Consider the following 72,089-nt stretch of genomic DNA (forward strand, 5'->3'; position numbering starts at 1 on the left):
CACTCTGCAGAAAAGGACCTGGGGGCTACAGTGGACAGTAAGCTGAATATGAGCCAACAATGTGCCCTTGTTGTCAAGAAAGCTAACAGCAAACTGGGCTTCGTTGGTAGGAGTGTGGCCAGCAGATCAAGGAAAGTGATTCTTCCTCTATTCAGTACTGGTGAGGCCACATCTGGAATATTATGTTCAGTTTTGGGCCCCTCACTGCAGAAGGATGTGGACAAATTGGAGAGAGTTCAGTGGAGGGCAACAAAAATGGTTCTGGGGCTGGGGGACATGATTTATGAGGAAAGATTGAGGGACCTGGGCTTATGTAGTCTAGAAAAGATTAGACTGGGGGGTGAGGATTTAATAGCAGCCTTCAACTACCTAAAGGGTGGTTCCAAAGAGGATGGAGCTAGATTGTTCTCAGTGGTGGCAGATGACAGAACAAGGAGCAATGGTCTCAAGTTGCAGCAAGGGGAGTTTAGGTTAGATATTAGAAGAATTGATTCACTAGGAGGGTAGTAAAACACTGGAACAGGTTACCCAGAAAGATGGAGGAAGCTCCATCCTTGGGGGTTTTCAAAACCCAGCCAGACTAAGCTTTGGCTGTTGTGATCTAGTTGGGGATAGTTCAACTTTGAGTAGGGGGCTGGACTAGATGGATGACCTCCTGAGGTCCCTTGCAACCCTAACTTTCTATGAGTCTATGAAATGGCACTGCTGTGAGCATACATGGCTTTCCAATATGCCAAAATATTTATGACAGATCTTGAAATCTGGTTCTTTTGCAGCTATCTTCATTTCCTTGGTACATAAGATGGACATATGGAAAAGAATCTCTAGGTAATTTTCATCAGGACTAATAATTTCCATCAAACTAACTTTAGAATACTCTAGACAGCAGGTTCATTTCCTAGACACTACAGTGAAGGTTTGCAATGTCCACTTCACCACCACATTGTATGAGAAACCTACTGACTGTCATAGCTACCTTCAAGGTACTAGCTTTTACCCTAAGCACACCACTAAGTCCATCATCATCTGCATCCAAGCTCTATCTTACAACTGTATCTGCTCTGATCCCACGGGCTAAGCTGAACACCTTAAGGATCTGGAGCAAGGAGTTATAATACAATACCAAAACTGCAGCGACTCAAAACAACACAGCAGACTCTCTTATTAATCCAGTGGCCAGCAGGGTTTAAACAGGGGCTGTGGGTTCTCACTCCGCTTCAGGTGACCCCTTTGTGCCTACGGGTCCGGGCTGGCTTCTCCCGGCACCGTCCCTCTCCCTCATGTCCCACCTTTCTGGATTCAAAGCACTCGCTCCCCTGCCCCGGGCTGCCCCGTCCCACCATGTGCTGGCATCCGTCGGCGGGCCGTGCTGGCGCACGTGCTCCGATGCTGCCCGCTGGGCGCCTCCTGCAAGCTGTGCCTGTGCCGGCCAAGGGGCCGCAGCAACCCCAGCCCCAGCCCCCTGCAGCCCGGAGCGGGCACGGGCTGGGCGGCGCCGGGACGTGCAGCAGCCGTGGCCCGCGGGCGCCCCTCCCCTCCCCTCCCCGCACAGCGCTGCCGGGCCGGGCTGGGCCGGGCCGGACGGGGAGGGGAGGGGAGGGATGGGCCCAGCCGAGCGAGCCTCTTTAAAGGCGGGCAGTGCCGGGGCTGGAGCCGTGAGGCAGCGCCGCCGCAGGGTCCGGGAGCTGCTGGCGGAGGGAGCGCGCGCGCGCGCGGGCTGCGGGCTTTGCTCCCCGGCCGGGGCAGCCGCAGCATGAAGGTGGAGTTCGCCCCGATCAACATCCCGCTGGCCAGGAGGGTGCAGACGGCCGCCGTCTTCCAGTGGGTCTTCTCCTTCCTCCTGCTAGGTAACGGAGCCGGCTGCCCGACGAGGGGCCGGGCGGGGATCGCTCGTAGCGGCGCAGGTGCGAGGCCGGCCCGCCCGCTCCCCCGCTGCCCCGGCCCCGCGGACTGCCGGGCGCCGGGCGTGGGCAGGTCCCGCGGCCGGGGAGGGCTGCCTGCTTCTTTCTCGTGTGCTGTGTTTGTTCTCAGGACGGCCCGGCCCAGGGGCTCGCTTTGCTCGCCCTACCGGGAGAGCAGTTGTAGTTTTTCACCCTTCTTTTTACTTGCCTACTCTTCTTCTTTTTCCCCTCTGGGCTCTTTGAAAAGACTTACTCATCAGTGTGCTCCACGGTGGCAGCATTTTCTTGTTAAAACTTCAGGCTGTCAGCTAGGCTTGTCCCGCTACAGGCTGAGCAAGAATTGAGACTCTTGGGCAAGAAGACCTCTGTGTAACTCATGCTGTGTTGGATAGCTGCTCTCTTGGGCAGAAAACATCCTGTGCTGTCACAATAAAAACCCTGTTGTTAGTATTTAGGGAGGACACTGTCATTAAGTCCAAACACCTACTTTAGCAAATAGGGCTATTCCTGTCTTTGCTTAACTTTTATCAAAGTGCATGTAGTGTGTGTCAATAAGCAACTTGTCTGGGTAAACTTGTTCACCCAACTAATCCTTATAGATAATTTTTCCTAATGTCTCAATAAAGATCCTTTAATCTTTAGTTTATCATTTAAGTCTTTATCATAGCAGGGGGTCTTACTCTTGGAGTAGTGCCACTGAATTCGGGGGATTAACTCTTATCAGGTAAGGGCTTGCAGGATCTGTGTAAGTCTTATTCCTTTGGGTTAGATCCTGTGACAGAGTAAACTGAAGTGGTCTAGTTGAAACAGGGCTGCACAAATATACACTGGCTGAGAAGACCCTCTCTTGGCATTGCTGGCAGTATCTGAATGACTTCAGCATTTTCCCCCAATGTGAGGTTTACAAACAGAAGTTGTATATATGTATATTCCTTTCAAACACTACACAAGTGTATAATTTTATATGCTGTTCAGAATGTTTTTAGTGTGTTGGGTGAGGATTTTTCTGGAGATATGTTTCATGGGACTAACCATATAGTTGGTCCAGATGTTTAGACAAGTTTTCAGGTACAAAATCTGCAGACCTGAGGAAAGGCCCTTTGTGCTCAACAGTGTGTCTAATGTCTTTCCCAACTATATAGTTAGTCCCATGGATACTATCACCGTATACCCTTATCTTGTGCATTTCCTGGACCATCACATATACAACAATACTCCAACTCCATTGTTTTTAGACACTTAGTAAGGATGGTGGCAAAAAGTATGTAAGGGGTAAACAAAAAAAAAAGTACTTTTAAAAGCGTATATCATCTCCAAATTACAAATAATTATGTTTAAAATATGAACAGTTACTGTTGCTACACAACTGCTCTTTTTTTCTTGCATTAACTTTTGTGAGTAACTGCAGGTTCAGACTTACAACCTTCACACCACCCAGGCATTAAGTACTGACAAAATAAAGAGGTAGGAAGAATCCACGACCTTTTTCCCAGCTCATAGGGCAACAATGCCGCTACTCCCAAGACTGTTCCTATCAGTTGTATTCTTTGTTGTACTAGTAAGTAAGTGTTGTTAGAGAGAGCCAGCTCCTTTGCTTCTTTTTTGTGGGGTGAAGAAGCTGTGGTCTGCAACTGTGGATCAGTTTTAAGAGAGGTTCATGCAGAAATAGTATTTTGGTAGTTTAAGCTACATACAGCAAATGTATGCATCTGTGAAAAGGTTGTGCTTGCCAGAATCAGGATTGTTTGCACAAATGGGTAATAATACTGACCCTTTACCCAAAGAACTTGTTTGCCTATAACCCTTCACCCATTCTGTTTTGGGTGAATCCCTGCTGAAAGACATGTTAAAGGTGATCTCCACCTTCTGTGACTGTATAGCCTTGAATAATGAGCAAGTACAAACTGCCCTCCAGCTTCACAAAATATTTTACCTCATCTATGAAAATCACTCTGATCTTGCCTTGTTTGACTTTAAATCAAATATCTCTAACTTGTCCAAAATATTGGGCACTTCAAGAACTGATGCATGAAACTGAAGGTGTATTATCATCATGTTCCCCTCTGCTGGGAGCCCAACAGGGATTTTTTTCCCCCCTACTGAATCAACATGGGTGCACCAAGAACAACTCATTTATACACCCCTAATCTAGATGGGTGTGTGCCTGTGTTTCTCAACCATTCAAAGGTTGATTTGGTTATGACACTGTTCAAATTTCTCAGTGGGAAGGTAGATTTTTATTACTACATTCACAAGGGTCTTTAGTAAAATCATACAGGGCAGCTACTAGTACGTAACCAGTACAGATTTATGTTCCTTCAGCCTTTGTTTCTTTTGGAAATCTCTGGATAAAAATTATGTGAAATAATGATTTATTACTACCTTATAGCATTGTAGAGGAATTGCAACCCAGGATCAAGATGGGTGCAAATAAATAATAATAATTGAAAAACAAAACAAACTAAAAACAAGCTCTGCACTTAAAAATGGCAAGATACAGCAGGTGGATAAACTCCAATGCATAGAGTTTAGGCAACATGCCAGGAAAGTGAAAAATTTAGAATTGTAACAACATGCAGCGCACTGAGCAGTGAAATTTAGAAATCTGATTTGATTTGCAGAGCAGTCACAAGTGGAACATGGTTGGTTCTTTGTTTTTTTGGGGGGGGTTGTTTTGTGTTTGTTTGTTTTTTGTTTGTTTTTTAACCATTTGTAGTCTTGATTCTGAAGGGCCCCGTTGTATGTCAAAGACTGGCTCTGGTTTCATTCAAGAAAGTAAATTCTTAATGAAGAATGAAGCAGGTTACTCTTAACTCTAAGGTTTTTCTACCTTGCGAGGCTGTTTAGTTTTCTGAGAACAGTGTTGATGCAGTTGTCTAGCTCAGGAATTACAGAAGTAGAGTTCTAAATCACTAGCACGTGGGCCAAAATAGTTGTTACATATTTTGTACTGGTCATGCTCACTATTTGTTTGGGGTTAAAACTTCCCATCCTGTCATTCCAGCATGACATGTTGAAACCAATCCTAATAACAGTCCCTGCAGTTTTAGATGCCCTAAATTTGCAAACCTTTCCTTTCTAGTGCTCCCCCATGAACATGAGAAGTAGAAGGGAGAACCATACCCGTTGCTGAAGGACAAACAGGCAGGGATGAGAGAGCCTATTGGCTGCAGATTGCAGGAGGGAACATCTACTGCCCCAGTCCTTACAACAAACAGTGGTATCCTCTTCCATTTCAGGATTGTTCTGGCGGGGAGCATGTACACCCCAGGGCTGAACACCCATTTCCCTTGGCTCCAGCAGCTGCAACAGTACAATTGCTAGACTGTAGTCTAGTGATTCAGGACATTAATATTGTATTGTGTGATTAAATATCCCTTGTGATGCTTGCTAGAAAGTGTAAAGTAAGCCTGATTACAAACTAATTGCTATGCAAATGGTAGCGGTCATTTTCATGAGACAATGAAAGGAAACAATTGCCAGGCTGCAAAATGTAGGTTGGATGGCTTCATTGGTTTGAACTGCATTAAAACTATCAAAGGGAGACCCCTGGGCTTTACCTTCCCTGGTAGTTTTAAGTGGTAACATTCTATTGGCCACCTGATAAGATAAGGGGTCCTAAGCAACCTTTAATGACTGATCCCCTTGTTTGTAAAACGTTTTTGTCCATTTTTGTCCACATCCAATGCTAGGTAGTCTCATGTTCTCACCCATTTTCCTTAAACCAAAGGACCAGCTTTAAATTCTACATCCCTTTTCTCTACTTCAAGCTGTCAGAGTCTACCCTTGAGCAGAAAAGAGGACATGCTGTCAGCTTTTTTTAGAGCAGTTGTTTTCCTATTAATCTTACAAAAAGATCAGGGACATGGCATAGATTATAACGATAAACCTAAAGACATTGCGCCCAGTGCCTAAGAATACATGGATTAGGAAAGAGGAACTTCCTTCCAAACTCTCTCGTTCTGAAAAACTTAAAAAATATGCCTGATATGTTGCCTAATTTAACACCAGAACAAAATCCTAAATTGTTAGAGGTTAAAGCAAAGTTTGGGCAAGGTACTTAAATTTTACTACTTATTTTTAATTTTCTATTTTGTTTAAATAAACGTATTAGGTTTGTTTTAAAAGTGATTCTGTCTACATGAAAGCTACTTGATTAATTAAAAAAATGTTTAATTTAAAATTCTCTCTTGTATTCATTGTCTTAAGGGTTTTTGAACCACACATAATACTGTGATTATTTTTTTTTTTTCTTTTGTGGTTGACAGTAACCACTTGATCACTGTGATTTTGTTACCTCCACCCCCAACATATTTATGTAGCAATATAAACCTTGGATATTTAGTCAAAATTTAATTGAAACAAATGGTATTTTGATGTGAAATATATTTTACTACCTAACTGACTAGGGGCGGGGTGGGAAAAAGAGATTCATAGATGTAGGGTTAAAGGGGACCTGAGCAGATCATCAAGTCCGACCCCCTGCTCTGAGCAGGAATGAATACTGGGCTCATATGACCCCTAGTAAGTTTTAAGCTCATATGATCCCAGGTAGGTAGTTATCAAGCCTCCTTTTAAATACCCCTAAGGTAGGAGCCAGCACCACTTCCCTTGGAAGCTGCTTCCAGATCCTGGCCACCCTGACTGAAGTAGTGCCTCCTGATGTCTAGCCTGAACCTACTCTCAGTTGACTTGTGGCCGTTATTCCTTGTTACTCCGGGAGGTGCTCGGGGGAACAGGGTCTCGCCCATTCCCCTCTGGTCCCCCCTAGTAAGTTTATAGACAGCCACCAGATCCCCTCTCAGCCTTCTCTTGTGAAGGCTGAATAGATTCAAGTCCCATAGCCTCTCCTCATAGGGCCTGCCCTGCTGCCCCCGATCATGTGCGTGGCCTTCCTCTGGACTCTCTTGATGCGGCCTCATCCCTCCTGAAGTGCGGCGCTCAGAACTGGACGCAGTACTCCAACTGTGGCCTGACCAGTGTCACAAAGAGGGGGAGGATCACCTCCTTGGCCCTGCTCGTGATGCATCTGTGGATACATGACAAGGTGCGGTTAGCCTTGTTGACCGCATCCTCGCACTGGCACATTTTAGAATCGATTAATGACTCCAAGATCTTTTTCTGCCACTGGGCTTTTGAGAAGGAAGTTCTCAAGCCTATAGGTATGCTGCTGGCTCTTTCTGCCCAAGTGCAGTAGCCTGTACTTGTCAGTATTGAATCCCATCCTATTCACCTTTGCCCACCACTGTAACCTATCCAGGTCCAGTTGTATCCTGTCCCTCCCTTCTAGTGTGTCCACCTCACCCCAAGTCTTGGTGTCACCAGTGAATTTGAACAGGGTGCTTTTCACCCCCTCGTCCAAGTCGCTGATAAAGAAATTGAACAGCATGGGCCCGAGGAACGAGCCCTGGGAGACTGTGCTGCCCACCTCCCTCCAGGTCGAATATGACCCATCTACCACCAGTCTCTGTGTGTGGCCCCCTAACCAATTTGTGACCCATCTGACACTGTAGGCATCAATGCCACAGTCACCTAGCTTTTTAATGAAAATGAGGTAGGAGATGGTATCAAAAGCCTTCCTGAAGTCCAGAAAGACTACATCTACCTTGACACCTGCATCCAATGATCTTGTGACCTGATTTGTAGAAGGTTATCAGGTTGGACCCTGCTGGTCCCTCCTAGATGTGCTCCTGGATAATTTTCTCAAAGAGCTTCTCCAGGATTGAAGTAAGACTAACAGGCCTATAGTTACCTGGGTCTTCCCTCCTCCCTCTTTTTTTTTTTTTTAAATGGGGACCACATTGTCCTTCTTCCAGTCTTCTAGCACCTGGCCAGAGCACCATGAGTGCTTGTAAAGCTGTGCCAGGGCCCCTGCGATGACCCCTGCCAATTCCCACAGCACCCTAGGGCGGAGAGCGTCTGAACCTGCTGATTTGAACACGTCCAGCCCCTCCAGAAGTTCCCTAACTAGGTCCTTCCTGACCATAGGCCTGGCGGAGTCACTCCTGAGTCTGTCCTGAATCCGGGGGGGGGGAAGAGTCCCAGCCCCTGCCCCGAAAAAAGGAGGCAGAGAATTAATTAAAAAGGGCTGTTTTTTCATCTGGTGCAACTACCAGATTGCCAAGCATATCCTGCAGGGGCCCCATGTTGCCTGGTGCCTTTTTTTTTTAAATACATAGGGAGTAAAAAGAATTTTTTGTTGTCCTTGGATCCTTGTTGCTAGCCCTAGTTCCATCTCCGTCTTGGCCTTCCTAACAGCCTCCCTACAGACTCACGCTATGGAGGTATAATCCTCTTTGGTGATAGCCGCCCCCCCTTTCTGCTGGATGTACGCCATTCCTGAGTGCCTTTGGTGAGCCAAAGGTGAGGGAGGAGAAGGTGGAGCTGTTTCTACCCCACTTCAGATATGGGGGGTGGGGCGGGGGCAGGCTGTGGGGACCTACTGCATGGGGACCAGGCTTGGCTGGGGACAGTGGTAGTGGTTCACAGGTTCCTTTTTCCAGCCTCTGCCCAGCTTTCTTCTCCCCGAGTATCCTCGTTGGTCAGAAGCAGACACTAGAAGGAGAAACCTGTATGTTGCCACTATTGTCCCCAGCTGAGGTGGGCTCCCTGTAGTTTCTGCTCCTTGCAGCACAGATCTGGAGTGGCTCTACCGCTCCTCCCCCCCCCCAGCTGATGGAGGTACAAAGTGGGGCAGTGGTAGGGTCTGGTTCCTCCTTCCAGTGCCTACTTCTAGCCAATGGGATAGGGGCAAGCAGGGAATAGGTACTGGGAGGAGGAACCTGTAAGCCCCACTGCTGTCTACTACTGAGACCAGCACACTGCAGAGCCACAGCCCTTAGCAGAAGCAGAGCTCCCCTGTGCCCAGATCAGCCAGGGACAGCAGCAGCATCACCAGAAAAAGGGCATGCCTACACTGCTAACTTTCTATCAGACATTTCTATTCTACGGTTCTAACTACATTTCCATTGGACAGTCAACCATATCTAGGATAAATCACAAGATTTAAAACAATACTGCGTTACAAATTAACTCAGTTCAAAAAAAATGTTGCATCATGCATAAGCCCTAGAAAACTATGCTCATGGTTGAAGTGTTTGTTATGATTATGAAAGACCACAAAGAAAAAAAGGTAACTAGTGTGCAAATACTAGTTACCAGAAAACAGAATGCATTAGGAAAGCCTTCTACTAAAGCTGCTGAACATGACACCTGAAACATACCATCACAATGAAATGCCTCTAATGCCTACAGTCTTTTGAAACCCTGGCAAGGTTCAAAAGAGGAAGAAATGAGAAGAGAGTTGCAACATGAATTGACCAGGGCTGTGGCAAAATCTGCTGGAAGCCTTTCCCATGCTGATGGGCAAGTAAGTTCATTTTGTTCATAACAGAATGCTAGCTGCAAGGACACTGCCAAAAGCAGCTCAAATTTGCTATAAATTTTAATTGTAAGTGTTCAGTCCTAGCTTTCTCTTATTATAACATGGATAAGATGTATTAGTATAACTCCATCAACACTAGAGGTTCTACTGTAACTATTTTGGTAGAAAACCATAACCCAACCCCCAACTGGAAATTATGTGCTAGAAAAACTGCTCAGTACAGGCATGCATGCTTAGAATACCTTTACAAAAAGTTACTTTGTTAGAAGCAATTTAGAAAAGTCTGTGATTACTACCATTTTATTCTTTTACTTTGGAAATACAGATTCAGATGTGAATCTTGTAGTCAAGGACCTGTGCTATGGGATGCTGGTTTTCTTTCTTCCTTAGCCTCCTCTACATGTTACAGGTCTTGCACAACTGACTGGTTAATTGTGCAGTTACCTTAAGACCAGCGACATGTGCAAAGTACTTATCACATGATAAAAAGCTCCAACCAGGAATAAAGTTAGACCTTGAAAATGTGTGTTATTTTTTATAGCTGGTTGCTATTGAGCTTTAATTTACACTTGTAGCAGGATCTCCCCAGGAACTGGGAGCCTCATCAGCTGACAGACTTATCAGACACATGGGTGCACCGTGTCAAGTGTAAAACCCCACAGCCCCAGGGGTTTGTGGTTGCCACGATCCCCAAGGCTCAGGGAATGCATGGAAACCCCCAGGCCCAAATGCACAGCCAGTACCAAAAGTCCCTGCACTTGACTGGTCTCTCAGTCCAAGCTGTGCCATATGTGGCATGGCAGGAGGTGTGGTTGTGTGGATCGTGCAGTAGATCCAATTGTGCTCTTACCTGCATGTGTAGAGGGGGCCCTAGATGTGTGTCACCCTTGCTAAAGTTATAGCTTGAATCTGATTATTTCTATCAGAACTTGTGCATGTGACTTCTTTTAAATGGCTTATTTTCCTGATGTTTGGCAAGAATGTAGTTCCCTTACTTCTCTTGTGCATGTTCTTTCATTTCCATTTTAATCAATTCTTTACCTTTCAATGACTGACCTAGAGAGGTGGTGGCATTTCCATCCTTAGAGTTTAAGTCCCTGCTTGACAGAGCTCTGGCTGGAATGATCTAGTAGGGGGTTTGACTAAATGATCTAGTACTCTGCTTTGAGTAGGGGGTTGGACTAAATGACCTCCTGAGGTCCCTTTCAACTCTAATTTTCTGTGTGTTTTTCTTTTTCTATAAGTGGAAACTAACTGCTGGTACTAAACTTGCCCGAACCTCCTGACAACAATTGCAAAAAAAAAAAAAAAAAATGCTTTTCTCTCCCTCAGGTTTTTTGTATGAGACCTGTCTCAGCTATGACAGCTATGAACAGATGTGCTGTTTGAAGCACTCCAGGAGCCTTTGTAATGCTCCAAACAGCAAGGATAAAGATGATCATGACTGAGGAAGCACTTCAAAAATGGCTGAAATGCTACAAAATAGAGGGAGGGGGATTACCAAATACTGGCCTCTTTCCAAGATGCGCTGACACAGCATTGTTATCTCACATTGTGAAAGGAATGTGCTCAGTGTTTCTCAAGGTGTTCAGTGTCTTGCAAGATTGGGTCCTGTTTCAGCACAAGAAAAGTGGTATGTCTGTTGGCCTTGTATGATCCTTTGTACGTTGAGGAAATGTCTGACCTGCTATATTAATATATTTATTTTTTTATAGCTCCCATGTTTAATTTTCATGTATCAAGGTCATATATGCATATAGTGCCTTGCCAAGGAGGTGAAAAGTTATCAAGGCTAATAAACCATGTAATGCTACACTGAGTCATTGCCATGCCAAGAATCCTTTCAACAAGAACTGTGGAAAGTATTTCTCCTTACCACCTTTTGGATGAGACCTAAACCAAGGCCCCATCCATTTGTGCTAATTAAAGATCCCATGGCACTTATTCAAAAGTGAGGGTATTAAACCTGGAATCTTGGCTGTATATCAGTTCTCAGTAAAGGACCTAGGAAGTCTCTTCAGATGGCAAAGTTATTCTTTATTTATGTTCTCTGTTGTAAAATGGTGCTGGTGTTTGAATGCTCCTGCAGCCTGTTTCAGAAGTTCTTGAAGCTGGACCCAAACATGTTGTCCATGTTCTCGATGATAGTTAAGGTGGAGCCTCCGTCTTCCATATTATCCACAAATTTTCCCAATTCTGTACAGTGCTGTGGGATCCTCCTGGTTGCGAGAGGCTATCTATGAGGCTTCCCTTAGAACCTATTAAAATAAATGGAAATTAATTTCATTGACTTCATTGAGTTTTTGTACCCGAGTAAGCAGTCAAATTTTCTAAATTTCTTATTGAGAACCTGTTTGACACAATAAGTTCCACAAATGAATGGTCTAGTCTCTTAAAAGAGGTACACAAGTAGATTAGCCCTAATGTTAGGTCCCTCTACATATTTCAGAGTCTTTTCTGCCCAGGTATACAGCATGGATCATAAACATGATGCATATTGTGCTAAATCCTAAAAATACACATGAAATGCTGTAGGTCATTGTGCAGTCTGGTTTCTTTTTTCTCCCTATTGTGGATATTTCATTGCAAATAATTAATTTTGGTATCCTTCATATGTTGTCACCACTGTGTAGCCTGGCTCCTCAACCTGAAGAAGGGCTTTTTGTGCCTGAAAACTGTCTAACACCTCTTTCAATTATACATTTGATCCAACAAAAGATATTACCAAAAGAACCTTGCTTCACACACATGTGAAGGCATGGATCCAAGCCCAGAGATTTTACAGTCCCCATTTAGTGTGGCACCTTCATAATTGTTCTTTCTATCCTCCAATAAATATGTTTGTTCTTTCCTTCATTACTTTAAATTTCTCTTGTATAATTATATTTTCTGCATTAGGTAGTGGAGGGCAGCATATGTTCCAGGATGTCAGTTTTAATCAACTTTGTATATAGCATTTTGAGTTGCTGCAGGTGCTACTTAATAGTCGCATCCCAAAGACACCACCAAAGGATGATATTGGTTTACTCTTTCTAAGAGTTCCAAGATTTGGCTTCAAAGTTAAATGTTCTAGATAATAAGGTGTTATAAATCCATGTACCTCAGCAAACCAAGGAAATAGCAAACTAAGAAAATATCCACATGAGTGTGCTCCCTACCTATGCAGTTATACTAGGCTGCTGTACTTACTCCTTTGTTTAATCTGGTTTTGTATTCTTAAAGTAAGTACTGTGGGATGGTTCTGAGAACACCTTAAGAAGGTTTTAGAATCAAAACTTGTGGCAGAGGTTATATCTTTTACTAGACCAACTGGATATTTGCAAAAAAAAAACCCTTTATTTGGAAGCTTTCAGGCACATACACCCATAATCAGGCATAGGAGATTGCAAAGATTGTAAAATTTCTCGATAGAAATGAAAATTCACGTTTCACAGGAGAGCTGCAAGTGTGGTAAAGTGTCCTGTTTGGAGCAGTTCATTTTTTGCAAATTAAGCTCAGAGAAAAATTGGAAATTGTCTGGTGGTAAGCAGGATGTAGAATCTTATTTCCTTTTGGTTATGATGTTTCATATTTCACAGAAGAATGGAAAGATGAAATGCTCTTCTGGGCAAGAATCTCTCTTGTGGACAGGTATCTGTGCTCTGTTGGAATGCAAATTAGCTTGAACGAAGGCAGGAGCAGGGTCTCTGGTTTCAGGTGGTACATTTTGTTTCCTTGTAAAATTATGAAGGTTTTCATTTCACAGAGCAGTTAAAGGGTTTTTGCATTTTCAGTATGTATGAGATTTATAGCCCCCCTCCCCCTTTTTTGGTGGCAGCCTAGGGCACTGCCCACACAGGGAGGCCCACTGGCTTTGTAGGGCTGGCAGGTCCTTTTCCTTCCTTTTGGACAATTGAGAAGATGCCCGAGCTGGGCCGCAGCCTTCCCCAGTCAAGGGAAAGGGGAGGAGATTTGTATCAGCCCAGGGAAGCCTGCCAGCTTTGTAGGACCTACAGGGTAGCAGCACTAATAGTGCAGATGCCAACTAAACGTGAACCTAATTTTAATAACACTCAAATCTTGTCTAGTGCTCATCACCCTCAAAGTGCTTTACAGAGGAAGTTAGAAACATCATTTTCATTTTGTGGATAGAAAAAACTGAGGCAAGGAGACTAGGAAAGTAACTTTCTCAGGTCACCCAGTAGGACAGTGGGAGATGCAGGGACAAGACTTCAGCTTCCACAGTCTCGGCCTACAGCTCTGTCCAGGAGGTCTTACTGGATATTAGCCATGCTCCCTCACCTCACTGACTGGAATATTAAGACCTTGCTCAGTCTTGTTTCCTCCCTTTCCTTCCAAGCTCCTCACCATGTAGTTGAATGCCCAGCCCTGTCCCCTGATCTTAGAAGGGGTGGTGACTGCTCCCATCCACTAATTTTTTTAAGGTTGAAGTGATCAAGCATCTTTACAAAGTCATTCTCACTGTTGTGTGCTAGTAGAGAAACACAGTACAGCTGAAGTGCCTTTTGGGCTGCTCTTCTTCTAACTGCAAAATTTGCATGATACAAAATAGGCCAACTTATTTTTGCAGTTCCTTTGGATATCCTCCACCAGTGAACCCCAGTGGCTTTCCTGGTTTTACAATGCAGAATGAAAACAATCAGATCGGAGGGCTTTAGATCCTCCTTGTGGTGAGACTTTTATATTGCATAACTAGCTAACTGCCCATCAATGATGGATTTCAGGGAGTGTTTATATGGTCACCCCGCTCACCCTTAGAGGCCAGCCATGTAAAGACTCCCACCACCGCCTTTGGAGTAGGGGCTCCCTCCCCATACCTGCGTCCACCTCAGCCTCTCTGCCGGTTGTTGTCAGAGCAAGGCAGCAGGGGGGCACCACCACCTCCCTTCTTTCCCTGCTGCCCAGCCCTGATGACAGCTGCCACCATAACCCCCCACCCCCTCCCCTTCACCACCCCATGCAGCCAGCCTCTCTGTCCCCACCGTCCGGCCCCAACCAACAGCCACCACCATCATTTCCTTTTCGCCACCGCCTCCTCTCTGCCAGCTTTTCTGGGGGGTGTCAGGGATGGGTGTTGGGGGTGCTGCCACTGTCTACCCTCCCCCCCCCTTCAACTTCAGGCAGGGAGGTGTGGGGAAGCCACACTGCGCGGGTGGCTGGGGCATATTTACCGCTGCCACAAACTTCCCCAGCAGTGGCTCAGACTTGGGCCCATGCAGCCAATTGCCACCCGCCCTCTCAGCAGTGCATGCACAGTTGGCCAGAAGTGTTACAGACAGACAGACAGACTAAGTCCTTTATTATATTAGAATTTTTTAAAAATGTAAATATAAGAAGAACAATTAGTTTGCATACTAATGAACCACAAAAGAAATCCTCTTTCAGTTATTGGGACATGAAAAAAAGTACTCTGTAACATCAGCACATCTGTATTGAGAAGAACCAGGAGTATTTTCTGTAATGGAAGCCAAGATAGTCATATTAGTTGCTTTCAAATATTATGACTAAAATGCTCCCTATTGTCTTTCTCTTTGTGCCTTGTAGCACAGTGTTGCTGTGGAGTCTTTGTGATCCTGTTTATCGGAAACTATTGGTTCCTGGGTGCTCTCTATATACTATGGCTGTATTCTGACTGGGAGACGCCACAGGCTGGAGGGAGAAGATCACAGTGGGTGAGAAGGTGGACTGTTTGGAGGTTCTTCAGGGATTACTTTCCAATTCACGTGAGTCAAATCTTTCATGCCGAATTGTGAAGACAAACTGAGAAAGCTTTTATGATAAACATTTTGGGCATGTCCAGACGAGTTCGCACATGCCTCTTGCCCGGCCTCAAACCCCTTTGAGGGCCAGGCAAGAGGCATGTGCAGGAATGAAAAAATGTTCCCCGTGCTGCAACTTTGTAGTACAGGGAGAAAATTAGGCCCCTGGATGGTCTAAAAAAAACTGAAACTAAAAAAGCTTCCCAGACCGTGCCCTGAGGCAAGCAGAGGCTGGATCCTCCACGGAGATGCTCTGACTGCCAGAACCTCTCCATGGGTGGTCCCTCACCCTGGTGTTGAAACGCGTGGCCGGCCAGGCTGCACGTTCAGCACCAGGGCTCCAGTGCTGGTGAGTAAGGGGTTGGGGGCTGGAGAAGTGGGGAGGGGACTATGGGGGGGACTCCCGCCAGCCCCACCTGCTCCCCCACCCCCCACCAACCCCCCTGACACCCCTGATCACTACCCTTCCCTGTCTGTCCCCACCCCATAGTTTAAAAAATACCCCTGGTACTTACCGGCAGTTGGAGCTGCCCCATCTGCACAGTGCCCGGCAGAGGGGCAGCTCCAACGGGCCCAGCCCGGGCCGTGCTGCCCCCACTGCTGCCCTGTACTGCCCGGGGGGTCTGCCAGAAGGCCCTGGAGCCCCATCCACCCCTGCTTCTAAGATAAGTAGAGGCTTTTATTCCCATTTTTTGTTTTTTTTTCTGGTTTTAAAGTGATGGTGCCTGGGTTTATGGGGGCAGCCATGGTGACCTGGGGGTGCAAGTTGGGGGGTGAGGCTGGGTGGGGTAGCCACTGGGGGGGTCTGGCAGAGCGGGGGATGGGGATGGGTGGGGCAGCCATCGGGGGGGGCTGCAAGAGCTGGTGGGGGATGGGGCCAGGTGGAGCAGCAATCGGGGCTGGGATGGGGCATGTGGGCCTTGCAGGGGGGGTAGTAGCCCCTGCAGGGGCCATTTGGCCCTTTCATAGATTCATAGATTCTAGGGTTGGAAGGGACCTCAATAGATCATCAAGTCCGACCCCCTGCATAGGCAGGAAAGAGTGCTGGGTTCAGATGACCCCAGCTAGATGCATATCCAACCTCCTCTTGAAGACCCCCAGGGTAGGGGAGAGCACCACCTCCCTTGGGAGCCCATTCCAGACCTCGGCTACTCTAACTGTGAAGAAGTTCTTCCTAATGTCCAGTCTAAATCTGCTCTCTGCTAGCTTGTGGCCATTATTTCTTGTAACCCCCGGGGGCGCCTTGGTGAATAAAACCTCTCCAATTCCCTTCTGTGCCCCCGTGATGAATTTATAGGCAGCCACAAGGTCGCCTCTCAACCTTCTCTTGTGGAGGCTGAAAAGGTCCAGGTTCTCTAGTCTCTCCTCGTAGGGCTTGGTCTGCAGGCCCTTAACCATATGAGTGGCCCTTCTCTGGACCCTCTCCAGGTTATCTGCATCCCTCTTGAAGTGCGGTGCCCAGAATTGCACACAGTACTCCAACTGCGGTCTGACCAGCGCCCGATAGAGGGGGGAAGTATCACCTCTTTGTGTGGGGGCCATCGCCCCTGTGGGAGGGCAGCAAAATATATATTCATGAAACATGTGTTTAGGGTTCACTTTATTATTATGATAAGAGACATGCTTTAACCCTGTAGATATATCAATAAAACTTTGTCCAACTGATCTCTCTCTCTCTCTCTCTCTCTCATGGTCTTTTGTTTTACTTGTGGAGTAACATGGATTTTGGGGTATTTTAGAGAGTGACTTTCAGATTTTTTTTTATCGAGGATTTTTTCAGTTTTCCAATAGGGAACACCAGAATTCCTGCTAGGACCCTGCCTGCTCAGAGCTGGCACCTTGGACCCAGCTGGCTGTGGCTGACCTCCTGGCCAGCTGGGGCCAGGAGGACATGCTTTGACAGTTCAAAGCAGGCCACCACACCCAGAGCATCTTTCAGGCGGTAGCTGCCCAGATGGCCCAGGCAGGGGGCACACATGGCAGTAGTGCTGCACAGAGGTCAACCCTGCAGCTACAGCCCACTGGCAGCTGGCTCAGAGGGGCAGATGCCTCCACTGGCTATGCAGTCCCCATGCAGGTCTGGCAGGTGTGCAGCAGGTCACAACCAGGCAGCAGCCCCCACTGCCAGACTGCTGTAGTGGGTAAAGGGTGCAAGGAACTCTCAGGGCTGTTTCAGCAGTCCAGCTGGTGCAAGGGGCTAGTGTCCCCAGATGCCAATTGGCTGGGCCCCGGAAGCTCCTGAGAGCTATTAGCCCTGAGCTACTTGCCAGGGCAGCTTTTTGTACTGCTGGGGACAGCACAGGTGCTGGCCCTGGGCTCTAGCTCCCCCTGGCTGCAGGTTTGGGAGGAGCCAGGCAGGGTTATTTTGCCCCAAGTGGCACAGTTTGCTCCACAACAAAGTGCATGTCCAAACACATGCTGAGGCAAAAAGCCCCGGCTCAAATTTGTACCACTTCTATTTGAGCTGCTGCAAGCGCATGTGCTTGCATGTGTGGACGTGCCCTTTGAGGCTAGATTCAGCCTTGGTATAACTCCATTCCAGTTAAACCAGTATTGACTGTGACTTCCTCCTATAAAACAAATTTAGATGATAGAAATGTGAGGGTTAGTGATGGGATAAATAGTTGTGCCTAGTGCTTCTGAGTTGAACCTTTATGGTCACAAGGTAGAAGCTAAGATATTGTAAGAGACTGTGGCACAACTGATGTGAAACTGAACTGATCTCTAAAAATGTGTTCAGTTAAGACAGGGAAATGTGCTATCAGTGCTCTATGTGCAGCTTATGTCCTCTTAGAACTCTTCCCATGCTGATGGACTGTTGTGATTTGAGCTCAAAACAACTTTCTCCATTTGTTTGCTTTCCAGCTTATCAAAACATCAGATTTGGATCCAAGCCATAACTATCTGTTTGGATTTCACCCCCATGGTGTCCTTGTTGCTGGAGCCTTTGGAAACTTTTGTACAGAATATTCAGGTTTTAAGGAGTTATTCCCTGGCCTTACTCCATATCTTCACATCTTGCCCTTCTGGTTCAGATGTCCCTTCTTCAGAGAATACATAATGTCTGCTGGTAGGTAAATAATATATAGTTTCACATACAACTCATTTTAAGCAGAAGCTGTATCCAGTGAGTATAATGCATAGTGATGTAAGGTACGGGCTCTCATCCTGTAACTCATGAAGCTGAATTCTGATGTCAAGCTGCAATAGGATCAGAGCTGGCCTGAAAACAAATCTCTTATAGTGAACTCTGGCTCTGAAGCCACTTGGAAGGATTAGTTAACCTCTTCTAGGGAACTCCAATATAGGGACTCTCGGAATGACCTATCATGGTACATTCCTGCATTATTCCAGTGCATCAAGGTATGAGAGTCCTAAGTCTGCTCGTGCGTTACAAAATGCCAGGACAGTCTGACCACAGACTTGGAAGCCCAGCTTCTTCAGCAGCTGGTTTGACAGGGTCCTTAGAGTAGCTGAGTAGACAAGACAGCAGGAAATACCACCCCTGTGCAAGAGATTCCCTTTCTGCAGGAGCGTCAGTCTGTGAAACACTTATGAGCATGTGTGGGTTTTTTTATTTTTGTTTGGTTTTTTTCTCCCTCCCCCTCCTCCCTCCCCCCCCCAAAAAAAATCAACAACAAACCAACAAGTTTTGCCTGAATCTTCCTGACCAGCTGTAATATTTATTCCCCCTCAATGCTCCTGCTTCTTAACCCTGTTCATAGATGGGAAACTGATGTGCATGGAGACTAAGGGCCAGATCCAACAAGAGAGTAAGGAAATGAGAGTTCTGTTCCTGACTATGCCACTGACTCCGTGTAACTTTGGGATTGTCACTTAGGTGACAGTTTGGTCTGGCCATAATTGTACCAGTGGAAACTACTTAATAAGGACTTAAACATTTACTGTAGCAAAGACCAGATTCATCTCCCAGATGAAACTACTAGCCTCTAGAGTCATGCTGTTTATGGTTCAATAAATCTCAAGTTCTTTTTTTCCACAGTGAAATGGCTTCCACTAGAGAGGTGGTTAGTATGCCCCTCCAGTCAGTATAGTCCAGGGGTTGGCAATTATTTGGGCTGGAGGGCTATTGAATGAGTTTTGATGAGCATTTTATGGCTGTGGTGCAGGGCTCAGCCCTACTTCCTCAGGCTCCTGACAGCAGCCAGCAGGCCAGATAAAATCAGTAGGCGGGCTGGGTATGGCCCCTAGGGCTATATTTTGCTCATCCCTGGTATAGCTTATAGCTCAATAGTTGGACTACTTTCCATTTAAAGATGGGAGATCAGGGTTTGAATTGCCTCTGGTAGAATTCCCAGCTCTGCCACTTCCTGGTGATTTTTTTTTTTTTTTTAACTCTATACCTGTTGTATAAAAGAAGGTTGCTATTTTTCAGCTGGATTTTAAAATAAAACAATGCCCCCTGAACTCCCCCCACCCGCGCACCACCCTCTACATTTAGTTTTTTGTGCTAGATGTGTTCTGAGTGCCTTCTGGTTTCAACCTCTTGGCAGAGCTATTCTAGGGTTTGTATTTCTATATCCTGATTGGGCTTAGGTGTGAGCTAGGTGTTGGGATGCTCAGCCCTGTTAAGACCAGGGCCTTTCTGGCCATTCACAGAAGTGGCATTTTTGGCACCTTGGAAACTTTAAGGTGAAAAAAATAAGGCACCTGTATACTTCAGGTGCTTTTACATTTAGATACCAGCCAGTAGGGGTTTCTCATGTTGCATTTAAGTATCCAAATTCCATTTAAATCCCCCCCACTCTGTTTTTGGGGGGGGTTTTTTGAAGATGCCGGTCCTTAGTGATGTTCCCAAGGTCACATGGAAAGTCTGTAATAGTCCAAGTATTTGAACCCAAGTCCTGTACTAGGATTCTAACCATTTGACCATAATTCCTCTCTGAAAGTTACCTGTAGTCTTCATGCCTACTCATGTGCTATCTTTCTATGAGCTGGCTCCAATCCTTTACCAGTTGAATGGGAATAATAAGGGTTGGATGAGTGGAATGGAGTACACTATTACTTTATTATTTAAACACTGGCATTTCAAGAGCAAACTAAGCAACTTGGTACAAACATCTTTCTACTGAAGACACTGCTTGCTTACCTCTGGGTAAAAGGCTTCCCCCTTTCTTCCCCCCCAAGCTCTATGTGATTATATTATAGTTTATGAGCCCATTCCCCAGACAGCTTACCTTTTTTGGTCAGTGTTTGTACAGCATCTGGCACCATGGGGTCCTGACCCATAATTAACGTTCTTATATTGTACTGCAAAGCAAGTAAATACATATTAGACATGAAAGGATGTGCAACAACTGCGGGAATGTTTCTTTCCTCACTATAGTTTAAGTCCATGGAGTTACTATAATTGAGGTAAAATGCTTTAGGACAGGTGACAGGGCAGTGGACGAGGACATTAGAGAGCTATGTTGCATTTCTGGTTCTGACAAGAACTGTGATTTTTTTTTTTAAGGCAGTAACTCCATCTAACCATGCTTCAATTGCCTCTTTACTAAAAGGACGTAACTGAAATGTTGAGATAATTGAGGTAACAAATGCCATTTTCCAAATTTGTGCTAATTATTTTGAGAAGAGAAACATGCCTGATATGTAGTATAGCAAAATATTACCACACTTATGACAATAGCTTAAGATCACAAAGGAATCCCCTGCAACCAAATATGACTTTCCTGTGGATTGTCATTGTGCTTTCATGGTTATGGGATTGGCAGTGATGGAAGATGAACATATTTGACCTGACAGAATGTTGTCTAGAGTCTAAATATAGCTCAGTAGAACAGTGGATTTCCACATGGCTTTGCTACTGTAGCCCATAGGAACTAAGTGAGAAGTAATTTGAACATGAGCAAAAACTGACAGTGGCAGAATCCTGAGAGCAAAGGTATAGATGTTATAGCCCGAAGAGACCATTATGACTATCTGGTCTGACCACCTACATCATATTAGGCCTTTACAATGCTCCTTGGGATGTTAAGTCAGTGTCTGCTGGCAAAACGTTTCTCTTGGTACTTAGTCCCTAAAGTAACATTTCAGTCAAAATTACTGTTTCCTTGAGGTTTATTTTAACTTCCTTGCTAGGAGAAAAGGTAAGTGTCAACTATTTGAGTACAAAAGAAAAAGCTTTCAATACCAGCTTTTCAAGAAGTAAAAGTTGCATTTGAACCCTGCATGATGATGGACTTTTTTTTAATTAATCTAAAATAGCTTAACTAGTAAATAAAGAATAAGAGAATCCAGGCATGGGTAGAGTTGATGATCTGATTGCTCTATTCCTTTTATAATTTCTTTGATTATTTTCCAAAAGGCCAAATTCAGTCCAGGTTTACCAAGACTTAGACTGCTGTGAGAGGCCTAAGTGGGAGAACAAGGAGAAAAACAGTACCAGCAGAGAAAGGGAGAGATTACATAGAGTATCCATGTAGCTCAAGTAATGGTCTGGACAGCACAGACTGGGTGACACTGGTTAGGATATTTGGACATACAATAGCTAGATATTGTTTAACTGGATTGATTCTGTTCCTTCTTATACTGTCATTCCATGGACCTCAGTGGAGTTATTGTTTTATAGCAATGAAATAGATCCCATGGTACTGTGGACCCCCGTTTGAAAAGCTTCAACTAAAGACATGGGCCCTGCTTGTATTAAGCTTATTTCTATATCCCCTGTGCGTTTGTCTATATGCATTTGTTTCTCAGTTAACCTTCTCATTTGGCCTGAGTTTAGCTTCAGCTGATAGATTCTGTCCGTTGTGACTGAAGTCTCATGATTGCTCATTCTAGCATGTCAGGTAAAATATATATATATAAATATATTGCTGCAAAAGCAATATCATCTCTGTTATTCGGACTCCTGTCCCTGAGGTTCTCTCAATTTCTTCATGGTGGGCAAACAGAATTTAGTCCTTTGCATACATGAAGAAACGGGCTCAGGGCACTTAATCAGTCAAATAAAAAAATCTGTTGTAGAGCCAGGAAAAGGTCCTAGCTCTCTTTTATGATGATTTGTGCCTCAACCATTGGAAACAAAAACAAAGAAGAATATTCCACAAACAAATAAGGAGAGAGGGAGCTAAAAATTTATCTTGGTACTTCCAGTAAAGGATCTACTTAGTCACTCTTAAAATGTTCCTCCTTAAGGACTGGTTTCGGCATCCAAGAAGAGTGTCTCTTATGTGTTGAAGAAAGGTGGCGGTGGAAACATCTCAGTGATTGTGATTGGAGGTGCAGAAGAGTCTTTGAACGCACGTCCTGGAAGTTTAAATCTGAGCATCCTCAAAAGGAAAGGTTTTATCAAGATGGCTTTGAAGTGTGGGTAGGTTTCCCATTCAAATTGTTGGGTGGGACAGCATTTCTTTCAAAATGAAGCACTGATTCAGTACAGCTGCCAAATCTGAAAGGGTTATTTGTGCATTGACATTAGATACAGATGTTCGAAGAGTCAGTCCTGATATTGCTACATCAGAGAGGATAGCAATGTAGGGGAAGTTGTGAAATCCCTTTTCATCTCATTTTCAGAAATAATTCAGAAGCAGTAGATGGAGGTAGACGCATCCTCATCTGACTTGTAAACCACAGTAGTAAAAAAATGAAACAGAATGTAGCAACATTTTCCAGTTTTTTGATTGTTGCTGAATCACTTGCATTTTCAGATTAGTCAATAGCAGTTCTGCTGACCCTATCCTGAAGTCATCACAGCGTCTGGCTTCTTTACTATTCATTCCATCCAGAAAGAGCACGTACCAACTGCAGAGACTTCCTCAGCCTGATGAAGGGTTTTTAAACCCAAAAGCTTGCTAAAATATATATATAGATATATATATATATATCTATATAGATATATATATAGATATATATATATATTTTTTTTTATGACTATTTAAGTTGGTCTAATAAAAGATATCAGATTCACCCAAAGAATCTTGACTGCCTATGTCCTTAGACCAACATGGCTACAACCTACACCCCTGTAAAGGGACAAGAGCATTTTTCTTTCTTCAGTGGGATGTCTTCATTTTAGGGGATATATGATAGAAACCCTGATTTACCAAACACATAAGCAAAAATGCTGTGCAATAATCTGTTATGTGTTTTGTTCTCAACATAAAGACTTTTGCATGATTTCCTATAGAGGGTTTTGCATAAAAATAAGTAGAATAGTAGGCATTCTCAGAGCATACCTAACACACACTGATGTGTTGCTTCTCGCAAAATGCAGTCTCTCTGCAATACAGGAAGAGGCGGTGGTGTCTCCTTCCTTTGTACATTGTCCCAGTAATTTGAATACAGAACATTCTGATATACAAAGAACAACACTTCTAAACTAATTTATAATTATTGGTATGGTATAACAAACTGTTCCCCTCTTAAACTTTTTTGTTTAATACAGTACTGTTTGTTTACTTTTATGTTTAATATTTTAACTTGTTTAATTGGTATTGTATAGCAAGGTATTCCCTCAAGCTTTACTACTTTTAATATTTCCATGGTTAAATTTGGTTTGGGCTTTATATTGTGTAGTGTTTGGAATGTACAATTCCTCACAAGATGCTGCAGTTTCACTTTTTTGCCAGATGAATTCGGCTACCCAAATAGCTTTTCAGCAAGTGCTTTTCAAAGGGGTTCAAATACTGAAGAATGTGAGGGGCCTGGGATGCACTTTTCTCTCTTTTTTTTTTTTTTCCTTTGGAGGCCCATGGATTCAATGCCTTCTCTCCCACTTCTATTGAGTACGTGCCCTAGCTGTTGATGTCCAACAGGTGTCCTAGGAAGGTTTAAGGAGCCTGTCTCAGCAAAATCAAGTGCTCTTAAAGTAAATTAAACGAAAATTAAATTACAAGCAGTATACTAATGATAAAACAATGCAAAGTGTGCATAGTAAGAAAATGATTACATTCTTGCATGGATCATAAATCTAAATAAAATAAAGAATAATTTTATACCTAAAACATACATTGATCTTCATTTTATTGAAGTTCTAAAGCTTTAAAAGTCAAAAAACCAGTGGCTGACCTGTTATGGCAAATAACTTATTAACTAGCTTGCAAAGAAGTGCTGATCTTGGTTAATCTGCAGACAGACAATTCAGCAGGAATAGGAGTTCAAGGCTGATGAGCAAAGATTCTGAGATGGGCCTGGCTTTTTTTTTTTTTTTTGCCCCCCTGATCACCTTGCCACACTTAAAGATTGCTAAATAGAGATATATCTACCAGTTTTATGTGAGATTTGGATGTGCCTGATATGCCATCTACTCATTAATATTAAGTTATTCTCTCTAAGGCAGTTAGATTACCTTTATGTGTCATTAAAAAAATGTCTGTTTCTGTTACTGGTATAAACCTACCTCTGCAGTAAGACTGGATCCAACTGGCACAAAACCACCAAATTAGCTCTAGGTGACCCTAAACTGATCCCAAGCCAACTTTTTGCCTGCGTTTTAGTCTTCTTGCCTAGAACTTGCTCATTACCACTTTCTTTGCTTTTTCTTTCCTTCTGTATAAAGAGCCAAAGTCTACTCTCTTATTGAACCCCCATTCATGTGATAATGTCTTTTCATGGAAGGGGAGGCTGGTTGCATGGTAATTTTAGGTGGTGTCTGGACTACTTAACCCTGGACTGGCTGCACATTAACACCTTTTTTAAGTTGCTTAAAACTCTCATTATTTGTTTTAAAGTTGGAGATAACCCTGCCTTGGAGTGGCAGGACTATCTCCAATCTGCATAATTTTGTTCCTGTTTCATTACCATCTGGTCACTTCTCACAGGTATTCCACTCAAGTTGAAGCCTTCTAGTATCCCAGAATGCAGTGGTCCCTCCTGACTTGGCAAGTGGGGATGCCAGGGTGTAGCGGGGCAAGGCACAGAACCTCGCCCCCCAAGGGACATTGGGCAGAGGCAGCCCCAGAGCACTTGGTGACTGCGGTGCCTCCCACTGCCACTCAGACAGGCTCTGTTCCTGCTGGCCGTGGCATGGAGGGTGAACTCTGGAGAAAAAAGGCTCAGGCCCCTCAGAGCTCAGGCAGCACCTGGTGAACCCAGCTGGCAGTAGCTCATGGGGGTGAGCTGCTGGCTGGCTGTGTGCCACTTGAACTCCCAGGGGCCCAATTCATCTTTTTCCTCTGGAGCTCACCCCCTGTGCCAGGCAGAGCAAGAGGATCCTACCTCATCCTTCCCTGCACAAGTGCAGGGTGCCAGGGATACCTTGCCTGGCCACAGGGCAGTCTTGGTCTGCCAGGAAGCATCAAGCACAGGGGGAATTCCCCCATCCCCTGCTTGCTGCTGCCCAGGAGACCCAGGCTGCTGTGGCAGGGCAGGGTATCCCCAGCTCCCTGCACATGTTGGGGGAAGGGGACCCGCTTGCTGCTTCTGCTCGGCAGAGCAAGTGACTCCAGGGCTACAGCAAGCATGGAGAGGGAGAAGGAGATCCCTTCCACCCATGCATGGAGCCAGGGGCACTCTACCTGTCTGGAGCAGAGCCTGGGTCTCCTAGAGACCAGAAAGCTAGGGAGAGGAATCTTCTCCTATTCCACCCCCCCCCCCCCCCCCGCCCACATGTGCAGGGCACCAGCTGGTTTGCTGTTTTCTGGGAGTCCTGAATTGCTGTGTCAGTTCAGGGAGACCAGAGAGTTGCTTCCCCCAGGACTTTCTTGTCTTGCTGAACCTGATAACAGCTCTGTGCTGTGTGGGGCCATCACTGGCAACCCTACTCTCAGCATGGAGCTGCCACAGCTCTGAGACCACAGAGCCCTGGGGAAGGGCAGCTCCATGCTGAGAGCAGGGCTGCCAGGGCTTAAGCCTGACGGCCCCACTCTCAGTGCAGAGCTGCTGTGCCAGTTTTGGCCAAACCAGAGAGCCCCAGAGAAGCTGTTTTCCACAGGTCTCTCTGGTCTTGCTGCAACTGACACAGTGGTGAGCCTACTCTCTGCCCAGCAGGAGCAGTAAGCGGGTGGTCCTCCTAGTCCTGTCTCTGCTTGCCAAGCCTCTAGTGGCAAGTCACAGCTATGCAGGTGAAGGATTGTCAGAGCAGGTTTTTTGCCTTGCTGTGTGACTGTTCCACTAAACCAAACAACACTATGCTGATTTTAACACTTGTTCGGCTTGGAGCATGAGGTTTGACAAGGTCCAGGGAAATGGATCAGATCCTTTAAGCACTGAAAAAATGCCATTATTTGACAGAAGTTCCCCTGGAGGCAGGCTACTTCAGATCATACAAAATCTAGATACAGAATGAGAAACCATAATGATATATGACTAATAGATAAACTAGCTTCTTCTGAGTTTCACAACCAAAACTCCATGTTACTCATTTCTGTATGGCAGTCTTTTACAGTAAGTCTTGCAAAAGTCTGTGTGTCAAAGAAGAAAACAAATCTGGGATTATTCTAGAGTATATTCAGAAATGCTATCACACAAGATTTGTTCTGTTCCTCATCAATGACCTAGCAAAAACTTGGTATCCTATAAATCCTCACTGTTTACAGAACCTCCAGTTGTTTCCTTCAAGGGTAATTGTATGACACAGTAGTATCATGGATAAAAGGAAGCAGCTTCACAGTTTTAGGTTTGAAGATGCCATTCAGGATAGCAAATTAAAATAGGAGCAAGGAAGATGGGTCTTGTAAATCCCAAGATTTTATCAACCAAGAAAGTTGTGTGCTTTGCATAAGCAATTCATGCTTGTGTTACATGTCAGCCAACTTCACCCTTGCTTCAGTAAGATTAGCTTTCCTGATGTCATGAAAACAGGTATGAAATGGTCACCTTGAGTAATGTAGAAATACTACTCCTTTTTAAATCATGTGCCATAAAGATACCGTCAAACATGGCATATGATGGAACATGCCTAGGACACTTAAAGATCATTTAGGAATCTAGCTTAAGAAAACTGAGAGGTATGAATCTTTTGAAGGAAAAAAAAAACTTAAGATCATTCTGAGATTTTGTTCTTGTTGGGGGGGGTTGTGTTTTTGTTTTTTTATAAGGCAGTATTTTAGTGGTGTTCTGCTTATTTAGCAACCACGTAAATTCACCAGATTGAGATCTTAGCTGTGCAAAATCCTTATTTAAACCCCTGGCTGGCATTTCACTCTGATAACATTAGACCTTAGATGAAGATATTCAACCCCTTGTTGGTTTTGGACCCCATTCAGGAACAAAACAAAATCATATGAAGTGATGTAGCTGAATTGTATATAGTGGGGTTGCCAACATGCAGCTTAAGTGCCACATATTGTTTAGGCAGTCTGTGGGTGTTGCATGTGTCAGGTTTAAGGAGGGACCAGGAGGCAGAGTGGCAGATAGGGCAGGGAGCAGAAAGCAGAGCAGCAAATCAAGCAAGGGAAGGGGATCAGAGTGGCACTTGGGGAAAGTGTGGGGCTTAACTTGTGGCATGTCTGTCAATAAGGCTGCCCCTCCCTACTGCTCTAAAGTGTCTTCTGCAGGCAGGATTTGGCATCTACTGTTAGAGGATTAAGGCTGGAATTTTTCAAGGGAACTACAGGGAGTTAAACATCCAAATCCTGTTAAAATTCAGTGAGAGGTGGGTGCCTTCCCCCAAGCCAAAGAAGGTTGTTTTGTTTTTCTTCCATTGCCTTATGATGCCTTTAGCAATTGTTTTTGCTGGTGCTCAGAAATTGCATTGGCTATGCCAACTGAAAAGCAGATGAAGATCAGACTGTCTCCAGCCATCCAGGTTGGGTTTTTTTGTTTTTTTCTGTTAAACTGAATATAATGCATTCATCCTAAAAGCTATGTTTCAGTGAAGGCATGAATGCATAACACATACACTGAATGTTATCACTCCCAGTGATGTTTTCTGCATTTTTTTTTTTTATGTGAAAAATTTATCATGCTGTGGATGCGAGTTGTAAATCATGCCTGTCGGTGTTGCATTGTTTTAATTTTTATCCATTTTTACAAGGGCTCATCTGGTCCCAGTATTTTCTTTTGGAGAAAATGAACTGTTTAAACAAGTTGCAAACCCCAAAGGATCGTGGCTCAGAAACTTACAAAGTAGAATGCAGAAAGTGATGGGGTTTGCTTTACCACTGTTTCATGCCAGAGGAATCTTTCAGTACAGTTTTGGCTTGATACCTTACAGGAAACCTATTCACACAGTTGGTAAGTTCCTTGGCAATTGCCTTATTCTTGTGTGAATGCTTTGATATGTGTTTGTGGTTAAATTCAATAATTTGTATTCCTTCACAAATCTGCTTTAACAGAAAGAATTGGTTGCTGTTCATCTAAAGACAAATGTGTGAGGTTTGAAATAAATATCTTTCCTGGTATCTTTTATCCTGTTTTCCTGTGGAGGAAGGGAAAATAAAAATGGCTAGTCAGAAAAAGTAAGGGGTGGGTAGCTGAACTCTGCTTTTGGAGTGGCTGCTACTGAGAATGACACCCTTTAAAGCTCAGTCATGCTGTGAGTCCTCCTAAGGCAGTAGTTGGCAACTGTATATTTTACATGAACCATGGTTAGTACAATGAGATTTCATGCCTCTAGTTGAAGCCTGCTAGTCTGTATTTTGTGTGGTCTATTTCATATCCCACAAATATATTTAAAACCCTGAATTTAATTTGGGTAGGAGGTTCTCATGATATACAATCAACATGTATTTCATGGTGTTCCAATTCAGTGAGATGATGACTTTTCTCCTGCTGGACCAAAGAAGCAAGGTGATAACTTGTAAATTCTATAGGCCTGGTGGCTTTGGGACCTCAATGTGTATTTTCTCTAGGTGTTTTATGGCCTCAGACTAGCCCCTAAGTAACAGTAGAATTAATTTTTTTCAACCCTCAGTCAAACAACCTTTATGACAGGTTAGCAGAATCTAATAAGCCAGGAGATCTTCCATTTAAAAAACAAACACTCTAAATTTGTTTCAGCCAAAAAAGTTAAGTACTTTTCAAATAAAACTTTTTTTTAGTAACGTTACCACTTTGTGTGCTATTGCACTAAATAAGCTCCGATTTTGAAAATGTTAACTAAAACCCAAAACAGGGTGCTAAGCTTACCAAAAATTTGTGCATACTGTATATGGTTTATTTTGAGAGAGAGGAAAAATTGATGCATTTAAATTTTAAAAGGTACAAATGAGAAGGTTCCTTCCCTGCCTCCTTACATGGGAACACTCAAGTACACAGCTGCATGGCAGGATGACAGCATCTTTACAAACTTTTAGAGCCAAGAATGTCCTTGTTGCAAGCCACATTCCCCTTTTTTTGTGTTGATAGTTTCTGTAAGGACAAGGATAGTCTGTTGTACAAGGAAAAGTAGTTAGCCATGTTAGTCTGAAGTCAGGCAGAAGGCAGGGTAGATATGTACCTGATAGACTAAATAGTTAGCACAAGCTTTTGTGAATTTGAATTCACCTCATCAGATACTGTGAAAGAACAGCATAGAGCAGTGTATGAAGTGGAGTGAGTGATTGGAATGCAAAAGGTGTGAAGAATAGAGGGGAGGATCATTGGGAGATGCATACAAGCAAAGAATGAAATGGTCACCAAAGCTAATCCAGGTAATGAGAGAGGAATCCATAGGCCCTATTTAAACCTTAATTCAGTCTGTGCATGATTTCTTATTCTGCAAGTTCCCATTCAAACTTGTTTTTAAATTTTTGCTTCCTGCTGGGTTGGTTTGTTTGTTTATAACAGAGTATTGGAAAATATTTAATCCTGTAATTTACTTAATGCTGTCCAAGTACAGAACATACAGCATGGTGTAAAAGGCTCTGATTTGTACTGTTCTTTTCCTTTAAACCTATTTATTATTATCTATTCCTTCAAACCTACTAGATTTTTACTGATTTAAGAAGTCAGTAAGAAGCTCAGCGTTCTTGATGCTGTTGTCATTTGTCTCTGGGTACAGCAGAAGGCATGCTACTTCATTCTCTTAAGCACAGACCATGTTGCAATGATCCATCATAAAATGTAGTCCCTGGCACATGTTCATTTATTGGAGCAATGAGATATGATTCTTGACCCCAACAATTTGTGCCTCCTACCATGCCATATGTGCATTATCAAAACCCCACACCCAGGGACAGGGGAGTCAAAATGTTTCCTCTACACTCCTAGGAGCCTCTGATCCCCTGTGTTGGATAGCCTAGCCAGAGGTGCCAGGTGTAGGGTTTAAAGTTCCTGGCAGGGAAGTCTGGGGAAGCTGCCTCAGCAACACTCTAAAGCTCACCAAGCAGAAGCTTCCTTTTTCCCAGTTGTCTGTACCCTACATGGTGAAGGGGCACCTGCAGCTGTGGAATAAAGCTCTCAGATCCCCAGCTGTTCCTTCTATGGCACTTTACTAAATTTAGTAAAGTGGGCATGCAGCAGGACCCCCAGCTGCATGATTGTTTTTTAAAGGTTCAGGGTTCACCGAGCCTGAGATCAAAGAGATGCTCCCTGATGGTGGGCCCCTGGCACCCCTTACATCTGCTCCAAGTATTAGACAGGAGATCTGGTCCAAGACCTGATGTTGCCCACAGCCTAATCCCATTGATCAGGTAGGAGATGGATGCATCCCAGGCCCTAGGTTTGCCAATGCCAGGTCTTTATGCTCAGATGAGCATTGGGATCTATCATGGGTCAGCCTGGACACGCCACATTCAATTTAAGGCATGATACAATGTGTAACACACTTTGGCTTATTTGGATGTGGAATATCTTTATGGCTTGTTTGGTATATTACACCATAAATAAGCTTTAATGTGTGGCTGGCTTACTATTTATGGCATGATTAACACTTTACTTCACCCTACATGTAATGTATGCCAGGGCCCTATGTCTATACAGCAAGCCTCTAGAACAAGTCCAGGAAAGAGAAGCCCACAAATGACTCCATCTGCAAACTGGGCAAGAGTGCTCAGGAGCACACCTCAGTTTTTGGGACTGGTCCTTGGCACATGCCCCATAGGATGCAAAGCCTCCAAGCATGTGGTGTACTCTCAGGGCTGCTTCTGAGCTCTCTGTGCTGCCAAATCTGTGACTTCAGGTATGCCTGGAGCTAGCGGAGCTTATTTCTTGGTTGTGCACCTGGACTGACTCTGGAGGCCTTTTAGGCCCCAAGCTATGCTGCTGCAACTCAGAATGCCTATGCAGAAATGCCCCAGTGCTGAGATAGGTAACTTAATACAGAGCACAATAGCTATCAACACTGCCACCAAAGACAGGCTGCTCAATACTCTTACCAATAAACAAGCCTTCCACAGGAGATCAGGTCTAACTTACAGTCTCGGTGCCCATTCAATGGGAGCAGGAGCAGGAAAGAAGTATGTTCTTTGGCCACAGGTCGAAGCCACCAGAAAAACAAAGTCAAAAGGCCTGGTTCTCTTTTCACCATGGTGCAAATTAACTGCAACTCTACGCAGTCCACTGGCTCTTCCCTCTGATATGTTATGCTTATCTTGCACCTGATACAAGTCATGTCATACTTTTATATCTGTATACAAGGCAGAGTAGGATCAGACCCATAGAGAATGTATGACTAGTACAAAATAAGCAATTCTCTTAAACTTGAAATAGACCAGCTTTGTAGGGGTTTGCCTTAATGCCAAATCAAGAGTAGTATCTTATAGCCATTTTTATATACATTTTGGGGACTATATAAGGTGAAGGAAAGTAGCAATTTGAGCAAATGGAGTTTGTGTGTGGAGGGAAAAAAAGATTTCTCATCTCCCTACCACCAAATGGCAGGGTGGGAGCAGGTGGGAATCATGGTATGTTATGAGGGTGTGGATTGGGATCAAAGTGTCTACAGATGAGGAAAGCTGTAGTTCTGTGATCTCTTCGTCTATCATGCGGCTCACTCTTCCCTGTCATGGCAGTACACTTGCCTGTAATAAACAGATGCCATTGTCACTGACATCATTCCTTTCATATTTATTTGCAGTGGGGAGCCCCATTGCTGTGAAACAGAGCTCGAATCCTACAGCTGAAGAGATTGAACAGCTGCATCAGACCTACTTGCAAGAACTAAAAACATTATTTGAAGAGCACAAAGGAAAATACGGGATCCCACAGCATGAAACTCTTGTCTTTGAATAACTGAAAACTCAGGGAATCTAGGTCAAAGGAAAGTTGCCTCTGTAATTGTTCTTGTATAAGACTACCCTGTGCGTGTTGTATGTGTGTCCATTAGGATGGGATTAGTGGATATTCTCTCATTTTTAGCCATGGAAAACACCCTAATTCATTTGGGGTCTGATCCTGCATCCCATCAGATGCGAGTGGTCCCTATAGGTTCATCTGCAGGCAAAGTTGTTGGTACTTTTCCTACCATTGGCTTAGATGCTATGCGGGTAAGAACATCATTGTAGATGGGGTACAGATGTTCAGCACCAGATCACCTAAGCCTCCTGACTGATGGAGCTGCACCGAAATGAGCTCAACAATGATGCTAACAAACTGGGCCCTTAACTTCAGCTGCTTTGTTCCTGATAAATTACCAAATATCTTGATGTTGGGGCATTAACCAAAGTTCTTTTCAGTGTGGCATCAAGTTGCTTTCTGAATATCAAGAAGTACATGTGCTAGCCTCTGAAGGAAAAGCTATGTATTTCAAGTGAATGGTCATCAGGAACCAAATGCAAATACACAAACATGGGGACAGTTTGTGGTTGCTCCATTTCAAAATGGTGTTCTCAGCCTATAAGCTACTATACAACAGGTTCATCTCATCTGAGAGGGTTGACAGGGTTTTGTCGAGGGAGGTGTGTGTGTGCATGTATTGATATATTGGGTGGTGGGGGAGAGATCTAGATCATTCTTTTTTTTTTTTTTTTTTTTTTTTTTTTTAGTAGAGACTACATTTTGGGTCATGGGTTTCCCAAAAAAGTTGTTGTATTTTAGAAGTTCTGTTCTCAAGAAATAGCAAGCATTGTACTGCATGGGAGACGATCTGCTTCAGAGACCAGGAGGGAGCTTTGATTCCCTCTCCACCCTTCCTCCTACAGACTTCATTTTACAAATTATTGGAAGACTGTCTTAGGGCAAACATCTTTAATACATGGTCTTGTTCAGTTCAGTTCAGTTCTACACCTACACCAAGGAAGATGTAGTCCAGAAGCTAGACCAAAGGACTGGGAGTCGGAGTGTGAAATTTTATTCCTGATGCTATTGTTAGACTGGGCAAGCCACTTAACCTTTCTGTGCCTCAGTTTTTATACCTGTAAGGTAGGAATGCCCCCTGCTATAGGGAAACAATTTGTGTTGCCACTTTCTTATCCTCTTCAGCTGGATATGTGTGTGAAGAAATGTGCTGAGATGTTGCCTATTCTCTCCCTTCCTTCAGATAATCAGTGCATGATCCCGCAGGGTGTGTGCCACCAAGTGCATGAGGAGCAAGGAAGGGTGAGGCCAGTCACTTGTTGGGCAATGAGAACCTCAAGGAACTTGCTCCACTAACTTGGCTTGGAGTCTGCTGAAGGGACACGTCCAGTGCAGGGTGCTCCTTTGTACTCTGAAAGGGGGCAGCTAATGTATGAGAAGGGGAAAGGAGCTGATCAGGACCGCATCTCCCTCCATGACTTGAAGGAGAAGGAGCTTGTATATAAATGAGTCAAAAAAAAAGCTAGAGGCAAAGCCTGTATTTGTCAGGAAGATTTCACAACAGGAAGTAATCGTGATGTATTACCTCAATGGCACATAACTTCAGGAGCGCAGCACTTAAATGTAAGCAGGTTGTCTTTACCCTGTGGCCATAGATGTACTTAAACATGGATGTCTGAGCCTAAATCTAGGCACCTGTTTCTTTTTAATGCCCAAAAATGCTCAGGTCCCCAAAAGGGCAATGTGTAAAGGGTGGAGCAGATTATGCATTAATATTTTTGATAGGTGAAAATATATATATTTTGTAAATGCTTTTTACGTACACATGGAGGAAATGTGTTGGTTTACAGTTTCAGTCTAAAGAATTAATCTCACTTCAGATAATTTTCCTACTTCATGATATCAAATGCAACATTAGCTAGCATCTGAATGAGGCTAATTCTGTACAGGAAATAAACTGTGATTTCCAGTCCTTGGCTTCTGCTGCTGGAAATGCCCCTCACTAGACATGCTCTGGGGGCAGTGCTGCTGGGTAGACAAAGGTAGGGCAGGCATCACATCCTTGGACACCTCAAGAGCCACTTCTTTGTCCCTGAAAAGAATTTAATTAGAAGGTAGATGCTTATGATCCAGGTGTGGGGCTAGACCATTTGGAAGGTGAAAATGGACAAACATGTTTTGAGGGACTATAATACAGGAGCGGTCACCATGATGTCACCTGTATTTGGTTAACAATGAACTCCCATGAAACTATGTTACTTTTTCATAGTAATCAGGGCTGTGGTTGTCTTGCTGACACAGGCTGGGAGAGAGTTGGTATTGCATGCACTGGAGGAGCAGCTGTTTCCACTCCCAGCAGATTGCTTACAAATCATTTTCTTTTTTCTGTTACTGCTTTAAGCAATGGGTCCTTTTCTCTCTTGCTGCTATCCCTTATGCTGTCTGGTAACTGCTGCAAAGCCCCTGATTTCTTCATGCACCAACCTACTCTGTCTGGGTTAGGAACTTATGAAGGTGCACAAAGACATCCCCTGGGGCCATTTATCAATGAGCAGAGAGAGTGGAGGGTCAGAAGTCAAATTTGAGGACTTAACCAAAGATCAGGAGTGTTCCTGTTCTTGGAAGTGATGGGGTTTGGTAGAGTGGGCTTAGCTGGGATGAGGAGGACAAAGGAAAGCAAACAGCCCACTTTATCAGTGGTGTTCTGAAACTTGAGGCCTTACCTGACCTCCTGGAGTAGCAGTTACATGATGGCTTTCTGTCACCATACTTCATAAATTTCTGGTCATTGACCACCTGCTTGCCTGCTACTGAATGGGATGACATACAAGATGAGATATGTGAATTAAAAACCACCAAAAGGGAACTGATTCCAGTAGATGTATCTAGTTAGGTTGGTATCACAGAGGTAGATTTCAGCTTCAAGCTAAGGCAAAATTCAGTTTCATGCTAAGGCCAATCTTGGACTTTGCATGGAGGCTGTGAAAGTCAGGCTGAGGAGGAATCATGTTGCTGTGGTTGGAAGTAAATATTTTTAATTATAGTTTGCTCTCCTTCTTCTTTTGAAGTTAATCTTACTACTGGCTGTTCACTGCTAACTGCAAGGTCTGCTCTGCCTAGATTGTGTATTTGATTCATGCTAAATTCCCCCAGACTATTTTTAACAACATAATGTTGCTCTCTGAATTTCAAACTGCATGTTACCTTCCAGCATGGACATTTAAGGTGCTAGTCAGGTCCTGCAGAGAAGCCCTATCATCCTGGGCTATACACCATTGCTGCCCATTAATCTGTTTAAACTGGGGCCAGCCAGAGTAAGTACAGTACTAAAATATAAATTCAGGCTTTGATTATGTGATCATTTGCAGTCCATGGGAGTTTTGCTGTTGCCTGCTTACAGTGTTTTTTCCTCTGTGGTGTAAGGTCTGCGAAGGTACACTCTCTCTGCTTTTTGCAAGTCAGGTAAGAGAACCTGTGAATTGAGGAGACAGCAGTGATTCTAAGTGGATGTCAAATCTTGTGAGACAAATCTTGCTTGTGCATGCTGTGCAGAGCTTTCTTCCCTGGCAAGAATTTTTCCCCTTTTAGAAGATGCTGTACCTGCCTGCATTCCTACTTACCATGCTATGACACTTTCTTTTTCTGCTTTGCCAGCATGAAGTTCTAACTAATGCTTAATCTTTCTTACCACCATACATCATCCAGAAGTGATGTTAGAGCAAAAGCCCTTGTATCATATAGGAAACTTGGCATCTGAAGGCTAGCACAACCAGTAAGCCTTTCTTTCAGGGAGCAAAGTAACCCTAGATTCTGCCTAGAAACACATGTAGGGTAGTTTTCATGAAGCCCTAATTACTCTCAGCCTCTTCCAGCATGCAGCAATGGATTGTTATCCTGCCAAACATAGGCAAAGTATACACTATCTCCTTCATGAACCTGTAATACCACTGGCAAATGAGCTTTGCCTACTAACTCTTGCTCTCTGTGATCTCAAGGCTAACAATTAGGCAGCGTAGGTACTTCTAGAATTTACACCACTTGGGCTCAGTGTCTCATGGGGGAATTGGGACTTGCACTGGGGGTTCCCTAAATGATCTACTCTTCTTATTTGGTGGATTTGAGAGGTAAAGAGTGTCAGGGCGTGTCTCTTGGCAATGGTCCTGGGCTCAGGAGGTGGTAGAGTTGGGCATACTCGGCCAACATGAGGTATCAGTCCCAGTCTCCCTAGGGACAGAATTCAGAGTTGGAGTAGGCCACAGCAGATCTCTGCAGGAGCTGTCTGGAACTCTGTAGGACTAGTAGTTGCAATATATTCCAGGTAAGTAGAACTTGATCCTACCAAACAAGGCCTGCTGGCCATTCCCTGCAGTTAGTCCCATGGAAACCTTCCAAGATATTGCCAAAGAAGTACAAATTGTTCCTTTGTACCTTAAAGGCACAGATTAAAGAACATCCTGTATCCAGGCTTGGTTAGTTTGATTCCTGTGTGTTTACTTGTGTGTGGGAGCTATAACATCTTGGTCTGCAAACAAATGTTGCAAAAATTCTTGGGTATAAAATTGATCCTTCCTCCAACTACTGAATTGTATTCCTTCAGTTACTCAGCCTGGGTCATGTCTTCTTTGATTCATTTGTAACATTTCTTGGAATATTCACAATATGAATTCCAGTTTATTTCTACTACAACTTTGGCTGTGATTGAGAGGTGCGAGATTCAATAAACATGTATGTGGTGATGGATGTCTGCACTCATCTGAGCAAAATGTTTCGTCACTGTCACTAGGTGATCTGGCTCTTTAAGGGGACTGGGGCTCATTTACACCTATTAGTCCTTAAGTGAAGAGAATGAGTCTGAGGGTTATAATGAGAGTATGTGACACCAAGCCATACCTACTGAAAATTAGAGACCAGCTTGAACCTGGTGAAGCTGAAGAATTTAAGAAGAGAATCTGCTTAAGTAGAAGAGTTGTCTGAGTTGCTCTATTACAGGGCCCTAATTCAGATATGGCCCTTGGAGCCATTAGATATGGGCTGTGGACCCAAGAAGCTTCAGTGGTATTTGATGGGGGCTTTGTCTGTGTAGCATCCAGGCAGCAGGAATGAATACTGACCTGCCTTGAACCTGCAAGTCATTCTGGCCTGCTGCAGAAAAAAGTTTGCTGACTGCTGATCTCTATGGGGTCTTTTGAGGACCTAGGGAGAGGGCCTGGTAGTGTTGAGATACTGCAATAGCTTGACTTCAAGTGGATCCATGAAGAAATAAACCTCTAGGAAAGAGTCTGGCTGAATCTATTCATAGATTCTCTTTAGTCAGAACAAAACACTGAAGAAGTGCAGAATGGGTGGGAGGATCCAGGGAAGAGCATGTTGAACTCCTAACAAAAGAGATTGGGAAATAATAATTTGAAGTTGATGTTGTACCTTAATACACTAGTCCCTACAAGGGAAGAGTTATGGAACATGGCTAATGTAGACTTTGACTATGGAAGTTGGGAAACAAGCAGTGACAGCAGAGTCTGATATTGGTTTGAGTAAGATCCTGTTGAAATTACACTTTCTGTTTCCTTAGTAGGGAAGACTCAGCACACTGAGGCTGACCTTGAAACTTAGGGTGCCTGTAGATGTGTGGGAAACCTGCTCCAGTGCGCTGTAATTACATTTTGGATTAATCGAGTTTGCTGAAGCATGCTATTTAGCACACTGCAGCAGCCTCAGCATCTTGTGTATTCATTACCCCGGCACTTCAAAATGATGGCAGGGATGCTTTAACTAAAGCTCATCAAATGAGTTTTAGTTAAAGCATCCCTGCTGCCATATTGAAGTATGGGGCACTGAAATACACAAGATGCTACAGGTGCTTTAATTAGTCTCTTTCTCAAGAGCCCGAGTTCCTCCCTACCCCACACACACACACACACACACACACACACACACACACACACACACACACACACACACACACACACACACACACACACACACACACACACACACACACACTCCTGGAGCATGTGTAAAGACACCTCTAGTTTCTTATGGTGATAGTACAACTCTGGACCAGCAACTGTTCTGCCACACTGATATGTGGAGGTGCCCACAATGTGGGCTCCACTGAAAAGATTTGGGAGTTGGTTATTTTGAATGTCTTTGAGGTTTGAGTTTCAGCATGCTGAAAAAATATTTGGTAAAGCAGGAAAGGGAAAATGGCCAGCTCCCTTAATCCGTTTGAAATAGTGTTATTATCAGGGATCTGGGTTTTCCATTTCCTGCTGAAAAACAGAAAAATACATGGATTTTCCCTTTTAACCAAGAAAAATGCAGATTTTTCATTTTAATAGAGAAACATGGATTTTCCACTTCTGCAGAGAGCTCACTGCAGGCCGGCAGAGTTCTAGCCTGTAAGGGGATGAGGGAAGTGGGAGGAGGGAAGTTGCACATGAACATGGTGGCCAGGCAGCCTGGAGAGCAGTTCCTGCAGGCAAGTCTGGAAGGGGAGGGGGAGGTGGGCTTGAGGCCTTCATGGAGAGGAAGGGAGTGAATTGGGCAGGGCTGAGGCTGGGGTTGCTGCCCAGCTGGGGCAGTGCGTGGGGCCTGGGGCCCAGGGCTGGAATGCAGGGTCCCAGTGGGCAGCAGGATGGAGCCACAGGCAGCTCATCTGGGGGGTGGGTTTTGCTCCCCGCTGCTGCATGCACTCCTGGGGAGGGGAGGGGGCAGAGGGGCACATGCCCCTCAGATCTGTACATGGGGTGGGTGCAGGCTGCCCACTGTGGGCTCGGGCTCCCTGCCCCGCTGCCTTCCCTCCGGGGCCTCTACAGCCCAGTGGGTGTGTAGGTTCCCATTGCATTCACTTGCATGCTTAGATCTTGGAGACCCCTCGGGTTTCGCCATTTTGTTGGATCCAGACACTTTGATGTTAACTCCTTGCCTCAAAGGGCCATCAGGGGATCTCTCCTGCCACATCTTTGATGAAAAAATGTTATTGTTGGGCATATGATGTCACCTTCCCTGGGGTCTTCTGCAACCGGGTTTGTCTGGTGATCCAATTTGGGGCTTTTCCTCCCCTACACCCTACCTTTTGCCAACCTTAAGATGTTGTCTTCTGATCACCTTTAAGGTGAGTGTCGCTGGTAGGTGTTGTAAGGCTTTGGTCCCTTTCTGGTTGTCGCTTTCCTTCCTAGCGATGTCAGGGTGAGACTGCACCCTGGGGCCACCTAGATGGTTCTGGGCACTGGCTCTACTTGCCTGCCATGACTTTAATGTTGATAGATGGGGAGGCAGTTCCCTGTCAGTGGTCCCAGAGAGGTCATGGCCCTGGTCTTTCTTTGTGGGGCTCCAAACCTCCCCTTTACTCCACCCTTGCCACATCCATGGTCTGGGAGGGCTCTGCTCCCTGTAATCTTCCCTAGGATGATCTCTTCTCACCCACAAGGCCCGCCTCAGCAGGGTCAGGTATGTTCGGCCATCAGTCACTCCTGAGTTGATCCTTTACCTTTGGACCAACCCGCAGATAACTAAATATGCCCCAGCCTGGCGTAACGATAACTTAGAAGATTCTTCACTCAAGGCAAAGACGTTTGGCATCTGCCAATGAAGTACAGGGGACTCCGGCTTCCCCAGGAGCCCTCTGCCTCCCTGGGATGAGAGGAGGAATCTTTGCCTGTCCTACCGGTTACTTTTCCCAGTGACTAGCAGGCCAGGAGTTAATCATTCCTGTTCCCACCACCTGGTGGGAGTCGCCCCTTCCCCGTGGGGTCTGGGCTATTCGCTGCCTGCTCCTCCCTCTTCACCCATCTGTCTGCAGGGTCTTTCCATTGCTCACCACCTTGCCCCACCAGGGTACCTGAACGCTCCAACACAGCCTGGTCTTCGCCTGGAATTGGGGGAACGACCTTCCTCTCCCCACCATGCCCCTTTGGCCAACTTCGGCTCCCCAAGCCCAGCCCCATGGTCTTCTTCTCTGGGCTTCCCTGGAGATGCTGGGGCTCCTTGCCCCGTGCCCAACTCCGCCATCCTACCTGGCTCCACTGCCTGCTTCTCCCTGCCAGCATCCTGCTTCTCCCTGCTGGCATCTTGCTGCTCTCCCTTCAGCTCTGCCACCCGGCTGTCTCTGGCAGTGTCCTCCTCTCTCTCCTCACAGCTGGGTGTCTCCCCAGCTGCCTTTTGAGCAGTCCAAGCTGTTTTCAGGCTCCGCCCCCAAGATTCGCCGATCCGCAGGCTGAGGCAGCTGTGGAACTACAGAACCTGCGTTGACGTTTTCTCCCAGCTGCTGCTTATCCCGGTCCCTGCAGTGAGTATTGGGGTTCACCCGACAGGGTCCCGGGACATGCTGGGAGGGGGGCTTCTGCCTCCCCTCCCACAGTAAGCTACAGTTGTAAGTTGTTTTTTTTTCTTTTGCTTTGGTCTTTGGTCTTGAAGGAAAAATAAAGTATGAACCTCACTTGGTCTGGGCTCCCTGCTGTGGTGAAGACTTACTTGTGGTCCTTGGCACCCCAGAGTACCTTGTTACTAGCGACGTCCCACTTCCCCTGTTGTGCAGTTTATTCTGGTCCGGATTCCCAGCTCTCTTCCCCCTTTGCAGGGTCCTTGGCCATCCAGTCCCATATAGAGGTGTCTGGAATCCACACCTCCTCTCCAATTATGTGCCTTAGCCTTTATAGGCACTTCTCTCCTTCATGTGCCCCTTCCTGGGGCAGCCACCACTGCTCCCCTCAGGAGCTTCTTCCTCCTTGGGGCTATCCTGGCCTCGCTGGAAGCCTACTTCCGGTCCTCCCAACTCTGCTCCTGGCAAAGCTTTTATCTCTGCTCTAAGGGGCTGGGCAGCAAATTGGTGCGGGCACACTGCTATAAAATGGGTCCATGCCAGGGCTGGAGCCGACCCCGGCTCTTCCTGGACCAGCCGTGCCTTTGCGTCTTCTTTTTTCCCTTTTTCTTTTGTTACCATGGCATCTTTTCCTGCCACAGTTTTGCTCCCACCAGGCTTCCAGTTTGCCAGCGCATCTTGCTGGCTTGTAAGCTCTTCTTTCCCTGATAAATTTTCCTTTGGGGCATTGCCCCATCACAGGGTGGGACCTAGTGTGGCAGGGCTGGATGGGGAAGCTCCTTGCCACTGCAAGCCCTGCACCATCCTGGTGAGGTGACCCCTGCCCATGTAGCAACAGCAGGGGTGGCAGTGTGGAGTTGTGCTCCTTGCTGCTGCTAGGTAGGCAGGGGCACCTTGCCATGGTGTCAGAGAGCTCCTAGCAGCGGCAAGGAGCTTCCCTGCCTGACCCTGCTCTGCCCTGCCACTGGGCTGCAGAGGCCCCAGAGGGAGGGCAGGAGGTTGTGGAGCCTGAGCCTGTAGTGGGAAGTCCCTCCCTTCCTGCCCCCTCCCCTGACAGGCTCCACTCTGGCGGTGCTGCTCATTGGGGAGAGGGAGTTGGGCTCTGCGCTCCACTCTGTTGCTGTAGCAGTTGCTGCCTCCCATGGGCAGCAGCTGGGACTTGGGCACTGCTGTGGGGGGCAAGGGGATGCAGACCTGGGTCCCTGGCCCTGTAACCCTAGCAGCTGGGCCCCCCCTCTGGCAGGGCTGGGGATCCAGAGGGCTGTGGGTAGGGAGAGAGGGGCACCAGCAGGGCTGTGGGGCTGTGGATGGGGAGTGAGGGGCCTGGACCTGTCTCGTGGCAAGCAAAGGTGGGGTGGGGTAAGGGGAGCTCTGATTTTTCCATGATAAAAAAAACCCCAAAGTCAAATATTAAAACTTTATAGGTACTCAGAAGTTATTTTATTATAGTGACTGAGGCACTGGTAGGTTTCCGAATTGCTTTAAAATTGTAAATATATCAATAAAACATTGTGTTCAATTGATCTCTTTTTCTCTTCCCCTCCCTGTCTCTCTCTTTCTCTCCCCCCCACTCTCTTTCTCTCTTTCTCTCTCTTCCCCCCCCTTTCCCCCTCTCTCAAATAGTAGAGTTTCATTTTAATCGTGGATTTGGGGGGGGGATCAGAGAATTTGCAATTTTTAAACAGAAAACCAGGATCCCAGGGATTCATTATATTAAAAAAAAAAAAATTAACAGCTGATCCACAATATGGATCTCTCAAACTCAACAGTGGATCAACTTATCCTGTTGCTATGGAAATACCAAAAGCAAATAACCTAAGCTGAATGTATAGAAAGAGGGAAATAAAGAAAAATGATGCCAGGAGTACAGGAGTTAACTGGTATTTTATCTTTCCAAAGGGCTGCAAAAACACTGATCCTCATGGTAACCCTTTGTGGCAGGTAAGTAATGTTATCAATGCTTCATAAATGGGGATGGCTGTAAGGTTAAGCAGGAGGCCTAAAACTTCTGAGCCAATTTTTCAGCTCAGCAGTAAAGAGTACTGTGGAGCAACAGCACCTGAAGGTCCAGAGCAGTTCTTAATGTTTCTCATCCCAGTAGGCTGTATTCTGTCTCTCAGAGATGAAGAAGTAGAAAATGACAGAACGCCTTCTATGTAAAGGTTTATTCAGGAGCTGAAGTGTCTCAGGCTGCCCATTGAATACAGCTAACATAAAAAATAACTGCCAAAATGGCATTGTGAGGTTTTTGTATTTTGTCCTTGTTGGGTCTCAGAACTGTGCCTTTACGTTGCTTAGTTTGAAAAGGTGGGATGTCAGGGAGGGATGCCTCATGCTATGTTCCAGATGGAAATAACCATGGAATGAAAAAATATCTCTTTCAAACATCCTGGGCCCAGAGGGATTCCTGAACATGGAATAGTAGGTTTATAACGTTAAAAATGGCAGGATTTTCGTCCCAGAGGACCGGAATTTCATCCCAGAGGACTGGAAAAGGGCCAATGTGGTCCCCATTTTCAAGAAGGGGAGGAAGGAGGACCCGGGCAACTATAGGCCAGTCAGTCTCACCTCCATCCTTGGCAAAGTTTTTGAAAAAATTATCAAGGCTCACATTTGCGAGAGCCCAGCAGGACAAATTATGCTGAGGGGAAACCAGCATGGGTTCGTAGCAGGTAGATCATGCCTGACTAATCTAGTCTTTTTCTATGACCAGGTTACGAAACGCCTGGACACAGGAGTAGGGGTGGATGTCGTATACTTAGACTTCAGGAAGGCCTTCGATACGGTATCCCACCCCATACTGGTGAACAAGTTAAGAGGCTGTGACGTGGATGACTACACAGTCTGGTGGGTGGCGAATTGGCTAGAGGGTCACACCCAGAGAGTTGTGGTGGATGGGTCAGCTTCGACCTGGAAGGGTGTGGGCAGTGGGGTCCCGCAGGGCTCAGTCCTTGGACTGATACTCTTTAATGTCTTCATCAGCGACTTGGACGAGGGAGTGAAATGTACTCTGTCCAAGTTTGCGGATGACACAAAACTGTGGGGAGAAGTGGACACACTGGAGGGCAGGGAACAACTACAAGCAGACTTGGACAGGTTGGACATCAGGGGGGAAAACAACAGAATGCAACTCACCGAGGAGAAATGCAAAGTGCTGCACCTAGGGAGGAAAAATGTCCAGCATACCTACTGCCTAGGAAATGACCTGCTGGGTGGCACAGAAGCAGAAAGGGATCTTGGAGTCCTAGTGGACTCCAAGATGAACATGAGTCGACAGTGTGACGAAGCCATCAGAAAGCTAATGGCACTATATCGTGCATCAGCAGATGCATGACGAATAGATCCAAGGAGGTGATACTTCCCCTCTATCGGGCGCTGGTCAGACCGCAGTTGGAGTACTGTGTGCAATTCTGGGCACCGCACTTCAAGAGGGATGCAGATAACCTGGAGAGGGTCCAGAGAAGGGCCACTCGTATAGTTAAGGGCTTGCAGGCCAAGCCCTATGAGGAGAGACTAGAGAACCTGGACCTTTTCAGCCTCCGCAAGAGAAGGTTGAGAGGCGACCTTGTGGCTGCCTATAAGTTCATCACGGGGGCACAGAAGGGAATTGGTGAGGTTTTATTCACCAAGGCGCCCCCAGGGGTTACAAGAAATAATGGCCACAAGCTAGCAGAGAGCAGATTTAGACGGGACATTAGGAAGAACTTCTTCACAGTTAAAGTGGCCAAGGTCTGGAACGGGCTCCCAAGGGAGGTGGTGCTCTCCCCTACCCTGGGGGTCTTCAAGAGGAGGTTGGATATGCATCTAGCTGGGGTCATCTGAACCCAGCACTCTTTCCTGCCTATGCAGGGGGTTGGACTCGATGATCTTTTGAGGTCCCTTCCGACCCTAACATCTATGAATTCAGTTTATGAACAAAAAGATGCTTGTTTCCTAACTGTTTCAGGGATACAGGTTGTAGCCGTATTGGTTTACAGGCAAAAGGAACTGGAACTCATGGCAGAGGCGATATCTTTTATTGGACCAACTAGATATTTGCTAAAAAAAAAAAATCTTTATTTGCAAGCTTTCGGGCGCACACACCGTTCCTCGTGCTGAGAAGATTTAATGCCCAGCCAAGGAACGACACAGTAAATTACAGATGGATAAGATGGGAAAGAACCCACTTACTCTCCTTGAGCTATTTTGGTTGAGAGGTAGAAAGCAGTAAAGTATTTTGTTCTGGAATTAGCCGCCACACATCCTAACAAGGCTCTTGTTAGTCTGGTTTCTTGGTAGTTACATATCTATTTCACAAGTGATGATGCTAGGCAATGATGCTGGCAGCAATAAGCCAAAGATCAAATGGAGACTAAACTTCCTGTCACCTTGGAAGGAACTGTTTTAGGTCATGATTGTAGCACTGTGGGGAAGCTTGTACTCTCCCATATCATGTTTTCAGGCTCTAAGTTTTATATCTGATACCTTTCACAACCACACAATAGAATTTCCTTCAAACTTTGAAAATAAAAGTGGATCTGAGACATTTGAGAAACTTTGGAAAGCCTTACTAAATTTGATTTTAAAACATGTGAGCATGTTAATTCCTCTGTGTTTGTTGTTGTCTTCATTTAATCATTTGATCTGTTACTCTAGTTTCTTTGTTAATGTAGAAATATCCCTCTAATGACTATATTATTGTATTTTTCCCCATATGGAATTCTTGTTTTTCTTAATTTGCAACAGAACATGTGTGTTTATTTGGTGGTATATTTAGATCTCTCTTTTGGTTGGTTTAAGGCTGTCCTTTTATTCCAAAATATACCTTCCTATAGGAACAGGGTTATCAGCAACCCTAGACTTGATAATTTAGAAACATCCTTACAGTCCTAAATTGCTCAGACATTAATATCAGAGCTGCTCAAGGTTACTGAACAGAAAATTAATTTTCTACCTGGTCACTTCTACATTCAGGAACTAACCAATTAATGTTTAAGTACTTTAGAAAACAAAAGTTTTCTCCTGGAGGTAAGTTGTAGGGTTGTGCGAGGCTTCTGATCGCGCTTTGGCATCTGAAGCAGCATGCCCAGGGCAAAGCATGGACTCATTTAAGCTGTCTGAAGTGATTCGGAGCTTCCGAAGCACTTCAGAAAAGCTTTGGATGCTGAAAGTGAAAGTTAGAAGAGGGAGGGGGAGGGAGCGGGGTGGGGGGAAGACTGACATGTAGGTGGCCAGCGAGAAGGATTTCTCTCTGGCTGCCTTTCCAATGACAGCGTCTGGGGAGAGGGACCTAGAAACAGCATAAATGCCTCTGTTTGGAGATGTGCTGTGTCTTTTGCTAGTTTGTTCCCTCTCAGGAACTGCGTGAGAAAAGTACCCTAGCAGACTCAAGCATCTCAGCTTGTTTACTTTACTCAATAGTTGAACTTGCCTGCTCCTTTTTCTTGTTAAAAAGGAGTAGGTAGGATTTAGCTTATCTTAGCTTAGCTATTCAATTACTATTACTATTCAATTCATTTCTTTCAATTTTATATTTGCTCTTTTTTTTTGTGTGCAAACTTTGAAAAAAGAAAGCTGTGTTTTTCCTGTCAGTGTGATCCACCGCTGCGCAGGGAGGCACACAGATACACAATATAAAAAAGAAAAATCAGATATTCATAGGGGAAGAAGACAGATGGACAGACAGACCTCAATTTTTACATAGCTCTTAACACTGAAGCAAACAATCAAAAAGAGTCCAGTGCATGCATGCAACAGAGGGAATAAAACACACAACACAAAAGGAGTGACACACACACACAGAACTTTTGCAGCACAGGAAAGATTAATATGAAGCGTACTGGAAAGGCAGGTGCCAGGTCTTCTGGCAGGAGAGGGAGAGGGGGTAGGGGGAGAGCTACAGCTGCAAGTCCCCCCACCCCAAACACAGACACATTCTCTTCCCAAGCAGCCATGATATCAGTGCTGCCAGTGGAAGCAAGGAGGTGGGAGTAGTGTCTGCACTTGACATCCCTGCACTTGCACCACCTCCCCTCAGTCCAAAAGTGGGCACCAACAGTGGAATCACTGTCTCTTCCACCCCAATGTCCTCTCTCAGCATGAGCCTCCCACTGCCAGAGGAGGAGCTGGAGCTGGGATGCTGAACGCACTGGCTCAAGCAATTCTGGGGACTGAGGGGGAATCAGAGTTTGTGCTCCACACACCTCAAATTTCCCTTAGACCCAGGTCTCCTCTAGAAAGCAGCACCTCACAGGAGGCTGAGGTTATGGAGGCAAGTGACTCAGCTGAGGCAGCTCCTCCTGCTGTTGAGCCTCAGACTGCTGAGAAGGGGGAAAAGGCAGGATCCTCACCCTCAACCCAGAAGCGGGGGAGTAGTGTAGTGTGGAAGCATTTTGAGCTGGCAAATGATCCTAGGTTTGCCATCTGCCAGCACTGCCAAAGGCACATGAGGCATGGCAAGGATGTGAGATACTTTTCCTACCACAGCGATGCTGCTGCATCTCAGGAGGCAGCATCCCCTTGCCCTTCTTCCTGCTCAGCCTGGCACCAATGTGAGTGTGCTGAAAGGGAAGTCCCCCACTCTCTCCAAAGCCCCCTTCCCCCACAAAGCAGAGGCAGGCCACCCTGGAGCAGTAGGGGAAAGGTGGACAGAAAGGGGGGCACATTCCCAAGGTGAGCGAGATCACCCAGAGCACTGGGGAGATGCTTGCTCTGGATAGCCAGCCCTTCTCCCTAGTTGAGCGGCCAGGGTTCAGGTGGTTCGTAGCACTTCTGGCCCCATTTTACAAAATGCCCGCGTGCACCACCTTTAGCAGGGTGGTGATGCCCTCCCTGTATGAGGCATGCAGGGAGTACTTGAGGGAGGAGCTGCGCAAGGCAGGGCCGCAGGTAGCCTTGCATTTTACCTCCGACATCTGGGTCAGCCAGGGTGGCGATCACGCCTACCTCTTCCTCACGGGGCACTGGTGCAATCAGTCAGGCCGATGGTGGTCTCTACTGCTAGCCAAGGTGCTGGATGAATCCCACATGGCAAGGGAGATCATAGGGGCCATGAACCTCATGGTGCCTCCCTACTGTGACCCTGCCTGGCGCCAGCATTTCTAAAGTCCAAACTTTGCCCAGCAACAACAGGGTGGGAGTGGGGTGAACTTTCCTTGGCCTGGTCACCTCAAGACTTATAAATTGAGCACACTGCTCCCCAAGGTACCCCTTATTGATCTGAGATGTCTGACATTCAGGGAAGAACAGGGTAGACTGGGGCATGTAGGTCTAGGTCCAGTTAGACCTTCACTGAAACAAAGGGCCTGGTGTGGATGCTAGGGGACCCAGAGGTTGTGCACTAGTTTGTCTGCAGCCTGCAGGCCAACTGGCACATCTGCCGTGATGCTCCCAGGAGAACTGGTGAGCAGGGGCTCAACAGGACATCGGTCCAGCGCTGTCAAGGCAAGGATGTGGACTGCTTTCTGTAGAGATATCACCATAGCTCAGTGGCAGGGCACCCAGTGTGTGACTTGGCCCATTACAGATACCTCCACCTACTAATGGAGGTATTGGATCACTGAATGCACAGAGACAGAGGCCTTCAGGGCATCCTCACCTGCTGAGACATTGCCATCCACCACTGTGACTCATGGGGGCTTCCGTGGAGAAGATAGCAGCAGGGTCCCAGTCATGTCACTTGCCACTTCCTCAGAGGAGGATAGACTGTGGAGCTTGACCTCTGCCCCAGTATGCAAAGCCCTGGGGACCCTCTAAGTCACCTGTCACCTAAACTGACAGCTGCAATTAGGCTGTGCTGTGAGGTGAAGGGGTGGAGGGAGAAAAGGTAGGACAGTGCTTTAAAGACCCCAGGAGTTAGTGGGCAGTGCAGGGAGGTACAGGGCAGTGCACAGCAGGGAGGTGCATCAGTGGCCAAAGTGGGTGGGCACTTGTTTGCAGCCACTCAGGGCCTGCTACCACCCACGGGCAGGCACCCCTTCTCTGTTATTTTGGACCAACTGCTTCTTATCCACTCACAAGATTCACTGAGTGCATCTTTGTAGAGTGCCAATCATCCTTAATCACTTGATTTCCCACATTTCTTGATTTTTTATTTTTTTTTAAATTATTTTTCCCCAGCTTTGCTTGCAATGCCACCACTGAGGACATGCAGGCTACTGAGGCAGGCTGTCATTGATATACACAAGGACAGTCATGAATGCTCACAGGGACTGTGAGCATTAGCTGCATGAGGTGATGAGACATCTGTCTAGCTAGGGGCAGATTCATGGCTTTCCAGTGCAACAGGAATTGCTCTGAGTCCAGGAAGCATTCCCAGACCTGGAAGAACTAGCAAATAATGGCCAGGCTTCTTGCAACAATTCTGTGCCTGCTGGTCATTGGCCCTGCTCCTACCTGGGAGTGGGACAGGCCAGTATGGATCCATGCTCTGCCATCCACAAGTTTACAGTCAAGCTTGGAAAGTCCACCTTAGAGCCAAGGCTTTTCAGTTAGAAAAGATTATTGCTTTGATTTCCGTGCCCCCCCCCCCCCCCCCCCCCCCCCCATGAATCATGCATCATTACAGTAGTAAAAAGAAATTCCTCTGTTGTGGTAATAATGCATCATTATCTTATACAAGCTGTTTTGTGGTTTGCTTAATTATACAGGTTTCCCTGTACTGCTTTATGCTGTACATGCATTCCTGGAAAACTGAGCATAACTTGAATTTGAATAAAGGGAACTCAGTTTACAAGGTAACAAATAGGGATACATTCCCAGAGCAGTGAGGGTGGGGGTGGGGCTAGGGAAGGGGTGGAGGGAGGGGTGGGGCACAGCCTAGCAGCTGCAGGCAGGTGGTGTTGGTGGCTCCCAGAGCTGCAGCAGGGAGCAAAGCAGAGGGAACTGTCAGTGAACAAGAGCCATGCCCCGCACCACTACATACACCCCAGGAGGGCTGTGGGCTAGAAAACTGTGCCAGGCTCTTCCTAGGGGGCGTGTGCCCCCGGATCTACATGCGGGACAAGGGCAGGCAGCCACTGCAGGCTGGGGCCAGTGGTGGAACCAGGCTCTTCCTGGTGGGGGGTTGGGCCGCACTGCTCTCGGGGCTGGTGGCAGCGGCACTGGGAGGGGGGCTGCATCCACCCCAAAATTTGCTATGGCCCCCCAACCTCCCCTCCCAGTGCCACCTCCACCCACCCCAAGTGCAGGGTAGCCCAGCTCCTGCTGGAAAGAGCCCGGTGCTGCCACCAGCCCCAGCCCGCAGCAGCAGTCTGCCCTTGTCCTGCGCGCAGATCCAGGGCACATGCCCCCCCCACCCCTGAGAAGAGTCTGGCACAGCCCCCCAGCCTGCAACAAGAGCCGCACTCCCATTTCCTGTGCCCTGCACCCACTGACGCTTCCCTCCACTTTGCTTCCTGTTGCCGCCCCGGGAGCAGCTGATGCCACCTGCCTGCAGCGCTGTGCCTGCCCCTCCCCTCATCCCTTTCCCTATAGACTTACTTCGTATATAATGAATTTGGGGTGTAAAAAGAGTCATCGCATAAGAGTGAATTTGCATATACAGAACCCATATAAACCAAGGGAAACCTGTAGTTAATATTTAGTTTGTAAATAAAGGTTTCTATTTGCTTTGTTTGATTTACTTACTTCAGGCTCCCTGTGTGTAAGAGGAGAAGTGTAGAAGGGGGTGGGGTTTGCTGGCTTAGGGTGAGGATTTTCATGAGCTGCTGCTGGGCACACCTTTCTTTCAGTAGTGGCAATTTGCAGTTAGTCAAGCATGCTTGCCTAGTTTTGAATCTTCTTTGTTCTCCTCCACTGCCAGTCACCAGCTGAAATCCTAAATGGCATGTACTCAGAGGAAATATTGTGCTGTGCAGCATCCACCTAGCTACTGCTTCCCACATAAACAAAATTATGGGCCAGCCCACCACCACCCAGCCTTGGTTTGGCCACCGTGTCTTTTTTCTGGTCACAATAACAAAAGCCCAGGCCTTGAAAGCCCCCACTCCTTCCAAGCTCCCTCCTTGGGTGGGGTGGCTGGGGAGCACTGAGAAGCTGCATGTGATCATGGATAGGGGCACCCCTAATTACTGCTTACAGCTGACCCTGCAGTACCTACATTCTGGGCACCCCACTTCAGTCCAGAGGTGGCCCTGTCCTCTTTCATTAGTGTAATATGTCTGAAACAAACCTGGCTTTTTGGTTTGGCTTACCCACACCCACACCTCTACAACTTTTCCATTACAGCAGACAGATATGGACAAAAATTCATTCTAATTTCACCAAAGCATTTATTTTATTGTCAGTAACTGAAGCAGAACCAAAATAATGCAGGAACACAATGCCCACTCCCCAACTTCCTACAGCAGTAACAACTAAAAACCCGTCACCCGTCATAGGCTCTTCTTTCTCCCCCCCTCCATCTCCCCTCTGTCTCACCCTCCCCTTAGTCACTAAAGCATAGTGGCACTCTCCGGCAGGTCAAGAAGTAGTGGCACCCCTTGCTTTGAGGTACCGTGGCTGTTACTGAGGTTGTTACTATGGGGGGGCTCATGACAGATAGGAGTCTCTATGAGGGTCAGCTTATGGATAGAGGCACACACAGATGTTGCATGGGTGGTCTTGGGAGGGACAGGAGGCAGCTCATGAATGGGGGCCAGGTTCATGCATCTAACGACCTCCTCTCTAAAGAATGCCCTCCATTTGCCAGCTCTTTGCAATTCCTGAGGGCACTGTCTGGCCAGGTCAAGGAATTCCGTTGTGCTGGCCGTGATGTCCCAGTGAACTGCTGCCTTTCGCTTTTCAACCTTTCTATACACCTCCCGGAGTTCATCCCACCATTCATGCACAGACTGTACTCGCAATTCTGAGCCCACCACCAAAGCCTCCATCATGCTATCTCTTGACCATTGCTGCCTGCGGCAATGTTCATGCATTCCCTCGGCTCTGGTCTGTGCTAGTGTCTGCGCTTCGGGCACACGTCCCCACCTTTCAGTGAATGCAGTAACTGGTAACAGGAATGTGGAAAAGAAAAAGGTGTTCATAGTCAAAGATCTCACCCCCACTCCCTGTAATAGACTATTGGGAATCACCAAATGGCATCCCTGATACGTCATGAATTAACGCAGCCACCCACAAAGGATGATTATGCAGGAACCCAGATGTCTCCCCAGTCCACTAAGGAGTTCATTGTACATCTCTCAGCAACACAAGTTCCTGCCACTAAACAAATTAATGCTTCCCCCCAACCAACTTTGAGAGGTCCTAGCATGTCCACCCTCATGTAAGCGAAACATTGAGCTACTGCAAGCAGCGAACATATTTGCCGCTTACAAAATTAATGCCCTCCCTCCCACCTTGACGCACTTGGCCTCAGTGCAAACGTGGGGCTAGATCTATGTATGCCGTAGTCACCCAAACTGATCTAATGCCTCTTCCCCATAACTTACAAGTCCTCGGGCATCTCTGACACTTTGGGTCTGTGGAATTTCTGAAGTGTTCCACAATTCCAAGGACAGTACCATCATGTAATCTGATGCATCCTCCTCCTCTGGGTTGTTCAGGCAAGGCATCAGGGAGAGTGAGGGCATAGTCAAGACAGCTTTATCTCGGCTGTCCCTGTCCTCCAGCTGCTGTAAGCATTCGCCGCCTGCTTCCCACTAGTTGCCTGAAGGCTGTACAGTGCATAACGCACTGCCCACTGCAGTGGTAGGACAAGTCTGTGGATTCTTGTGGGCTAGGTGATGCTGTGACCTTCTGCACCCCCATCATCCCAAAGGATCAGAGGCAAGCGTCACCTGTGTCCTTCGTAAGAATAAAGAATAATTGCTTATAGAATGGGGCTATTGTGTGTCCTGCTCCTGAACAAGTAGGTCCTCAGCCCAATGCAAAGTACATTTCAGGGCCTTGATCATGCTGCAGCACTGTGCTCAGTCCCAGTTGTGGCCACATACCTTCATTTCCTGGCCAATGGCTGCACAGACTAGCTTATTTAATTGATTTTTCCAGCTGCTCCAGAACCTTTTGTTCCACCAAATATCACTTAAATCTGCCAGTTCTTCCTCGGCCCGGTTGAGGTCATGACTTACGTATATGACTGGCTGCTGCTCCAAGCTCAGCAAACGTGACTTGTTCTTTGGTGTGTCCATTGAGTATATTTTTGGGGCCAAAATGAGTCACTGAGAGATGGGTTGCTATGCTCTGACCAGTCTTGAGATGCTTTCTGCCCCTGACTGAGAGCAGTTATACAGACATGTGTATGGAATCTTTTTGTGTAGGTCTGAGTTTCCACATATGCATAACTATGCAGGTATGAACTGTGTGTCTCCGTACCAGCGCTCACTGAAATCTGCTCATGTGACCTTTTCTAACAGAACACTTGTGACTGTGCATAGCCAAATTGTCCCTCAGATCCCCCATTGTCCAGAAGGATAGTTGTTAATGACTCACTGCCACACCCCGCCAAAATTCTTTGCATGGCAGCTTGAAGAGACAGCTGCAGTCCCTTTAAGCACACACTCCCTCCCCTTTTCCCTGCCTCACCCCAATACTGTCTGAACTATCACTCAGTTGTGCTCCTGGGGTTCTATTTGGTTAGGAGGGGAATTTGGGGTTCATCCATTCAGTCTTCTGCTCAGTGCATGCCTCTTTTCTGCTGAGTGCTTGATAAATGTCAGGGTTAATCCCCCCAAAATTGAAAACCCCAAGTTTTTAGAGGAGGAGCAGTTATGGGAACCTGGGGTGTGTAGGAATTGAAATGTAAAGAGAAGGGGTGTTAATGCTCTTAATGCCAATGTCCCTATTCAACAACCCTTAATTCAGGGGTTCTGCTCAGTGCCTGCCTTTTTTCTGCTGAGTGAACATCATCAAAACCTGGGTGTAGAGAGATTTTGGACATTTGTGACAGTGATATTACTTGGTGGTTCTTCAACCTTGATGTCTGGCATAGCTCTTGATGTGCTAATGGGACCTATTCAAAAAGAGTGCAGGGACCTCACACACATTTCTTCCCTGGCTTCTGGTGGGTTGAGGTTGCTTGCTGGGGTGATACTTTGTGGTAGGTCTATTCATTGTTCTGCTAAGCACTACTATCTGCAGCCCTGGGCAGAACATAGGTTTCTGGGGTCATGGGGCACCCCAAGTTTTTAGAGGAGGGTGGTTACAGGAACCTGAGGTGGGTAGGAATTGAAACATAAAGAGCAGGGCTGTTAGAATGCTAATGACCCTATTCAACAGCCCAACCTATTCAACCCACTTAGTGCAAGCAGGTGGTGCTTTAAGCGAAACTAATTATTTAGTTTTATTAAGTGTCCTGCATAACAACATGGCTTCAATGAATCCTGATGGAATCTGCAGGGAGAACCAGATGCTGTTGAATGCCCTGGAGGTGTTCAACCAGAGAATGGAGACACTTGATAATGCAAAGATACTCATACTGAATGCAATACAGGCTATGATGGACTTTCTACAGAGGCCAGGGTAGCAGCTCCTCAGGTCTTGTTGTACCAGTCAATGGGCTATGAGCTGGAGTTGGAGAACTGAAAGAAAGCCATGGATCTCAAGGCTGACAGGATTCTGTGGATCAACCTACAGAGCAATGATCGCAAGGTCTGAGCCCACACAAGCAGCTCTGACTGGTGGGAGCGCATCATACTGTCGACTTGGGATGACCAACAGTGGCTCAAGAGCTTCTACACAAGCAGTGACACATTTGTGCACATAAGACACTGTCATGCACCACCCCATCACACCAGAAAAGAGGGTGGCCATGGGCATTATTAAATTCACCACCCCCACTAATCTCTGCTTCATTAGAAACCAATTCAGTGTGGCTCCCTGTATGGCCATGGTGGCGATATGTGAGTTATGCCAGCTGCTGCAGGATGTCATGGCAAACAGCTTCATCTTCCATAATCCCAGGAAAGTTGAAGGCTTCAAGGCCATGGGGTTCCCTAACTATGTGGGTGCATTAGACAGCACACACATTCTGGTCCTATCTCCATCCCAAGAGAGCTGGTCATTCATCAACAGGAAGGGATTTGCCTCCGTGATCCTCCAGGCTGTAGTCGATCACCAAGGATGGCTCACTAACGTTTGTACAGGCTGGGCAGGCAGTGTGCATGATGCACTTGTCTTTTGAAACTCATTGCTGCCTGGCATGATGGAGGAAGTACAGGATGTGCCCAGGGTCCCTGATGCAGTGATCTGGGGTGTTGCCATGCCTCCACTTACTATAACGGATGTGGATTATGCCCTCCTGCCCTGGCTCTTGAAGCCAGATGGAGGGCAAGTTACTGACTACCTATAAGTTACTCATCTAATACCTTAGCGAATGCCAGATGACTGTTGAATGAGCCTTTGGCTGTCTGAAAGCACAGTGGAGGTCACTGAACTACAGGCTTGAGGTGAAGCCAGAAAACATTACAGCATTCGTTGTGGCAGCCTGCGTGCTCCACAATATTTGCAAGACCGGGGGAAGGTATTCAGCAAGTCCTGGTCTGAGGAGGTATGGGAGGCAGCAACCAGACAGACACGTGGGCAGAAAGGTACGGTGCCCCCTATGATCAGCATGTAAATGCTTGACAGGGAGCCATTGTGCAGAATTGCCTTGCTGCACACATTCTGGCTGCTGCAGATGGAGAGGGTGCTCTGTAGGCTACTAATGGATGAGCGCTGAATGCTAAACTGTTCAGCAGTTACCACTGAGTATTTCTATAAATAAAATAAAAATGTTCATTGCAACACTTCTGTCCATCTCATAAGTACATTGTATCTAGTGGAGGGGAGCAGACCGCAGTGGTGGTAGGGGGAGTGGGGGAGGTTGGAGAGAGCTGAAGTCTACAAGTTTTTCTTTGCTTTGCACGTATGGGGAGTGAAATGAGGCAAGGACATTAAAATGCATTACATACTGCTGGTCACATTAACTTGATGCCCAATGTGTCCATGAAGAAATAAGAAATTAATGGGATGCTGATTCATGGGCATATTCTAAGTGCTCAGAGAATTTCACTGCCCTATTCATAGAGCGGGGAGGATAATGAAGTAGTTCTCTATTCCTGTCTCCCAGCAGGAGGTATGTCCAATCAGAAGGCCAGGGTCTCTTGTTAGCCTGAGGGAGGAGCTTGGAGGCTTGATATGTGGATTTTAATTTGGCAGGCGGAGCATAGGGGACAGCCAGAGGAAAACAGGACTTGGGGGGCTATGGGAACACAGACCCAAATAGAGACATGGTGAGCAGTGGCTGGGGATGGAAGGGAAACACTGAATGAAACAATGACCCCCAACAGCGCAGAAATATAGGTGCAGAAGCGGGGTTCCAGGAATCTTCCAGGATTGGGACCACCTGTGAGACAATGCAGAGAATGTATTACTGGAGTTCCAATTAGCACACCACAACACTCCAATACGTGCATGAAGATACATACAAAAAATGAACGGGGTGCATATTTGTACACATTATAAGTGCTTAGAGAATTTTAGTGCCCTGTTCATAGGGGTGGTTGTTGGAGTGAAATAAAAAAAAAGTGGATTTACACACAAAATAAGGTTTACTTGACATAGAAATAGGAAAATAAAAAACAAAATAAGAATAAAAATAAAGATAGGAATGAAAAGAATATGAATATTTTTTCTTAAAATATTGGTGTAACTAATTCAAAAATTGTTAAAAGATGTATAAAAATTAAAATTAATGCAACTAATGAAACAACACTTAATTAAATTAATTAAATCACACCACTTTCAGTCATCTGTATATATCAGTGAGCTGTCAGCTATAGACATCACTGGTCTGTAGCAAAGGTTAGCAGTGTGTAGTGCCCCCTGCTTTGGTTTTAGTATAAAGAGATCAGTGGGATGGATTGTTATGTAGCACCCCTGCAGTAAATTACTATGAATAGCGCCCTGAGCATTTCATGAGATTTAAGACTGATGATGTATAAACAATGACGGAAAAATAAAACCCACCATTTCTATTTAGGGGTGTCACAGAGCACTGAGGTGCCCTGCTCCTAGAGGGCAGAAACTGCCAAAGGAAAAGCTCTGGCAGTGCATAGGGAGCCCTAGCAGGGAATAGGAGCCCACTTGTGGGTTGCCAGGGCAACTGGAGGGAGCAAATGACCCACACCTGCCAGCGGTCAGCTGCCTGTAGGAGGCAGAGGCTGGCTCTCATAAAGCCCAGGGCTGAGGCCAGGCTGGTAGTTCCCTGCCAGCAGCCAGAGAGGCAGGAGCTCCTGGAGTAGGGATGCGAGAGGCAGCGAGACCCACAAGTACTGCGTGAGCAGAGTTATGGATGGCAGCTCTAGGGCGATGGCACCGGTGGTTTGGGTGAGGCTATAAGGGGTTGGAGGAGGCCTCACTGGGGACTCACAACCAAGTGTGAGGACCCCAGCGCTAGAGTGGGCGCAATATACTCATAGGGGACCCACAGCAGCGTGGGGACCCTGGCGCCAGTAAGGGCGCAGCTCAACGGGGTGCTTAGACCCTGGCGCCAGTGAGGGTGCAGTATCCTCAAAGGGGCCTCACAGCAGAGTGTGAGGACCCCGGCGCCCAGGAGGGCGCAGAGAGCCCCAGGAAGGGGGCAACCTTGAGAAGCCCAAGTGTGGGCACAGAGAGCCCCAGGAAGGGGGCAGCATTTTAAGAAGCCCAAGTTGGGCACGGCGAGCCCCAGAGAGGGGGCACTATTGAGAAGGCCCCGAGAGAGGGCGACAGTGCAGAGAAGGCCCCGAGAGAGGGCGACGGCGCAGCGAAGGCCTGGAGTGGGCGAGGAGAGCCCCAGGAGGGGGCGGCAGTGTACGTAGAAAGAGAGAGATAGAGACAGACCAACATCGATTCCATCTGCGAGGCTTGGGGCGTGGTATCAGGGGTGGTTGGAGCTACGCATAGCCCATAAAGCTAGGGTGCCCCAAAGCACCCTTTTGCAGGAGAAGACCCACAAGGAGTCCGGGAAAACCACGGGGTCTGAGTCAACATAGAGACGTGTCCGAGAGGGCGTAAGGCAGCCTCCCAACCTTATCTAACAGCGAAGACGTGGCGGGCAAGAAACAGAGGGTGCCCTTGGGCCAACTAGGCACGGAGAAGGGGCCTTAAGGAGATCACGGCCCTCCTACAGGACCCCGCTGTGACAAGGGGCATAGAATGCAACCCTTAAGGACTAAACCCCCATCACATGTACAAGGGCCCCATGAGACGAACTTGTTCAGAGAAACATAAGCTTTTGCAGGTGGCAACCTATTTCATCAGATGTTATGAATGGATCTTTCTCTCTCTGAAAGCAAGATTTGGTACACGGTACACAGACTTAGAACACAGCTCTACTCATGAAACAGAGGTCACAGGCCCAGGATTTGGCCTATTAATATGGTTCTGGTAAAGGCTAGGTAACTGTTTACTTTGTATGCACTAGCTCAGTAAATGCTATACATAGGGTGACCATATGTCCTGGTTTGGCTGGGACATTCTTGGATTTTGTAGGCTATCCTGGCCTCCTGGCCGATCAGTGAAAATTCAAACAAAAGTCCCAGATTGGCACCACCCCATCTGCACTACCTAGCCCAGTTCCTCCTGAGGAGAGTCTGGAGGCAGGGAGTAGGCCTGGCTGGGTGCTGCTCCTCCTGTCTGGGGCAGGAATTGGGTGGGGTGAGCGGACAGCACTACATGTGTTCACTAGGGCCATGTGAAATTTTGACGGCCATTTTGTTTTGACATTGTTTTGACTCATTTTGAGGTCAAAACAGCAAAACTGAAATGAAACAAAAGCTGTCGAAATAGCCTCAAAACAACATGAGGCTAGTCGAAACGGTTCAACCATAGCGCTAGGGATGGGAAGTCAGTCCAGCTGGGCTGACTTCCCAACCCCAGTGCAAGATCTGGCAGGGAGCGGCAGCAGGGAGCTATATCACGCCGGGGGTGGGGAGGCAGCGCAATCTAGCGTGGGAGATGGCCAGGCAGCTCAGCTGGGCTGCCTTCCTGCCCCCAGCTGGGGTTGGGAACTCAGCTCAGCTGGGAACACAATCCCCTATACATGTGCACGCGCGCGTATATACACACTCATATACATGTATGCATCTACACACACATGCATGTATACACATGTACAGGTACACACACATATACACATCCATACACACACATACATGTACATATGTACACCCACATATACACATGTACACATACCCCTACAAATGCACACCCCTATACACATCTACACACATGTACGCACATATACACACAAATCTATGCACACAAACCTACACACATACACATGTATACATGCATCTATGCACACAGACACCTATACACATGTACACACATCTACACACACAACTATACACACACGTATACATGCATCTATGCACACGCACACACCTATACACACGCACAAATCTATACATACCTCTATATACATACACGCAACTCTATACACACACCCCTACACACACACATACATACATGTACACACACACCTATACACACACTCATACACATACACGTATACACACACACCTATACGCACACACCCCATACACACCCCATCTCTATACACACACCCCTATACACACACATACATGTCAGACCTGATTTGAATCAGTGCCTTGACACAGTGGAACTTTCTAGCACAAGGCAGGGTAAGGCAGGGGAAGTCTCAGCATGGTGAAGAGTTTCGGTGTGGACAGAGTTCCCGCCGATGAAATGCAGATATGCATAATGTGATTGGCTGATGTTAAATTATTCCCACGTGGCGGCTGGCAATTGGCTCGCTAGCCGTATAAAAGGTTAGGGGCGTTTCTGCCCTAGTTGGAGAACTCCGTGATTTCCCCTGGAGTGGAACTCCGGCAGCTTGATCACCTGCCAACGACTCCCCGTCGGCGAAGCCTTGCGATGTACCCTCCGTGTTGCATGCCCGAGTTAGACCCAAGCTACCCAGTCTACAAGAGCTCCTTGATTACCGATTAGAAAATAGAATTGTTGCAACTACGATTGCCTGCGCTGTATACGACTCTACAGTGTAAGTAAAGCTACCTCTGTTTTCCAATTGATACGTGTCTCGTTTGTGCCTGATTCTGCTCCGGTGACAGAGAGTACCCATCTTACCGTCACGGGATCGCAGCCGCAACCCCAGCTAGCGTTCCCGAGGATTTCTGATCCTCGGTTCCCCCTCGGCCCCCACAATACACATATGCACACACACACCTATGCACACACAGACCAACACACAAACCTATACACATGCACACACAATCTATACACATACACATATACACGTATACACTCACATACGCACACACACCTGTACACACACACACACACACTGACATACACCCATCTCTACACACATCTATACATACACCTATACACATACACACCCCTACACACCTACAGACACACACATGTATACAAATGCACACCCCTCTAGACACATCTACACACATACAAACATCTATACACACATCCCCTCTACACACACACACACACACACACCCTATACACACATATATACACATACACACTCATATACAGAAATATGCACACATATACACAATTACACACACACCCTACACACTGACACACACACATCTCTACACACAGACACCTATACACCCCTATACACACACACAAACATATACACACAGAGCTACGCACACACACAATCTATACACAGATACACACACATCTATACACACCCGTACACACACACACACACACACACACACACACACACACATAAATATTCACAATAAATGAGTCTCATGAATGGGGCTATTCAACTGACAGCAATGATGGCATTTATCTTTGAACCAGACTAGATGAAGGCTTGTTCAACATCAGAAGGTTTAGAGCAGGGGTATGCAAAATATGGCCCAAAGGCCAGATTCAGCCCACAAGGCCATTCTATCCGGCCCGCAGGGTCCCTAAAAAATTTAGAAAATTAAAAATCAAAGATGACAGAAACTAAGGGCAGTAGGACCCAGGGGAAGCCCTGGAGGGCTCCTTCAACAGCATGACCCTCCCGGCCCCAACCCCCCCAAGCTGGAAGCCCCAGCAGGGGCTTCTGGCCTGGGACCATGTGGCTGCCCTGGTACAGGAAGCTCAGGTAAGGGGGGAGAAGGGCAGGGGATGATGAGCTGGTGTGGACCATGGGGAAAAGCAGCCTCTCCCCCGCCGCTCCCTACTGCAGCTACTTGCAGCCAGTGCGGGGCTGTCCTGAGCAGGCACAGGGAGCCCCAGGTGGGCGATGAGCAGCTGCAACACAGGACACCAGGCACAGGGCAGGCGAGGGGCCAGCACACAAGCTCCGGGCAGGGAGCAACAGCAAAAAACTGTCTGGTGCAGCAAGCAGGGGGGCCACAACTGCTGCTGCCATGTGCATCCCCAACAGGTGAGCTCAGAGCTGGCGCAGGGCCCAGGCTGGCAGCGGGGCTGAGTTACAAGCTGGTGCAGAGCACGGGGGAGGGAAAGCGTCCCCTCCCCCACCCCGTTGCTGGCGCCCCGTGCTGCAGCCACTCACAGCTCACCTGGGGCTGCCTGTGCCTGCTCAGGACAGCCCCATGCGGGCTGTGAGTGGCTGCAGGAAGCACGGGCCATGGGGTGGGTGAGGGGCCACCTTTTCCCCCGAGCTCCACACCAGCTCCTTTCCTGCCAACAAGCAGGGGGTCAGGGCTGCGTGCTGCCCCCTGCCTGTACTACAGGGCTGGGGGTCACTGGGAGTGAGCAGGTGCAGGAGCAGGGCCCACACCTGGTGTCCCAGGGCCAGTGCCAGCAGGGCCCAGAGCAGGGCTACAGGGTCCCAGCCAGCATGGGCTCTATGGAGCTAAGCCAGCTCCCCCCTCTCCCTGCTGGTGCAGCCCAGCCTGGCTCCACAGACCCCTTGCCAGCCTGCACCTCACTCTGGGCCCCACCAGTGCTGGCCCTGAGACATTGGTCCCAAGACATTGGGACATTGGTCCCAAGATGGTGACCAGGGGGCAGGGCACCTGTCAAGGGGTAGGGCTACCCATGTGGCCCTCGACAACTTGCCACAAGTAATCAGCCCCCTGCCTGAAATAATTGCCCGCCCCTGGTTTAGAGCAAAAATCAAAGTGATTCTGGGAGATTTTGGGCACAGACAGAAGTTGTTGGCTACACATGTCCAACTTGGGATCCTTAAAATTCTGGTTTATTAGGCGGATTGAAACACTGTAATGAAGTTAAATCATAAACTTTGGGGCTGGTCCCCACACACACACACACACACACACACACACACACACACACACACACACACACACACACACACACACACAGAGTAGCAAGCTACAAGAGTTAGGCATACCTATCCTACAAGCACTGGAGTCTGCCGTCAATGGCCAGTTGAGGCTTCTTTCAGCATGGTGTTATCTTCCAGAAGGGGGTCGCCGGCTGGTCCTTCTGGCTGGACTGGTCTGTCTGAGTTGGAGATCAAGAGAGCGCCACTGAGGGTCACTTTTCACTGCTTTTTATCTGTCCTTAGCAGACTTTGGTGACTCCCCAGTTTTCAGGTTTGCCCAACCCAGGGGTCATTGACTTGGGACTTCCCCCCTCAGTGGCTACTGGGTGGCATCTGTCAGCCCCAGGGGTCGTCTGCATGTACCTGCAGGTTTGGGAATCCGTTGATGAATTTTGAATAGGGCTCTGGGAGCGGTCGATTTGGAGATATTCAGCCCAAAAGTTGGTCCCCCGCATTGATTAACTCAGGCCAGGGCTTCTAGCCTTTGATCAGTGATGTTTAGAGATTTCCCGGTTGTTACATTGTCTTCTATTGAGTTCTTCCCTTGGTTGATCTGCAGTTTCCTTAGGTGTTAATTGCTGTCTGCTGCTACTGTGTTACACATTCAATCACTGATTCACTTGCTCTTTCAGGGGCCAGCCTAATACAGGGAAGTGGCAATTTTACTCCTGCCCTTGTTAACATTGTTACTAAACACATTTATAGTTGAAAGGTGAGGAGTATAAAATATAAGCTACAAATGTCATGGCACACAAATAGATAAAAATACCAAAATACAAGGGGAGATACAAAATGCACACACACAACTTTTAAAACACAATTCCTTATCTTAAAGTGAAAGAAAGAGGAAGGAAGAAAAGGTAGAAGAGGAAAAATATATCCAAGGAGGGGAGAGCAACTGCAGGCAAGAGGAAAAGGGACTTTCTGCTACAAAGTGACAATTTTTGCCTGATCAGGCCACAGAACACAGTCTATAGCCATGACCAAACACAAGTGCACAGCAGCAAACAGCTTCAAAAATGGCTGATTGGGTGAAAATCTGAATTGTATGAGTGGTCAAATAAAGACATTTCAAATCAGAGCATCTTCTGTAACTTCTGTCTGCCAGCCTGTTGCTGTTTTCAGAATGGAAGTGGGGGGAAGGGGAAAGGACAGAGGTTGGTTTGGGGGTTTTTCAGCCCCTGCTGGAGGGTGGAGCAGGTGCACTGGAGCCCCTCCTCCCCTGGAAGTGTACTGGAGCCCCTCCCTGAGGTGGTGGGGTCCAATAACCCACCGCACTCCCCAGCCCTGGCTGGAGAACCCCTAGAACAGTGGTCTCCCAACTTTTTAAGTCGGAGATCACTTTTGGAATTTAAAAGGAACCCAAGATCTATCCTGTGCCAGCACCCTGTTCTCTGCCCCCCACCCCCGCCCCTGCCCAGCAGGTAAGTCTGTGGGGTGGGGAGGAGATTGAGGAAGAGGGAGAAAAAATTACTTGAGGGCATGCCCCCCCAGCAGGTAAGTCTTTGGGGAAGCAGTGGGGGGAGGGGAAAGGGCTGTGGGGGGCAGGGTGGATCAAGGCCCCAGCCCTAGCCCTAGCCTCACTCCCTCTCTCTCTCCCCACTGGGGACTCAATCTGTCCCCCTGCCCCAATGGCAGTCAGGGAAGGAGCAGGGCTGGAACAGGGACAGGCCCTGCAGAGCTGGGGGACAGAGCTGTGAGCAGCTTGTCCGATGGGCAGCAGGGGGACACTCACCCCAGGAGGGCACGGGGGCAGTTGCCCACAGAATTGCATGGGGTGGGGAGGGGCTGGCTGCAGCTGCTGGATGGGGCCGGGCTGTTTCTGGCAGAGGATGTGGCGGCACTGGGTGTGGGGCCACAGGGGGGCTGCAGCTCCCGAACAATTCACTGTAGCCCCCCAACCTGTTTGCAGTGATGCTGCCACCAGGCCCAATCTCAGCGCAGCAGCATTTATTACCAGGATCAGCTCAGTGCTGCTTCCCAGCCCCAGCCCGTAGCTGTAGCCTGCCCTCCCCTGCACAGATCTGGGGCACACAGCACCCATGCACTCGGGGGAAGGGAGGGGCAGGGGCTGGGAGGCAGTGCTGGGCTGATCTTGGCAGAGGCTATGGGCACGCTGAGATCAGGCCCAGTGGCAGCATTGTAGCCCTGTTCCCAGCACTGCCGCCACCTGGCCTGAACAGAGCGCAGCTGCATCCTCCACCAGGAACAGCCCAGCCCCAGCCGGCAGCTGCAACCCATGCTGGCCCACCCCATCCTGCACAATTCTGGGGGCACACGCCCCCCGTGCTCTCCTGGGGTGAGTATCTCCCCCTGTGCCCCCCCTATGTGCCACTTGTGGCTCCATCCCACCCATCCCCGGCTGTGCAAGACCTTCCCTTGCTCCAGCCCCAACTCCCTCCCTGACAGCTGCTCCACATTTGATGGGGGGAGGGGGGCAGGTGGCACATGCTCCCTGATCTGTGCAGGGAGGAAGCGGCTCCCACTGCAGGCTGGGCTTTGCACCCAGAGCCCTGCTGCAGCTGGCCTGGGAATGGCAGGATGCACATGACATTGGGCTACTCTCTGGGAAGGTGCAGCAGGGCTCAGGGTGCAAAGCCCGGCCCATAGCAGTAGCTGCCTCTGCCAGACACAGATGGGGGGACACGTGCCCCCCAGTGCTTCCGCCAGGGTCCTAACCCCTGCCCCTGGATGAGCTGCCTGGGCTTGTTCCTCCCACCACCCTCCAGGCTGGGGCCCCACTCACCGGGCTGCTCCTGCACTCAGTCCCTCACTACGGGGCCCTCCATCTGGCCCCCATCCCTTCCCTCCCCCACTGACTGACCTGCTGGCCTGTGGATGGGGAGGCGCTTGCGCATGCAGGCATGCACTCAGGCCCCATCCCCCACACCCCAGCCCAGGATCGACTGCAAGAGGCACCAGGATTGACCTGTCCATCCTGATCAACTGGTTGGTGACCATTGCTTTAGAGGCTTCAGTCCTCTTGGCTTTAACACAACAGTTGCTCTTGCTGCAAACTCTTAAGCCTAGGCCTACTTAATCTGAACTGGTTTCACAGTCCCAACATTCCCTGCGGTCTTGCTAGGCATCTAGCCCAGCTCCCTGACCTAAGCGAAGCTGCTTGCACCTTCTGTGGTCCTTGACCTTGCCGGGGCTGTATGTTGGGTACCCCTCAGCACTACTATGGCCTCCATACCACCCCTACTAGCCACAGCCTATCCTCCAGAAGCCTAATCAAAACATAGACACAAACCCAGCCTTAGCGTCTCCCATTGGATCAGTACTTCCCCATTGGCTGTATGTCCCCCTTAACTTTTTGTGTTATAGCTCTCTGGGAAGCTTGGGTACCAGCTGCCTTGTTGCAATCACTTCATGCAAGGAAGTCCTTTCCCTGCAGCCTGCAGAGCCAGATTGCCTTGCTAACTCCCAAGCCCCAGAGCTCCACCCTTTCCTGTCAGCTGGCTCTCCAGCTGACAGGGTCTCCACTCTACCTGTTAATCAGCCTGCCCTGCCTGCTACATTTTTGCTCAGCTGCCTCTACTTAGCCTAATGATCCTAGGCTGTTCCTGCCATTCACTCTCCCTGAGTCCATAACAGACCCTAGTTTTGAAGTCTGTTTTCTTGTTGAGGCTGGCTGTTGTAGCTGTTGGCCCCTGTGGGCTACAAACGTCCTGCTTCCCCTTGGAATGTGGCTATCAGGATTGGGGTTCCTTGTTACACATGGATTTGTAATACTGCAGAGAAAGTATCTAGTCTGTTTATTAACCAGAGTTTAAGAATTCTTTCTAAGTATGGTATAATGCCCTTTTATATTAAACAGCAAAAGCTCCAAAGCAGAACAGTGTGGGATGTTAGGAAAGTTGGATTTAGAACTGATTCCATCCTTAAACACAGTAGTTTGGATCCACTTCTAGTAGTAAATGTGAAGACTTTCCAACTACCAGTTCTTGTGGAATCAGACAAAGTGACTTTAAACTTTCATCTGCCAAGTTTGCAGATGACACCAAACTTTGGGGCAAAGCATCCACACCAGAAGACAGGTGGATGATCCAGGCTGACCTGGACGGGCTCAGCAAGTGGGCGGACGAGAATCTGATGGTGTTCAACGCCGATAAATGCAAGGTTCTCCACCTTGGGAAAAAACCCCCGCAGCATCCTTATAGGCTCGGCAGTGCTATTTTGGCTAGCACTATGGAAGAAAGAGACTTGGGGGTCATCATTGACCACAAGGTGAACATGAGCCTGCAATGCGATGCTGCGGCTAGTAAAGCGACCAAAACACTGGCTTGCATCCATAGATGCTTCTCAAGCAAATCCCGGGACGTCATTCTCCCCCTGTACTCGGCCTTAGTGAGGCTGCAGCTGGAGTACTGCGTCCAGTTTTGGGCTCCACAATTCAAAAAGGATGTGGAGAAGCTTGAGAGAGTCCAGAGAAGAGCCACGTGCATGATCAGAGGTCAGGAAAGCAGACCCTATGATGACAGGCTGAGAGCCCTGGGGCTCTTTAGCCTGGAAAAGCGCAGGCTCAGGGGTGATCTGATGGCCACCTACAAGTTTATCAGGTGTGACCACCAGTATCTGGGGGAACGTTTGTTCACCAGAGCGCCCCAAGGGATGACGACTAGGTCGAATGGTCATAAACTACTACAAGACCGTTTCAGGCTGGACATAAGGAAGAATTTCTTTACTGTCCAAGCCCCCAAGGTCTGGAACAGCCTGCCACCGGAGGTTGTTCAAGCGCCTTCATTGAACACCTTCAAGATGAAACTGGATGCTTATCTTGCTGGGATCCTATGACCCCAGCTGACTTCCTGCCCTTTGGGCGGGGGGCTGGACTCAATGATCTTCCGAGGTCCCTTCCGGCCCTAATGTCTATGAAATCTATGAAATCTATGAAATAAACTTGAGAATTTGAATATATGCCTTGGCATTTGTTTATACATCCACCAATGCATTTATCTGTTTTGTATGTGTTATAAAATGCAATAGTACCCTGTAACAGGGGGCCTGCTCGGGGCTGATCTACCAACGCCCCGCCCACCTGTTTCTGGGCCAACCGCCTGCCTTCTTACCCGCCACACCTCGATGACATTTAATTAATTATTGTTAATTAAGTGGGAGGCTGCCCATTTTCTTGCCCCGATGCCAGGGGGTGCTATCTGCAGCTCCGTACCTCCCCTACACCGCCTCACAGATGGCATCTAGATGTTGATCTCACTAGCCCCACACTGGGCCCCATAATCCTCCAGTTCAGACCCCACTCAGATCCCTCCATTCCGGCAGCATACCCCACCTTCATTCAGGCTGCCTAGCTCCCTGAAACTATTTCCCCTCTTGGGCATGGTCCCCCCAGGACCTTTGGCCACACAGACCCTGGCCTCACCTCCAAGGCCAGTTGGGGCCCCAGGCCCTCAGCTCTGGGCATCCCTCGCTTTGCCCCTGGCCCTTTTGACCGTTCTAGTCCTGGCCTCAGCATTGACCAGTCGAGGGTATTCTACCTCAGGCCTCTGGGCCTCTAGCCCTACTCTCTCTCTGGGGTCTGCCTTCTGGCCCCTACTAGGGGTTACCCACCCAGTAACTCTCCCTTCTCGGGGTATTTTGGGGTCTCTCACCCCACAGGGCTCAGGTGGCCATAGCCATGCCTGGCCCCAACAGCCTCCAGTGTTACGCAAACCCACGCAAAGGTGAGGGCTAGGGTTAAGATGCCCCTACCCATCTTTCACTGGGGTGATAACTGGCCTGGCATGTCGTGGGGGCTCCCGTGCCACTGAGAGCCCCACCAGGCCACCCACTCCCGGCAGGGTGCAGTTTTAGGTCATGCCCAGGACCAGGAGCCTCCAGACCATCCCCTACAGCTCCTCCCTTACCTCCAGAGCCAGGCAATGTTGCTGCCTCCCCACCCAGCAGCAAAGTGCCCTGTTTATAATGGCAGCCAGAGCTCTAAAATGGCTGCTGCAACTAAGGACCTTCTGGCTGCTTGGCCTCAGGTCTTAAACTGGCAGGCACAAACACTGCCCTGCCACATACTGTAATTTGATGTTTTTTTCCGTTAGTTTATTGTACAATTATTTTAAAGTGCAGTTCTACACTAGAAATAGCTCTAGTACAACCTCTCAACTTTGGACTCAATGGATCTGCTTCTTTATGTATTTAGAAACATTCCAGGAATTAATTATATTTAGAACTATTTTTTTAATTTCAGTTAGCATATGACAGTCACCACAGCTAAAATTGAACTCAGTTCCTTTTTGTGTATCACCATATGATTTATTAACAAAATTCAAATTGCATCAGCAATCATATCTATGAAAGACAATGACTTGCACTGATGGTGTGACAGGAAAGGAAGGGTCCTAAATGAGTACCTAAAGTGGCTTGCTCAATTTTATGACATGGTAATACATGAGAAATGAGGAGAGGCAGGCTTGATTTTCTTTGACAGAGTTTTATGGTCTGGAAACTAATAGCAAAGTCTTATTTTAATATAAGAGGAGCAAAATTGATCTCAAGTCACTGAATGACAAGGGACATGAAATATCAGTGGACAAATTTAGTGCTGCTTGGCACTAAAGCTCTAATCTAGATTCATAGAAGCAATTATCAGAACCCAGTATGCACACACAGTTTGAAAAGTTATTAGAAAACTTCTACAAGAAGCTAACTCAATGAAAAATCTTAACTATACTAAATTTACAAATTATATAATAGCTTAAATTTATATAGTACCCTTGTTCATGAAAGGTCTCCAAAGTGCTTTATAACCTAATACATAAACTAGGCACAGAGGATTTTAATTTAATTGGTGAAATGTGTCTATCTTTGGGTAAAATGCAGAAATTATTTAACAACTAAATAACACTGTCACAGGGCACTAAGGTGCCTGCTCCTATAAGAGCAGAAACTGCCTAGGGAAAGGGCCCTAAGAGCCAGACAGAAGCCCACAGGTGCAGGTTACTAAGGCAACAGGCTAATGAGTAAATTAGCTTGCACCTGCACCCGGTCAGCTGACTGGAAGAGGCAGGGCCCTGGGCAATATAAACCCCAAGGCTGGGACTAGAAAAGGGAGTTCTCTGTCAGCAACCAAGGAGAAGGAGCTCACCAGAGAAGCTTGGCTGCTTGTTCTACTCCAGGTAGGATTAAGGGGCTCCAGGAGCTCACCAGAGACCCTGGCCTATAAGGCACTTAGTGCTGGGAGAAGTTTGATGTGTTAAAGGGACAGAGCACACCCTGAACCGCTTGTATTATGTTATAGCCCAGGTGCTCAGATTTTAGTTGCTGTTTGACCGGTGGATTGGGCTGAGGCTATTGGGGAAGGAGGAGGCCTCATTGCAGACCCACAACAGTGTGGGGACCCCAGCACCAGAAAGGGGCATGGCAATAAGGGGGTGAACAGACCTCCACACAGATACAGGGCAGCGCCAGTGTGGGGTGCAGACACAGGGCTGTGGAGAGCGCAGTGAGGACAAGGGGCCAAGTTATAGCAAGGCCCAGGAGAGAGAACCTCAATACCATCTGCGAAGCTTGGGGTGTGGTAAAGGGATGGTTTTGGAGCCACGCATCTAGCCCATAAGGCTGAGAGTGTCCTGTGAATCATCCATTTTGAAGTAGGATGCCAAGGGGTCTAAGAATCCATAGGGTTCAGTGGGGTCCAGCAAGACCGTGTCCAGACAATAAGATCAAGGGCAACCTCCCTACATTAAAAGTACCAGCAAGACATGGCAGGAGAGAAAGAGGGTGCCTGTTGTGCAGGATTGGCACAGTCATGGAGCCCTAGGGGTATCACGGCCATCCCTGGGGACCCCATCCTGTGACAAACACAAAACAACAGTAAGGTTTTCTTTTCCAGCATTGGAAAAGAACTTACTGACTGATATTCTATGTTGGCTGAATTTTTAATTATTGAATCCAGAACTAGTTCAGTTTTAGTCCAAGTTCTAATAAGGTTCCTTCCATTGGAACTGTGGATACTCATTGTTTAAAGAGTTTTAGAAAGAGGTTTAGAGCAAATGAAAGAGCTTAGAGAGGTGGAATATCCAACAGCAGTGGTGGGGAAAGTGTATGTAATTATTAGTGTACTACGTAGTATAACATTTGTTTGCAGCTTGCTAGAGATGCTGAGAGGTTTATACAGTAAAAATCTTTGTCCATTTGACAAAGGCTCAGAATGACAGTAGCAAACATGAGGGCCAGGGAAGCAAGGTGCAAAAAGTAGACTAAAGAACTAAAGGATCAATCCCAACTTTGTGGGCAACTGGAAAAAGAATACAGATGTATATGTGAGAAGAATCAATGCTGACTGAAAGAATGCTGGAGCTGATAGGTGGCTGATAACAGGCTATACTACTGGACTCCTCTCTCTGGATTACAACCTTGTTGTGGCAGAGGCTTGCATGTCCCAATGATCCTGATAGTGATGCCACCTGGAATTTTTTTCCTGGTAGGGTCTCCCATGATGACAAGGTCAAAGGTGAGGTTCCAGACAAATAGTGACCCAACCCAAGTAGATAGGGTAGGTGGAACTCTTTATCCCTGGCTCGGCAATCCATCTAAGAGAAGGATACTCCATAACTAAACCTACAGCCTGGAGATATCTCTGCTGCTGTCCTAGTTCACCAGGCCATGGCACATGAGTTTCAGACCTAAAGAGTATGGCCAGTCAGTCCAAGCTGCAGTCTACTTTAAAGCTTCATGCGCAGGGCAGGAAGGAAACAACAAGACCCTAAAGTCCTACAGTGCTGGGAGTGGGGCAAAAACGGCAGATGTAAGATGGCACTGGAAGCCACAGTCCCAATCCTGCATGCAGGAGGCTCAGGAGTACAGGTCATACTGATGATGACCCGGAGACGACATCATCACCTGGCAGCACACTGAGCATCCAAGCAGTCTTTTTGAAGGATAGTACTGCTCGCTCCTAAATAGGAGCAATCTCATCCAGAAAATACAGTCCAAAGATAGAATCATCATTATGGGTGATTTTTAAAGCAAGAGTTGGTGGTAACTATCTAGCATGGAAAAGCGTGCTTGGAAGACATGGATTGGGAAACTAATGACAATGGACACTTGCTTCTGGAATTCTGTGCAGAAACGCAGATGGCAATAACTGACACCCAGGTCCAGCAGAAAAACTGTTGTAAGATCACTTGGATACATCCCCACTCCAGACATTGGCACCTGATAGATTACATCTTGGTGCGTCAGCATGATCTTGGAGATGTCCTGCATGCTAATGTCATGCCTAGTGCTGACTGCTATATTGACCACCAGCTTGTTCGCTCAAAGTTGTCCTTCCACTTCAAGCCTCAGCCTCAACACAGAGGCAACTCCCCACCCCAAGAAATTTGATGTTTCCAAGCTGCAAAATCAATCTTGTCAACAAAAATTTCAAACAACACTTCAGTCAAGGCTTGAAAGCCAAGCCTGTACTGCAGACACTTCACCCGATGAACTCTGGGAACACTTCAAGTCAGTAGTCTTGGAGACCACCAAGGAGATCGTTGGGCTCAGTACTAAGAAAAACCAAGACTGGTTTGATGAAAATGACAAAGACACCCAAGCCCTGACCACTCATCAATCCCTTCTAGTACAGCCAACTAGCTAAGAGAGAAAGGTGGCTTACCACCAGGCATGTGACACCCTTCAGCGGAAACTGCATGACATCCAAAACAAATGGTGGACTAATTTTGCTGAATTAGAATGCAACTATATGTTGATAATGGAGACACCCAAAGTTTCTATGAAGCACTGAAATCTGCCTATGGCCCCACCTTCCTAATCCAAGCCCCACTGAGGAGCTCTGATGGCCAGACCCTACACATTGACAAAGACACTGTCATGGACTAATGGTCTGAGCACTTTCAAATTTTCTCTAGCACTGAATTCATAGTACATGAGTCTGCCATCAACCTAGTCAAGCAACTGCCTGTTAAGGAGGAACTAGATGGGTGTCCTACACTGGAAGAAACCCTCACCACTATTGACCAAAAAGAAAGCAACAAAGCCCCTGGAATTGATGGCATTCCATCTGAAGCCCTGAAATATGTCAGTCTCACACTATACTCCAAGCTCCATGAACTCTTTATAGCCTGCTGGGAGCAGGGGAAAATTCCACAAGATCTGTGTAATGCAGTAATCATCACACTGTACAAGAATAAAGGCAACAAGTCAGACTGTTCCAACTACCGAGTAATCACCCTTCTGTCCATCTCCAGAAGATTCTAGCTAGAATCCTCCTCAACAGGCTGGTGCCTACCATAGCAGAAGAGGTCCTCCGGGAGAGCCAATGTGGCTTCAGAGCAAACGGAGGCATTATAGATATGGTGTTTGTGCTCAGATAAAAAAGAAAGTGCCAGGAGTAGAACAAGGGGTTGTACTTCACTTTTGTCGATCTTACTAAAGCGTCTGACACCATAAACAGAAATGGCTTCTAAAAGATTCTTGAAAAGCCTGGATACCCACTTAAGTT

The 72,089-nt window shown here is 47.0% G+C and overlaps 1 protein-coding gene across 1 annotated transcript; it reads left to right on the plus strand.

Moving 5' to 3' along the window:
• Positions 1–1,632: 1,632 nt before the first annotated feature.
• Positions 1,633–36,845, plus strand: MOGAT1 (monoacylglycerol O-acyltransferase 1). Its single transcript, XM_006271177.4, has 6 exons — positions 1,633–1,847; positions 14,830–15,008; positions 17,910–18,114; positions 22,206–22,380; positions 27,985–28,184; positions 31,948–36,845. The coding sequence occupies exons 1-6, from the start codon at positions 1,754–1,756 to the stop codon at positions 32,100–32,102; spliced, it is 1,008 nt and encodes a 335-aa protein (XP_006271239.1). The 5' UTR covers positions 1,633–1,753; the 3' UTR covers positions 32,103–36,845.
• Positions 36,846–72,089: the final 35,244 nt, after the last annotated feature.

This window comes from Alligator mississippiensis, chromosome 7, assembly GCF_030867095.1.
Source record: "Alligator mississippiensis isolate rAllMis1 chromosome 7, rAllMis1, whole genome shotgun sequence".
Taxonomy (NCBI): domain Eukaryota; kingdom Metazoa; phylum Chordata; order Crocodylia; family Alligatoridae; genus Alligator; species Alligator mississippiensis.

What these genes read in the sequence shown, in the direction of transcription:
- MOGAT1 (XM_006271177.4), top strand. Translation starts at nt 1,754, where the DNA reads ATGAAGGTGGAGTTCGCCCCGATCAACATCCCGCTGGCCAGGAGGGTG. An exon ending in AAGATGGCTTTGAAGTGTGG is followed by an intron (nt 22,381 to 27,984) that starts GTAGGTTTCCCA and finishes CATTTTTACAAG; the next exon opens with GGCTCATCTGGTCCCAGTAT. An exon ending in GAAACCTATTCACACAGTTG is followed by an intron (nt 28,185 to 31,947) that starts GTAAGTTCCTTG and finishes ATTTATTTGCAG; the next exon opens with TGGGGAGCCCCATTGCTGTG.